The sequence below is a fragment of the Camellia sinensis genome, chromosome 1, assembly GCF_055761805.1.
Source record: "Camellia sinensis isolate YWXY chromosome 1, ASM5576180v1, whole genome shotgun sequence".
In the NCBI taxonomy this organism is placed as follows: domain Eukaryota; kingdom Viridiplantae; phylum Streptophyta; class Magnoliopsida; order Ericales; family Theaceae; genus Camellia; species Camellia sinensis.
The window spans coordinates 119,914,635-119,986,723 of record NC_138961.1 but is presented as its reverse complement, the minus strand read 5'-3'; the positions used below and the strand labels follow the sequence as shown (position 1 = coordinate 119,986,723).

The 72,089-nt window shown below is 39.1% G+C and overlaps 2 protein-coding genes across 5 annotated transcripts; one reads left to right on the top strand and one right to left on the bottom strand.

The window, feature by feature from the left end:
- The first annotated feature begins 33,462 nt into the window (after positions 1–33,462).
- On the top strand, positions 33,463–57,573 carry LOC114272240 (uncharacterized). 4 transcript variants are annotated; one of them, XM_028213901.2, is made up of 4 exons: positions 33,463–34,019; positions 54,196–54,514; positions 57,152–57,210; positions 57,295–57,573. In XM_028213901.2, exons 1-4 carry the CDS (start codon positions 33,764–33,766, stop codon positions 57,324–57,326), a joined length of 666 nt encoding a protein of 221 aa, XP_028069702.2. In that variant the 5' UTR covers positions 33,463–33,763; the 3' UTR covers positions 57,327–57,573. The 4 variants fall into 3 exon arrangements, with proteins under 4 accessions (XP_028069702.2, XP_082739474.1, XP_082739456.1 ...); XM_082883348.1 differs by having other exon boundaries at positions 33,564–34,019; positions 54,220–54,514; XM_082883330.1 differs by lacking the exons at positions 54,196–54,514; positions 57,152–57,210; positions 57,295–57,573 and adding an exon at positions 34,268–50,810 and having other exon boundaries at positions 33,884–34,019.
- Positions 57,574–57,776: 203 nt separating this feature from the next.
- LOC114272227 (putative inactive receptor kinase At4g23740) lies at positions 57,777–61,825 on the bottom strand. Its single transcript, XM_028213890.2, has 3 exons — positions 61,232–61,825; positions 59,454–60,754; positions 57,777–58,720 (listed from the first exon to the last, which is right to left on the bottom strand). The coding sequence occupies exons 2-3, from the start codon at positions 60,667–60,669 to the stop codon at positions 58,047–58,049; spliced, it is 1,890 nt and encodes a 629-aa protein (XP_028069691.2). The 5' UTR covers positions 60,670–60,754; positions 61,232–61,825; the 3' UTR covers positions 57,777–58,046.
- Between the last annotated feature and the right edge of the window lie 10,264 nt (positions 61,826–72,089).

Below are 72,089 nucleotides of genomic sequence, written 5' to 3'. Positions count from 1 at the left end.
CTTGGGAGGGACGAAGATTGGCTGAATTAGATGCCACAATGAGTCACAGTAGCGACCCTATGCGTACGGGAAGAAGAACATCCAAGGATCGGGAAACACAGCAGCCCCTTAGTCGTCGAAGCAAATCGCCCCAAAAGGACAGGCAACAACGGGGAAATTCTCCGCGCCCGCGACCGAGAATCGAGCCCGATGCGATGCCACGATCGTTGAGTTTTGCTATTTTTGTGAGGAATAGACCAATGACGGAGGTGGATTCTATCATTAAAGACCCAGGTGTGGCAGTCGAGTTCGCTCGACAGATCTTCTCGCCGGAAGTCCAACAATCGATGGTCAGACGTCAAGATTTCGAAGTATTTCGAGATGGTATACATGGGGCCGTGAAAGGACTATATACTGCTTACGAAGTTGGCATGTGTCTGCGGGAAGCGCGACGTGAAAGGGAGAAAAAGGACGAAAGGAATCGCAGTCTGGAGATTCGCGTGGAAAAGGCTGAGCGTGAGCTTCGGGAGCTGAAGAATGTTCAAACGAACGCGTTAGTGGTGGCTGGTCAATCTAAATTGGTCGTTGAAGAGGGAGTGACCCAACGGAACTCGGGTTATGAAAAGGGGTTTCAGGACGCCCTGAGGGTCGGGATAGAGAAGACCAAACAAGAACTTGTCGAGGAGGTCTGCCGATGTGAAAATCGTGGATTCAAGCACGGCTAGATCGAGGCCCTTCAAACCAAGAAAGCTTTCGAAGCCGTGGGCATTGATTCGGCTTCGCCCCTGTATCATCGTCACTATTTACCCTATTCCGATTTCGAAATTGAGAAGAACGACGATGAGGGTGCCGAATAAATAAACTTTGGAACGCGAGAACAGACTTCGCGCCGAACAAATAGAACTTCTTTTATTTTCAACATTCGTATTTGGTCTTGAAATGTTATGTGCTTAATTAAACGTATTATTTCAACTTACTGGCAAGTTTTGTGTTGTGTGGTGCAAATGTTTAAACATGCATTGAGCGGCTCGAATTAAGAACAATCCTCAATGAATATTTATTCGGCCAATGAAGTGGTCTGAATGCATCTCTCACAAAGGCTCCGAATTCGGAGACTATTTTGGCCAATCGTGATATCCACGAAGGGCACTCCAAATTCGGAGTCTTAATCGGCCTTAAGAGGCTTAATCGGCCCTAAGATGTTATGCGCCAAAAGGGGCTCCGAATTTAGAGACTTTATTTTGGCCAATCGTGATATTCACGAAGGGCGCTCCGAATCCGGAGACTTAATCGGCCCTAAGATGTCATGCACCAAAAGGGGCTCTGAATTCGGAGACTTTAATTTGGCCAATCGTGATATCCACGAAGGGCGCTCCGAATCCGGAGTTTTAATCGGCCTTAAGAGGCTTAATCAGCCTTAAGATGTGATACGCCAAAAGGGGGCTCCGAATCCAAAGACTTTATTTTGGCCAATTGTGATATCAACGAAGGGCGCCCCGAATCCGGAGACTTAATTGGCCCTAAGGTATCATGCACCAAAAAGGGCTCTGAATCCGGAGACTTTAATTTGGCCAATCGTGATATCCACGAAGGGCGCTCTGAATCCGGAGACTTAATCGGCCCTAAGGCGTCATGCACCAAAAGGGGCTCCGAATCCGGAGACTTTATTTTGGCCAATCGTGATATCCACAAAGGGCGCTCTGAATCCGGAGACTTAATCGGCCCTAAGGCGTCATGCACCAAAAGGGGGCTGCGAATCCGAAGACTTTATTTTGGCCAATCGTGATATCCACGAAGGGCACTATGAATCTGGAGACTTAATCGGCCCTAAGGTGTCATGCACCAAAAGGGGCTCCGAATCCGGAGACTTTAATTTGGCCAATCGTGATATCCACGAAGGGCGCTCCGAATTCGAAGACTTTATTTTGGCCTTAAAAGGCTTAATCGGCACTTAAAGGCTTGGGAGCGAGCTTGAGAAAACGAGAAGCTTTGTATTGCAACGGTGGAATATGTACAAGTATCAAGCCCACAAGTCGGGTCAATGATAGAATTTAAGTAAATGTGTTGAATTCCAAGGCCGTGGCAGGCTTCTTCCTGACATGTTTGAGAGCCGGTATGCCCCTATTCCTGCAATGGATTCTATCTGATAGGGGTCGTCCCAGTTTGGACCCAATTTTCCATCGGCCAGTCTCCGGTCGGCTGGAAGTACTTTCTTTAGGACCAACTCTCCTGGCGTGTATCGGCGCAACTGAACTCGCTGATTATACGACTTGGCGAGCTGCTGCTGATACCGTGCCATGGATGCTGGGGCGCAGTCTCTTTGTTCTTAGATTAGAATTAGATCCAAGGCAAGCATCATGTCGTTTCGGCCCGTATAAAAAACTTGCGATTTCAGAGTTGGGAGGCCGATTTCCAGGGGTAAGATTGCCTGGGTTCCAAAGCATAGAGCAAACGGCATTTCTCCAGTGGATCTCCTCGGCGTAGTACGATGAGCCCATATTGCACTCGGCAACTCTTCGACACATTTGCCTTTAGCTTTTTCCAGCCTCTTTTTGATGCTGTCCAAGATGGATTTGTTAGAGGCTTCGGCTTGACCATTGCTTTGGGGGTAGGCCGGTGTAGAGAAGTAAGGCCGAATGCCATATTTGCTGCGTAACTCTCGATATACGCCACAATCGAACTGGGTGCCATTGTCTGAGATGAAAGCTCTCGGAATGCCGAATTGTGTTATGATGTTTCTCCATACAAAGCGTTTAATGTCGGCATCTCGTATATGTGTTAAAGCCTCTGCTTCGACCCATTTTGTGAAGTAATCTGTCACGATGATTAAGAATCGTTTGTTCCATAGGGCCCTCGGCAATGGTCCTACGATATCAAGTCCCCACTGAGCAAACGGCCAGGGGCTGGTGATAGAGTTCAACCCTTCGGTAAGCAGATGGGTTAATGGGGAGAACTTTTGGCACTGTTTGCAATTTTTTACATAACTCTCCACGTCAGCTCTCATGGTCAGCCAATAATATCCCTGTGTTATAGCTCGATGGGCCAGGGAGCGTCCGCCAGAATGGGCACCACAACTGCCCTCATGTATCTCTATCAGAAGCTCCTCCACTTTGTCGGGGTGCACGCATTCCAAATATGGACCAGAGAGGGACTTTTTATAAAGCCCTTCTTGCGGATCCAGATAGTATTGTAGGGCTTTATTTCGCAGCTTGTGTGCTTCTTTTTTGTCCTCTGGGAGTTGTTCAGAAGAGAGGAATGCAACAATGGGGTTCATCTAGCTTGGTGCAGATTTTATAACGTTGACATGGATTTCCTCCAAAGGGCCAATACTCGGCTCCGGGATGAAACCTACTTCGATGGTCCGTTTGATCTCAGAATTGATGGCGGAGGCTAGGCACGCCAAGGCATCCGCGTGTGTGTTCTGCTCGCGTGTTATTTGGTTTAGTTCGTGATGGTCAAATTTTGCCAGCAAGGAATTGGTCGTTTTCATGTAGGCCGTCATATGGTCGTTTCTTGCCGTGTACTCCCCCTTTAGCTAACTGATTACCAATTTTGAATCACAAAACACAAGCAGACGCCGAGCGTCGAAAAGGTGTGCATTCCGCAGACCGGCTAGAAGGGCTTCGTATTTGGCTTCGTTATTTGATGCTTCGAAGCCAAGCTTGACGGCCTGCTCAATTACTGCGCCGTCTGGAGACATGATTACAACTCCGGCGCCGCTGTCCCTTTGGTTAAACGATCCATCACAGTATAATTGCCAAATATCCCCGACATAAATTCTCCAGTTCAGCTTTGGTCGAACTTCAGTCTTTGGTCGAACTTCGTCAGGTTTGAGGTTAGCAAGCTCGTCGGTGAATTCGGCAACAAAGTCGGCCAACACCTGCCCCTTGATTACGGTTTTAGGTAAAAACTGAATGCCGTATTGGCCGAGTTCAAGAGCCCATTTTGAAACACGTCCTGATGCTTCTGCACTCCACAGTACTGATCGGAAGGGATAATCTATTAGTACCCCAATGCTATGTCCCTAGAAGTAATGCATCAGTTTTCTTGCCGCCATGACTAGGGCTAAGATGAGTTTTTCCAGCAGAAGGTAGCGTGTTTTGGCGTCAACCATTGCCTTGCTCACATAATACACTGGCTGTTGCTCCCCTTCCTCCTCTTTTAGCAGTACGGCGCTGACAGCCCTATCGGAAACTGCCAGATATAGAATGAGCGGGTCACCAGCAGCGGGTGTTGTCAAGAGAGGTAATGAGCGGAGGTAGGTCTTGAGTCCATTGAAAGCTGTTTTGCATTCCGCGGACCATTCAAAAGCCTTACCTTGTTGTAGTGTCTGAAAGAATTGTCGGCAGCGATTTGTAGACCAGCTGATGAACCTGTTGAGTGCAACGACCATCCCTATCAACTTTTGGACTTCTTTTACTGAACGGGGGGAACCGAGTTCCAAGATTGCTGTGACTTGCCTCGAGTTGGCTTCGATTCCTCGGTGATTGACAATGTAACCCAGGAATTTGCCTGAGTCGATTCCGAACGCACACTTAGAAGCGTTCAGTTTCATTCTGTATTTGCGTAAGATGCTGAATGTCTTTTCTAGATCGGCTATATGATTCTGTTCTTCTTTGGACTTGACCACCATATCGTCGATGTATACTTCCATAGTGTGGCCGAGTTACTCTTTGAACATGGCAGTGACTAGTCTTTGGTAGGTGGCCCCTACATTCTTCAGCCCAAAAGGCATAACTTTGTAGCAGTAGGATCCTCTTGGGGTGAGGAATGCGGTTTGGCCTGGTCATCTGAATGCATGGCGATTTGATGGTAGCCTCTGTAAGCATCGAGAAAGCTCATGCATTGATGGCGTGCCGTTGTAGACGTGTCCGTGGGCCTCACTACTACAGTTCGGACTCAATTTGTGTCAGGGTCCTTAATCTGAACCAAAGAGTCCAAATCCGGCAAATCGTTTTGAGAAACAGATTTTTGAAAAGAAGTGCCAAACATGGACTGCTTTGCCAGATACAGAGTCGCCACCTAAATATTTTTTATGCGGGAATTTAGGAAACCCTGACTCGGTGCCAAAGGCCACGCGTCCGTCATCACCAAAGTTGCCTCGGCTCGAGAGTTTGGGTACGATTGGGGAAGGTCAACTATGAGCACCCCCTCTCGCTCGATCCGAAGATCGGCCTCTACTAACCATGATATCCGTTTTTGAAAACGTTATGTGTTCTTATCCCGATTATTAGCCTAGAATTACTATGTTATGCGTACGGCACAAAAGTATAAACTAGATTGTCTAATTTGGGAATGGGCATTACATATCCGTTTGTTTTCTGGAAGAATGTTTTGGAATTTGCTACTCGCAAGTAGGCTAAAACGCGGATTTTAATGAGCTATTCCAACTCAGACAATCCAACCTTCACCCACAGGCATTCAAGCAGTTATATCACATAAGCAGCTAGCCTCATGGTAATTGTGCTATCATGGCAACACTCACACGCATGAAAGGATGCTAAAGCATGAATACTTACATCGTACTCCGTGCTAAAACAAAGAACTCGTTAGCAATCGATGCATGATCCAAGTCCATGTTTAAGTGTCTAATGCAACGCATACAGAATGTCACTAGAGTAGGCTCGGCTAGTCTATGAATGACATGTGAAAATGCACAAGTAGCATGTATTCAAGTTAGATTTGAAATGCTAATGCAGTTAGCATGATGCGCCGAGCCCGGTGCATGCAATACTGATGAATGATGCACGCATGCATAGCATAAGGTATGCTAAATTAAACATGACCTATTACTAACCATCAAAGCAGGTAAGTAAAAGGGAGAAAGAAGTGGGGGTTGGAAGACATGCACACACTCACCCACACTTATTACAAGTTCGCCCTCGGTCAGAGGGACCGAAAGAATAATACAACTCAACTAATGAATTAACTAACCTAGTTAATTTAATTATTACAGACCAACTAAATTAATTAAACAAATTAATTAATTTAAGAAAGCAAGAAAAAGGGCCTCGGGAAGAGAGCTCGATGCACGCGTGCTTGGGTCTTGCTCGGAAGTCCACTGCCATGCGCAAGCTGCCTCTGTTTTCCCTGATCTGCTTCTCTAAAGACTGCCAAATTCTCAGAATTGCTTCCCTGGACATTGGGAGACACCACCGGCTGGAGGGAAGCATCATCGGCTGTGATTTGGTGTCGATCGGCCAAAAATGAATCCATCGACCACATATGGATTGCCGGTCGGCACTCTGTGCAGTCGATCAGCAAAAAGTTCCTGCAGAATCTGTTTGACAGCAACAGAGGACAGGGCTTTGCATGGCAATGCAATCCAAGCAATGTATGTACCGACTATATCCCTTATCATGTTTATGACTCAAAGGGACATGGTCCTTGGTTCTCGGACCATCAATCGCACATTTCAATGCGTGATGGCCCAATAGATCAATTTATGCATATTGATTTCAAATGCAATGCAAACCAACAAACAAGTGAGGAGCTCAACCTCAATCATGGATGATCAAGAGGCAAAGCATGCATGCAATGCAACCTAAGCATGTTAACTAGGCATGCAACATGGTAATGCAAACAAGCATACAAGGCATGTGACAACTATGCTAGTTACTCAAGCATGCAAGTATGCAAAGCATGCAACATGTTAGGTAATTCCAACTAAGAGAAATGCATGCCAAATGCAAAGTCACTTAGACATGCCACAACACGTGATAGGCCAAGCATGCAATCAACACACAAGGTAAGCATGTCACAACATGCAAGAATGGACTTAGACTAATTTAGGCAGCCCTCAAACTAACCTAAAACAGTGGCCAAGATGCTAAGGAATGAGGACTAATTGGCATACAAACATGCATGAAAACATGGACCAACATTCAAGCATTAAAAGGCAATTCCCAAGCACACTCAAGAGGATGCAAACATGGGCAAATAGCATGCAACAAAAGCTCTGAAATTATGTTAAAAATGGTGCCATACCAATTAACAAAGACAAGCCATGCATGCAACATGGTCCAAAACTTAAGGCTAACAAGCCAAAATGCAAAAGGGCTATACAATGCATGCTAAAATCGATCCAAACAACTAAGGATAGACCTTAATCATGGCAAAATAAACATGAAAGCTTCACAAAGCCAAGCCTAAAACATGCTAGAACAATGGTTTACAACCTAAGGCATATTAAGGCAACAAAATGGCATTACAAGGCATGTATGCTAAGCAAGCATAGTGTACCAAAACCAACTAAAAACAAAGGCATATTATGACATAATAAGCACAAAAAGCAGCTAAGGCATGGTTAACATGAACCTAAACATGGTGCTCCTTCAAGAGGCCAAAAAAGGGTCCTTTTCAAGGACAACGCCCTCTCCTTCCTTGGACCTCAAGGCACCATTCCCACCTCTGAAATCCCTCAAGATTTCAGTGGTGAGGAGGCTCAAACTCAATGGTCCCGGAGCTTACACAAAATGGCACAAAAAGGAGCCTTACAAGCCTCAAAAGGGGTTAAACAACCTCAAATCACAAAATACTCTAAACAAACTATTTAGAGGGCCTAAAAATAGAACTTTTTATGTTATATACTAAACACAAAAACAGTTGTAAGGTAGGCAAAAATACAATGCAAGAAAGGGGTAAAAAGGAGCAAGCTTCTTACCATTGAAGATCCGCTTCAACAATGGAGCTCCAGCAGCTTCTTTAGGTTGAACCAGCTTCAAAACCTCCAAAACAACCCTCAAGAGGCCTCAGCTCCAAGGGATGGTGTGATGGTGGGTGCTTGTAAGCAAAAGTAAGACAAAACACACACACACTAACAAGAGAGGGAAATATAGAGATGGAATAGATACAAATTCCTAACCCTAATATCAAAGCTCTCTAAAAATGTTGTCTAACCCTAAATCCAAGAGAGGAGACTCTCTCTTATAGAGCTCTCTCTTGTAAAGCTTGTCAAATAAGCTTGTCAAGAGAGAGATCCCTCCATACACGTGTATGGAGGAGAGAAAAGGTGGGTGCCAACTATCACAGCTGGCTCAAAATATCTACCAAAAGTAGATGAACAGTGATCGGCCATTCAAAATTGCCATTTTGGCAAAATAAATGGCCGACCGGCAATAAATAGTGCCAACCGGCAATATACATTGCCGATGGCATAAAATCACTGGCTGGTGGCCTCAAGCCATGGCCGGTGATGTGTGGGGATGCCTCACAAGGCATTCCCTGCCCCTCCAAGGCAAAACACAAGTGTTTGGTGCAAAACCAGACACAACACGGTCGAGTTGAGAGATCCTGAGGCAAGGCGCGCAACCGAGACCTCCGGGAACTCAAGACGAACACAAACAAGGGTAATCACCAAGTGTTCTAATGGTGACGTCCAAGTCTTGAGGACGGTCAAAAATAGGGTGTCTACAGTTGCCCCTCTTTGACAGAACTCAAAAGTCATAACAATGACGGGAGTGAATGTCAAAGCCCAGAGACGACCCATTTTTGACAAGGCCGAAGACTCAGACAATCATGCAAGACAAATAAGATATGCGCCCGAAGGCGGGGGCAAGATGCAAAACAATGCACAGAGCCAGACATAACTTGTGATCATGCAAAGAAAACTGTAATGAAGCACACATGCGACAGTTTTAAGCTAGCATTCACCAAACTACACTACAATGCAGAAAGGATGTAAGAGAATTATGCAATTCTCGATATGTCTCACTCGGAGGATACAATACCTGTGCGGCTCGTCTGGTCGTACCAGCCTCAAATGAACCGTACATACAATATCGTGCCTGCAAAGAAAACAACTCAACAGGTACGATGTTATTAGCAACATGCATGACAATGCAAAAATGGATGCAAAATGATATGCAATATATACAAAACAATGTATAAACAATGCAAATGAAGATGCAATGTAATTGAAACAATGCAAACTATATGCAAAGCAATTGAATCATGATCCAATCATGAGCGGTTCGAAACTACACCTATGTCAAATAGATTGATGGAGGTAACAAGTACGTCTACCATAAAACGATCAACAGAACTATGAGTAATGTAGACGGACACAAGAACAAGTATTGGGGGGGGATGACAAAGGTGGGGAAAAGACCTGCTGGGGAAAGGACAATGATCCTAATGCTGGATGCAACAATTACACTACAATGTAATATATAATGAAAATGCTGGGGAAATGGCAATGGATATGGCACGCGGGCCAAACCAAATCTTGCCTAGGCAAAGCATGTATGAATACAAGCCAGGTCTAACATAGAACGGTCCACTAAACTATGCTTCGACACGAGAAGTATGGGCACATACCGGACCAAGCTCAACATGGAAAAGCGCGAGCCATAGGCGGAGGTGATGCAGTGAATGCATGCAAGCTACAATGCAATATCTACAAATATACAATGGAATGAAAATGCAATATAATGGATATGGCCTGCGGGCCAAACCAAATCTTGCCCAGGAAAGGCATGTATACATACAAGCCGTGTCTAACATAGAACGGTCTACTGAACTATGTTTCGACGTGAAAAGTATGGGCACATACCAAACCAAGCTCAACATGGAAAGGCGCGAGCCATAGGCGGAGGTGATGCAGTGAATGCATGCAAGCTACAATGCAATATACACTATATTACAATGATGCATGACAATGCAACTATTTACGATGGTGTATGACAATACCACTATTTACGATGATGCATGACAATGTAATTATATTTTGTTTTGCTTTTTGAAATGCAAATGATGTATGAAATTCATGTTGCATGGAATGCGCGACAACACGCGGCTTTTGAGATGCACGTGAACTTGAATATGCGACGACGCGAGTCGCTTGAAATGCATGTATAATGCAACTTATCAAAAGTCGTTCGGGCATGACAAACACCGAAGGATTTGCACCTTCAGAGGATTTAGGATCTCCTAGACCATGATAAAATTCATGAGAAATGCATAACAATGCAAGTGAACTTGAAATACGCAGCAACGTGCGGCTTAAGACATGCATGACAATGCAAATGAACTGTGCACATCAATGCGCCAAAGGTCTTGCACCTTCCAAGGATTTAAGGTCTCCTAGACTGTATATATTCTCGATATGCCTCATTCGGAGTATACCATACTTGTCCGGTTCATCGGGTCGCACCAGCCGTAAATGAACCGTACATTACAATATCATGCCTGCAAAGAAAACAACTTAACAGGTACAATGTTATTAATAACATGCATATTAATGTACTTGAAAATGCGTGACAACGCAAAGCAAGTGGGAAGCATAACAATGCTATGCAGGCACAGTCGTGTAAGTGGAGCACGCGGTCTACGCAGGCAATGAAATTGATCATAAGCATGCGGCCCACGCAAGCAATGAATTTGAACATAAGCATGCGGTCTACGTAAGCAAAAAAAATTGGTTTCAAGCGTGCGGTCTACGCAAGGAAAACATGCGGTCTACGCAAGGAAAGCATTGCGGTCTACACAAGTAATGAAATTGATTACAAATATGTGGTCTACGCAAGCAAAACATGCGGTCTACGCAAGTAATGAAATTGATGACAAACATGCGATCTACGCAAGCAAAACATGCGGTCTACGCAAGTAATGAAATTGATGACAAACATGTGGTCTACGCAAGCAAAACATGCGGTCTATGCAAGTAATGAAATTGGTGACAAACATGCGGTCTACGCAAGCAAAACATACGGTCTACGCAAGCAAAACATGCGGTCTACGCAAGTAATGAAATTGATTACAAACATGCGGTCTACGCAAGCAAAACATGCGGTCTACGCAAGTAATGAAATTGATGACAAACATGCGGTCTACGCAAATAGTGTGATTGAATGCATGCAAAATGCAATAAGATGCGCAAAATAGCGTGATGCGTTAGACAATGCGAGTGCACAAGACAGTGCGATTGACATGTGATGCACATGGGGCAACTTTTGAGTTTTGTAAAAAAACCAAAAGGATACGGAAAGGATATACCTTGCACGAATTCGAGTGCCACGCACAGAAGACACGATCCGAGGTCAAAATAGAGGCCGGTTGAGCGTCGGAAATGCACTGTTTTACACTATTTTGAGCACTAAAGGCCCTAGACCCCACACATAACTCAAACAAGGGTTTAGGAGGCTCCAAAACCACTATAGGAGACCACTGGATGTCCACCGGCCATCAAAATGCATCACCGGCCATCCATCGGCCATCATACAATTTCTATCGGCACAATATTTTACCGACCGGCAAAGAGTGTGGCTTACCGGCAAAAAGTCCCTGTATCGAGGCAGTTCAGTCATTTCGCTATGGGTCTTTTAAAATAGGGCTTCTAGCCCTATTTTCTTCACTTGCCCTTGCTCGAAATCTCCTCCTCTCTCTCTCTAAGATATTTTTCGAGTCTTATTTCCTTGTTTTCTTTGGTTTTTGGCTCCGTTTTGTCGTTCGATTCGCATTCACCCTTGTGTTTCGAACGTCTTAGACCGATTGAAATTTCATTTCGGCGTCTCGTTTTTGATTTCCACCATTCGGGGCTTGTTTCCTTCGAGTTTTTCTCGATATCTGTGCCTTTTCCGCACTCCGACTTTTCCGGCCTTTTCCGGCCCTCCTCAGGGTTGACTTTTTGTTGACTCTTCACATTCTCGCCCGGTTTCTTCGTCTTCCGGCCATTTTCACATTCTCTTCGAGATGGCGGACGATCTTCCACAGGGCGGGACCCCTCCAGAGCTTGAGATGGATCCCGAGGATGACCCCTTGCCACTTCATATCCGGCCGTTTGATCCGGAGACCTACAGGCTTGCAGTTCATGTGATGCTCCCTGATGGACTACGCCAGTTCCGGAGCTCTGAGAGGGGCGTGGCACCCGAGCTTCTCCTGCGTAAGCCTACCTCCCATCTGTCCATCGGCGCTTTCGAGGTAACATTCTTTCTTCTGTTTTATTATTTTCCACAATGTAGAACATAACTGCCATTAGTTGATTCTGTTCTCTAACTGCTTAGCCCAGATTCACCGATACACTGTACACTGTAGTGGATTGCAAACAAACTTACAGCCGATATCTGTTTGAAACTTACACGTGCACACACTGCACCGTCCCTGAATCACCCAAACACACGGTGCACACTGTATTTTACTGCATACACATTGGTACCCGGTATCTGCTTGAGTCTGAAAACATGCACATATGCTGTATTTTCCCTAAGCCACTCAAACACGCTGACACATCACACGTTGTAGTTCACTGTAAGTACACCGGTACCCGATGTCTGTTTGAAGTTGAAAACATGCACGCATGCTGTATACCTGTATGCTTCTTAAAACTGCACTTTGAATATTGCCTTGCAATTGTTGTTTTTGATTACAGGGGGATTCCCATACCATCCGCGGGTATGGGAATATCGTTGCTCGGGATTGGTACTTAGAGCTGCCCGACGCGGTTTGTCATATCGTCGACGAGGCCGGTTTCGGCATCTTCTGCAGGGGGCTCTCTCGGCTTACGACCTGTAGGCCCTTGCTTGCCGCTTTAGTGGATAGGTGGTGGGATACCACCAACTCCTTCCACTTCTCCGCTGCGGGGGACATGACGATGACCCCTTATGATTTCTCGATGCTCACCAGCATCGGGGTGGGGGGTGATCCGATCCCCTTCGATATCGATATGGGTGAGTGGGACGCCGCCCAGTTGTACTTGCTCGGCACTCAGCCTCCCCTCGCTCGAGTAGGGTTTGTCAGGTACTCTTGGTTCGAGAGCCATTTCCGGATTCAGCCAGCCTTGGCGGAGGAGGTGGATCAGTATGTGTGGGGCTTCATCATGTTCCTCTTTGGGACGACTCTTTTCGCCGACCGGGCGAACACCGTGCCTCTATGTCTGTTGAGCGCACTGGTGGATGTCAGGCGGATCCGCCGCTATGACTGGGGTGGCGCAGGCTTGGCCACATTGTATGGTTATATGAGCTCTTCTTCCCGCCTCAGCGGACAGCTTCTTGGCGGCTACTGGCGAGCTTAGGAGGTACATCTTCTTCCCCTTTTACATTTCCGCTCCACGTTTTCTGTATTCTGTACACTGCACACACCACAGTCTGCCTCTCACTGACTATATACTACACACGCGGCACACATATACTCTGCTTTACTTTGACTTTATACTGCACACACTGTACACTTTGTACAATACACTGCACAACACATGGCTCTGCCATTTCTGCCTTATTCTGTATTTTGCTTTATCTGATAGTCATACTTTTATCTGTTCTGCAGTTGTGGGTGTATGCCTACTTTCCCAGGCTTGCCCCAGTACCTGATATGGAGACCCCACTCGGCGTCCCCTTTTCTCATCGCTTTGATGTGCGATGCGTGAGGAGACCACGTGAGTCTTTTATTTTCTTCCGCCGCTACTTCGACACCATCACCGCCGCGGAGGTACGTTCAACTTTAGAATTTGCTTAGGCTTTGCTTAGCGCTGTATGTTTTCAATAACAGTAGATAACAAACTGCATTTCATTTTCAGATCACCTGGCAGACTTGGGCTCCGTTGCCAGCCGTGGTGAGGGATCACTACGAGGGCACAGAGGAGACTGCCCGTTGCCGGATTCTGTTGGAGGGCCCGGTCTGTCGGGCTTGGTACTTGGGCGAGCGTTTCTTGCGTCAGACCTTGGGTTTACCGGAGCAGATAGTCCCGGGTCCACCTCCTACACATATGAGGCATACAGAGGGGTTCTCCCTTGAGCAGATGAGGGACTACACCGTCGGCTGGGGTGCAGAGCATCACAGAGGCAAGGGCGACTACACAGAGTACGTTCGGACCTACATTATGCGACCCTTGAGCGGTGGTCGTCGAGCTGAGAGGGAAAGGCCAACGGCGCCAGCAGCGGGAGCGGGGACGTCGAGGATGGCTCGTGTCCATGGCAGGAGTGAAGTTCAGAGAGGGCGGGGGACCAGCTGGCCTGCTCCGCCCACTTTACTGACATACAGAGGGCAGGATGGGGCGACCTACCAGATCCCTTTTGCTCCTCCCCCGGCTGATCATGAGTTAGCCGGTATCCCCGACTTGCCTCCGGTATGTATTACTTCATTTTGCATCTTGTATTGGCATTTCATTTCAGTTTATTTGATATTCTGCGGAATACTGATATATCTTGTATTCTTGCAGGCGTCCTCCGAGTACACCCGACAGTCCGTGGAGTTGAATGCCTCTATGATGGGGATGCTACAGCGGACCTTCGACCTCCTGGCCCTCTATAGTATTCTGGTATGTCCTTCTGACGACGGTCTCCAACCATTCATAAGTTGATTCACATAACCTGATGCACGACACAACACCTGACACACTGATCTCACTGCATCTGATACACTGCACTCTGTACTGATAAACTGCTCACGGCATTCACACACTGTACTCATACACCGCATTCTACACTGATAAACTGCTCATGGCATTCACACACTGTACTCATATATTGCATTCTGCACTGATACACTGCTCACAGTATTCTGATGTATTTGCCTTTTGTGCTTTTCAGCCTCCCTTTCAGATTCCTCCGGTGGGTGGTGCTCCGGCTGGGCCCTCTATTCCTGCTCGAGGAGGGCGTGGAGACGCTGTACATCCCCGTACCAGGGGAGGGCGTGTTCACGTCGAGAGTAGCTCTCGGGCACTGACCCCCGATGATGACGATGATGATGATGATGAGTCCGAGGCAGAGGCAGAGGCAGAGACCGGGTCATCTGAGGAGGTTGAAGACGACTCAGACTCAAGCTCAGATGACGATGCTGATGACGATGCCCCTGGACCTTCGTCCAGGAAGAGGGTAAGGACAGATCCCTGGGCCCGAGACTACTGATGATGATCCAGATTGCTGCTTTTCTTCTTTTTGTACCTTTTTTTTTTCTTTTCTTTTGCTTTGCTGGTAGTTAGATTACCTTATACTGCCATAGGCAGATTTTTGTTTTCAAAGCTATGTACTTGAAAAAGATAATGAAATGAACAAACTTTTGCTTTAAAAAGTGTTACATTTACATATCTCATATATTGCATCGCATCACATCATGTTACACCTCAATGTGAATGGAATTGACCCGTTGTCTGAAAAATCGAGCATTTGTACTGTAATGATCAGATAACCAAACAGCCTCATAGCAAAACAGCCCAGGCAACACACTGCTCAAACTGAACGCACAGCCCATACTCTGTTGGGGATTAGTCTGCATACAGCCCCTAACACCACACTCGATTCATTCTGCATACAGTAAATCCTGAACAAACGGCCCAATCTGACATGACGGAACACAAAGATGGAACCAGTTGAAGTTGAAGCACGCTCAGATGCCCCGAATTTTTTCTTTTTTTCTTCTTCTTTTGCTTCGCACAGATGTAGAGAATGGCACAGCACTCTGAGCATAAACTATTTTCGAAATAAAAAAGGATTTTCAACCGGGGTATCGAGCCTACAACTGAACACAGCGGGAAGGACTCAAACAAAAAGGTACATGACCTAAACACAACGAGACACGCTCGGAAAAGACCCAAAACAAAAGTTGAGGTGAACAAAACGAAAGACACGACACGCGGACATGTTCAACGAAACACCTCAAATCTCGAGGAGCCAGTTCCTCCGGGTATATTTCCCACCCTTTTTGATTTGTGATTCTCACATCACTCGGCCCTCAGGCTCGTTTTTTTTTTCTCTCAAAACCTTTTTCCTTACTTTTCTCTCAACTTACACCTCTCTATTCTTTATTCTCTCATTTTTCGTCCCTCCCCAAGGTGATTGACGAATGAATAGGAAGTTGCGGGTTCATGCCCGACGCCGTTAGCTCACAGCTATTTCTTCTGGTGGGTAGAGTGCCCTCCTGGCAAGTGAGTTGACGACGGGGGAAAGACAGAACGCCTGACTCAACTGTGCCCCTAGTTCATCATTTTGACCATTTTTGTTTTGGTTTTCTACTAAAACAGTTTTGATCAAGATGAGAGTTGGATTAATGTACTTGTTCGATCTTTGATTTGAAATCATGCAAGTCATGCTATAAGCACTGAAAATTTTCCTTTTTTGGGTCCCAGAAAATGGTTCAGTTTTGAAAAATAAAACAATTTTCGAGAAAATGGTCAACCTTAGTAAAAATTCTCAAAAACTATTTTGCAAACAGTCAATGCTCAACGAGCATGGAACTTACTCTTTGAGATGCGCAACCTCGGATCGGAGGCAATGGAAAATTACCCCTGGCTTGAAAGGGGTGGATGGCAACGGAAAGTTACCCTTGGTTTGAACGGCGACTCACGACGACTCGTGGCAACGGAAAGTTGCCCCTTGTTTGGATGATGCTGCAGCAGCCCGCAAACAGTCTTCACCAGTGATGATCACGACCGAACTTTCTCGGATACGGAGAAGACGAAGATGGTCAAAACCAATATATGGAGACAGTCACTTTGGAAGTGTTGGCGACTGGACTCTGGGATGAAATCGAAACCATTGTATGGACTGAGATGCTATGAAAGCGATGGGGGCTGGACTTCAGGATGAAGTTGCCTACGTATCCCAAACATGGGAATCAAGCCTTACGTAGTTTCGGTTAAGGTACACTCGGGTGTTTTAACCTTCACTTTTTAGGCTTTAACTTTTGCCAAAGTGCCCGATGCGGGTTTTCGACCTTGCGAGCTTCTTTTCATTTTCTTTTTTTTTTTTCTGATTTTTGTATCTTTTCATTCTCTTTTTTTTTCTCTTTTTTTTTATTTTATTTCTCCTCTTTTCCTTTTGCATTTTTTGTATTTTTCTCTTGCTCTAACTTTTGCCTGGGTCGCCCTTCCGGGTTTTCGGCCCAGCGAGCCTCTCGAAGGGTAAAAGTGTAACAAGTCCATGCCAAATGGTTTTTGAAGTTGAAGCCTCTCTGTATCTAGGAGAACGGTTGTTGCAATGATTCGCAGAAGAATCCATCTTCGGCTCTTCGAGCATATCTGACATTTTTGCCCCTAGTTTAAGGGGGGGCTTCTGATCTAGCTTTACAAGCTTCCTTTGATCTGATCTTCTTGATCTGACTTTGGTGCCTCTTGTTCGAGGGCTACTTCAAAACTGGCCACACGGGCCTCATATGGCGGTTGACCGTTGAACTTTCTGAACGGGTTCAAGGTTTGGAAACGAACAGGTCGAATCTTGAGACTGAGAACGATCCTAGGCTGCACAATCTCAAGAGCGATTCCACACAGGTCTTCACAGGGCCGCGCAAATCATTTGTTTTTGAAAGTTTTTAAGAAAACGACAAATTGCTCGCGCCGAAGATAGTGTGGAACCAATCTGGATCAAGCCAGGGTCCTTCTCAGTACTCACGCTAACAAGCATGGTTTCATTTATTAAAGGCTTAGCATGCCTCTCCTTTTCTCAAATTCATCAAAGTTTTGCAAAACTCGAGGAATTCCTTCCTCTTTGTTTTCACCGCGGTGTTAAAGAGGTTTTGAAAAACGTAGGTCAATGCAATGATTCTCAAGGCACAGAAGAGCAAGTAGAATGCAGGGCCGTTCCATTCAAAACCTCTGGTACAACTAGGCCAAAACAAACAATAAGCACGGAAACAAGATGGCCACAGCTGTTTCAATCAGGTTTCTCGGATGTAACTGGCTCCACAGCAGAGACAAACTCAAAAAGAAAGGTTAAATACAAAAACGGTGTTCGAGGCAACAACCCTGAAATCACTCGACATCCTATACGACGGGACTGACTCGGTACCACAAGACAGACCCAAAATCAAAAAGACTGACTCAAAGCAAAGAGACAGACTCAAAAACAGAACAGAGAACTGACTCAAAACCCAAGCCAGAAGCTACAAAACTGCATTTACAAATGCTCAAAAAAGTGCGTGCCAGACGCCACATCTAAAATACACTGAGTGCTGCCCGCAGGTGGTCCAACCCCTGATCACATACTCGCAGTATTCTCAAAGTCCAACAGCTCGGTGGTAATAGACTTCGCTGAGGTAGGTGGAAGAATGACCTCATTATCGATTAGATCCTGCACTTCATGGCGAAGGCGGAAACAGTTATCGGTGGCGTGACCGGTCTGTTGGTGGTACGCGCAGTACAAAGTAGCATCATGTGTGAGAGGGAGATTCTTCGGGAGAGGCCGAGGCTCAAGGGGTTTGAGGTGCCCCCTTTCGGCAAGAATCTGAAGCGCCTTAGACAGAGGCATGTAGAGAGCATGAAAGATCCTGCGCCCTCGGGGCAGGTATTTTGAAGTCTGAGCATTTTTACTAGACGCACTAGCAAAAGGGTCGGCAGGCACTGCCTTGGTTTTCTGATCTTTCCCAGGTGCAGGGTTGGGAATAGGAGGAACTGTTCTGGCATGACGGGGCCTATCCCGATTTTCTGACTGACTTGAACTACCCTCAGGTGGAGTGGGGAAAGCATCCTCCACAGTTTTTGCCACAATTGCGGATATCTGTTGCTTGTTCATCTCCCCGGCTTTCAAAGCCTCAACTGCCCACAGCAGTTGTTCAATGGGATCGGCATTTGCCTTCATTTTGTTCTTGCCTCTGGCCTCAGCCTGATCAGGGGTTTGGGTTACTACATCAGAGTGAAGCCCGGTTGTTGCTAACACGTCGTTGTTGTAGCTGGCGGCAACCTCTGGTTGGCTGAGCTCTATCACAATCCGCCCCAGTAGCGGGGGCTCCTGTGGTATGAAATTCCCGGCATACGGTGCCGCTGGTGGCAAAGTCGACATTCCATAGGCCAAATCGGCCACGGATCTCTGGAGGTCACCAATCATCCCCATCAATTCAAATGTGGTGGGCTCACGAGCCTGATATAACTGGGGGGTCCAGACTGGGTGTGCGACAGGCGACCTAGGCGGATGCGATACATCAACATTAGCTTCATCCTGCAGGGTGATCCCTTGATCTAGCGTAGCCGTCATAACCACAATCTCTTCTGAATTCTGCGTCATCATAAGTCCTACCTCAGCAAGAAGGAACACCAGCTATTCTGTATCAATTCTCTGGACACTCTGAACCTAAAGGAAAAACAAACAGCATTTCAGCCCAAACAGATCAATCACTGGTGTAGCCGAACAACTGCACTCTACTACTGATCACTGTTCCCCAGAATCACTGTTCCCAAAACTGAACTTGACACCCGTAGATAACTGATTCTCATAAACTGACACTGATGCCCTCAGGTCTGATACTTGAACTTGCAAACTGATATGTACGTTCCTGTAGAGATACATTCCTAAATCACATAGCAGATAAGTGAGAGCCAAAACACCCCTATGTTGGGGTAGGGTTTCCCTGTCCTATTTTGTCAGGAGCTAGGGTTTCGCTATGCACGCAGCGGTTTCAAACAACCTAATATCGGGCAAGCAACCTGTCCTAATTTGGAATGGTCACTATGGATTTTGATATGCACTAGGTCGAATGGTCTAAAAGGGTGCCCTGGTAAAACCAGGGTTTGTGTTCCCATACTGTCAGAGCCCATAACTGGCCAGCCTTATGGTCATGTCTTGACAAGACAAGCCTTCGGCAAACCGTTCAGGAATGGCAGATGGCAAACACGATGTCCTAGGCGCACCGATGCACATGCAATGCAAAGAAACACATAAATGAAATCAAAACAAGATATCACGAGTTCGAGTCAAGCTCTCTAAATCCCCAGCAAAGTCGCCAGAAACCGTAGACGTGTCCGTGGGCCTCACTACTACAGTTCGGGCTCAATTTGTGTCACGGCCCTTAATCTGAACCAAAGAGTCCAAATCCGGCAAATCGTTTTGAGATCAGATTTTTGAAAAGAAGTGCCAAACATGGACTACTTTTCCAGATACAGAGTCGCCACCTAAATATTTTTTATGCGGGAATTTAGGAAACCCTGACTCGGTGCCAAAGGCCACGCGTCCGTCATCACCAAAGTTGCCTCGGCTCGGGAGTTTGGGTACGATTGGGGAAGTTCAACTATGAGCACCCCCTCTCGCCCGATCCGAAGATCGGCCTCTACTAACCATGATATCCGTTTTTGAAAACGTTATGTGTTCTTATCCCGATTATTAGCCTAGAATTACTATGTTATGCGTACGGCACAAAAGTATAGACTAGATTGTCTAATTTGGGAATGAGCATTACATATCCGTTTGTTTTTTGGAAGAATGTTTTGGAATTTGCTACTCGCAAGTAGGCTAAAACGCGGATTTTAATAAGCTATTCCAACTCAGACAATCCAACCTTCACCCACAGGCATTCAAGCAGTTATATCACATAAACAGCTAGCCTCATGGTAATCGTGCTATCATGGCAACACTCACACGCATGCAAGGATGCTAAAGCATAAATACTTACATCGTACTCCGTGCCTAAACAAAGAACTCGTTAGCAATCGATGCATGATCCAAGTCCATGTTTAAGTATCTAATGCAACGCATACGGAATGTCACTAGAGTAGGCTCGGCTAGTCTATGAATGACACGTGAAAATGCACAAGTAGCATGTATTCAAGTTAGATTTGAAATGCTAATGCAGTTAGCATGATGCGCCGAGCCCGGTGCATGCAATACTGATGAATGATGCACGTATGCATAGCATAAGGTATGCTTAGCATAAGGTATGCTAAATTAAACATGACCTATTACTAACCATCAAAGCAAGTAAGTAAAAGGGAGAAAGAAGTAGGGGTTGGAAGACATGCACACACTCACCCACACTTATTACAAGTTCGCCTTCCTTCGGAGGGACCGAAAGAATAATACAACTCAAATAATGAATTAACTAACCTAGCTAATTTAATTATTACAGACCAACTAAATTAATTAAACGAATTAATTAATTTAAGAAAGCAAGAAAAAGGGCCTCGGGAAGAGAGCTCGATGCACGCGTGCTCGGGTCTTGCTCGGAAGTCCACTGCCATGCGCAAGCTGCCTCTGTTTTCCCTGCTCTACTTCTCTAAAGACTGCCAAATTCTCAGAATTGCTTCCCTGGACATTGGGAGACACCACCGGCTGGAGGGAAGCATCATCGGCTGTGATTTGGTGTCGATCGGCCAAAAATGAATCCATCGGCCACATATGGATTGCCGGTCGGCACTCTGTGCAGTCGATCAGCAAAAAGTTCCTGCAGAATCTGTTTGACAGCAACAGAGGATAGGGCTTTGCATGGCAATGCAATCCAAGCAATGTATGTACCGACTATATCCCTTATCATGTTTATGACTCAAAGGGACATGGTCCTTGGTTCTCGGACCATCAATCGCACATTTCAATGCGTGATGGCCCAAGAGACCAATTTATGCATGTTGATTTCAAATGCAATGCAAACCAACAAACAAGTGAGGAGCTCAACCTCAATCATGGATGATCAAGAGGCAAAGCATGCATGCAATGCAACCTAAGCATGTTAACTAGGCATGCAACATGGTAATGCAAACAAGCACACAAGGCATGTGACAACTATGCTAGTTACTCAAGCATGCAAGTATGCAAAGCATGCAACATGTTAGGTAATTCCAACTAAGAGAAATACATGCCAAATGCAAAGTCACTTAGACATGCCACAACACGTGATAGGCCAAGCATGCAATCAACACACAAGGTAAGCATGTCACAACATGCAAGAATGGACTTAGACTAATTTAGGCAGCCCTCAAACTAACCTAAAACAGTGGCCAAGATGCTAAGGAATGAGGACTAATTGGCATACAAACATGCATGAAAACATGGACCAGCATTCAAGCATTAAAGGGCAAGTCCCAAGCACACTCAAGAGGATGCAAACATGGACAAATAGCATGCAACAAAAGCTCTGAAATTATGTTAAAAATGGTGCCATACCAATTAACAAAGACAAGCCATGCATGCAACATGGTCCAAAACTTAAGGCTAACAAGCCAAAATGCAAAAGGGCTACACAATGCATGCTAAAATCGATCCAAACAACTAAGGATAGACCTTAATCATGGCAAAATAAACATGAAAGCTTCACAAAGCCAAGCCTAAAACATGCTAGAACAATGGTTTACAACCTAAGGCATGTTAAGGCAACAAAATGGCATTACAAGGCATGTATGCTAAGCAAGCATGGTGTACCAAAACCAACTAAAAACAAAGGCATATTATGACATAATAAGCACAAAAATCAGCTAAGGCATGGTTAACATGAACCTAAACATGGTGCTTCCTCAAGAGGCCAAAAAAGGGTCCTTTTCAAGGACAACAAGGAGAGGGGGTGGCCCTCTCCTTCCTAGGACCTCAAGGCACCTTCCCCACTTCTAAAATCCCTCAAGCTTTCAGTGGTGAGGAGGCCCAAACTCAATGGTCCCGGAGCTCACACAAAATGGCACAAAAAGGAGCCTTACAAGCCTCAAAAGGGGTTAAACAGCCTCAAATCACAAACACTCTAAACAAACTATTTAGAGGGCCTAAAAATAGAACTTTTTTATGTTATATACTAAACACAAAAACAGTTGTAAGGTAGGAAAAAATACAATGCAAGAAAGGGGTAAAAAGGAGCAAGCTTCTTACCCTTGAAGATCCTCTTCAACAATGGAGCTCCAGCAGCTTCTTTAGGTTGAACCAGCTTCAAAACCTCCAAAACAACCCTCAAGAGGCCTCAGCTCCAAGGGATGGTGTGATGGTGGGTGCTTGTGCGCAAAAGTAAGACAAAACACACACACACTAACAAGAGAAGGAAATATAGAGATGGAATAGATACAAATTCCTAACCCTAATATCAAAGCTCTCTAAAAATGTTGTCTAACCCTAAATCCAAGAGAGGAGACTCTCTCTTATAGAGCTCTCTCTTGTAAAGCTTGTCAAATAAGCTTGTCAAGAGAAAGATCCCTCCATACACGTATATAGAGGGGAGAAATGGTGGGTGCCAGCTATAACAGCTGGCACAAAATGTCTACCAAAAGTAGATGAACAGTGATCGGCCATTCAAAATTGCCATTTTGGCAAAATAAATGGCCGACCGGCAACAAATAGTGCCGACCGGCAATATACATTGCCGATGGCATTAAATCACTGGCCGGTGGCCTCAAGCCATGGCCGGTGATGTGTGGGGATGCCTCACAAGGCATTCCCTGCCCCTCCAAGGCAAAACACAAGTGTTTGGTGCAAAACCAGACACAACACGGTCTAGTCGAGAGATCCTGAGGCAAGGCGCGTAACCGAGACCTCCGGGAACTCAAGACGAACACAAACAAGGGTAATCACCAAGTGTTCCAATGGTGACGTCCAAGTCTTGAGGACGGTCAAAAATGGGGTGTTTACAGTCGTCGCATCGACAAGCTGGTCGATTCTGGGTAGAGGAAAATAGTCTTTGGGGCAAGCTTTGTTCAGATCCGTGAAATCGACGCACACTCGCCAAGTCCCATTTTTCTTCTTCACCACCACTGTATTGGAGAGCCACGTAGGGTAAGTGACTTCTCTGATTGCCCCGACGTCAAGCAGTCTGTCTGCCTCTTCAACAACGGCGGCAATGTGCTCTGTGGCTGACCGCTGGCCTTTCTGAATGATCGACTTACATTTGGGATCGACATTCAGATGGTGCTGTGAACTGACGGGTCTATTCCAGGCATTTTGTACGGAGTCCACGCAAAGACGTCGAGGTTGTTGAGCAAGAAAGAGATCAACTGCTGCTTGTCGGCTTGATTCAGAGCACTGCCGATCATGAAGAACTTTTCTGGGCTTCCATCGATGTCAACTTGGTCTAAACCTTCCGTGGCCTTCTCATTTGGATGCCGCCCAACGTCATCAAGGATCTCCCGATTCGGCACCTCAATGGAGTTTACTTGCAGTTCCTTTGGCGTTTTGGCAATAAGGAGATAACATGCTTGTGCCGATTTCTGGGAGCTGCGGATTTGCTCAATGCCGTGCTCTGTTGGGAAATGTAGCAGTTGATGATAGGTGCTTGGGACAGCCTGCAAGGTATGCAACCACGATCGCCCCATGATGAGATTGTACGGCGATGGCAGCCTGGCGACCAAGAATTTCACATCCACCGTTCTAGAACCTGCTCGAACGGGTAAGCTGATATTTCCCAATGGGTACTCTGGATTGGCATTGAAGCCGAATAGTGGATAAGGAGCCGGAGTCAGGTCTGACTCGTTGAATCCGAGTTTGATGAAGGTTTTATAATACATAACCTGCGAAGTACTGCCCTGGTCGATAAGAACGCGTTCGACGGTGAACCGGTTTACGCGTAGCTCAACAACCAATGAATCGATGTGAGGGAGTGTTAAGCCGATCAAATTAGAGTCGTCAAAGGTGATACTTGGCGTTTCTCGGAGCCGCTTTGCTGGCGTGAGTTGCTGTTGGGGGCCTGGATGTGATTGGATCGCATGCATAGCCGGGGCTACTGGCAGACTGTATATCATGTGGACAGTGTCAAGCAGAAATGCATCCTTCGGAAGGGCAGGTGTTTTGATCGCACTCCTCCAGACGCATTGTTGGAGACGTTCGTCCTTTGCCAACTCCTCAAGATGATCTGTTGAGGCATAGCGGCCGTCAGTTTCTTACTGTCGGGCTCGAGATCGTCGATCATCTGCCCTCGGGGGTCGCTCAGAAGCTTGGTGCACTGTTTGTTTGAATTTTGCTATTTCCGAGGCCAGATCGCGACGAAGGCGTTCGTTCTCAACGATGATGTTGTCCAACCTCTGTTTGGTTTGCCTAGCTTGTGCCATGGTCGCTTGTATTGTCTTTTGCGTTGGGTTTGAAGATGAGCAGAGGTCCAAGGCAAGTCTTGCTGCGATGGTTTTTGGTCCAAGCGAGTTTGCTGGAGTGAGGTCATCTCTCTGTGTGGTCTTGTCAGTGGCTATCGGAGGATCCTCAGTCACGCCTACCATTGATGTATTTGAGTATTCCCACAGACGGCGCCAATTGTGGAGAAGTGGTTTGGAAATACTCTTCAGATCCTGGGAGATGCTAGTGATCCTCAGCTAGTCACCTGAAAAGATACAAACACTCCGGTCGGGGGTGCCGGAATTAGCACTCCGACGGACAAGTCAGTTCAGACACTCAGGATAGCTTGTTTACTAAGTTAAGTGAAGTGATTTTTACATACCTTTCTAAATCTGTGATTCTTGTATTTATACTTGCTTTTTTGGGCCTCGGGGCCTGAGCCTACTTTTATCCCATTCCCCTTTTATTTATTCGGAGCTACTGATCTCCGGCTATTCGGCCTTCCTAACGTATTCGGCATCCTAGTCACGCAATATGGAGCCGAATAATAGCTGATTTCTGGGGTACGCACCTTCCGACTCTTCTATTTATTCGGTTCCCACAAGTACTTTTGCAAGTTTGAAGTTCTAGGAGAGTGAGTTTTACACTCAAGTGAATGTTTTATCACTTGAGCGGTGTGGTGTCTCTAACGTTCGAGTGCAAGAGTGTTCGCTCGTGCAGTCTGTTCGGGATCAGTACTTTAAAAAGTCATTTTTGGGCCACTTTTCTTCATTCCTTCCAGATTTTTCTCTCTTCTCTCTCTCTCTCTCTCTCTCTCTCTACCATTGTTGAGCTCCAAGCTCATTTAACCTTAGATTTCATCTCCTTAGAGTGAGGATCTCACTTGGTTCCTTATACAAAAACGTGGAGCACGAAGATGACTTTCTTTTAGTCAGAGCGGATGGTGTTTTCATCGATGTTGGATTTTCAAACCTCCTTCTCTCCTTATGAGAGGCAGGGGTTTCTTTGCTTCTCTTCAGTATCTTCTTATAAATAGATGGGTGGTATATTTGTATTGCATAAAAACCTCATGTTGAGGAGATTTTCTAAAGGCATGAAGAAGAAGTTAGGGTGTTCAAAATAAGGGAGTTAAATGTAATATTAAAGTAGATTAAGGAAGTTTTGAGTAATTGGAATATGGTTTTGTGCTTTAAACTAAAAAGCCCTAAATTTTGTCTAATTGTAGTTATGGATTTTATTTCTTTGAAATGATGAATTATTTCAATTGGCTACAAATTCTTGAAATCAAGTTTATGTTTGGTTAATTAAATATAGAAGGGATGATTATAATATGTTGTGAGAATGATTATTGTGAAATGGGTTTACGTATAGTAAATTGGTAGTGAGAAATTGGACTGATGAATTGAGAAGATGGGTATGATCTTGAATGTGGTTTACAATTGAATATGAGGTGTTAGTGTTGAGAAGTAAAGCTAATGTGGGAAACAAATTGTAATTGTTTCCAAAGATGAACTTTTATTTTTATTATGGAGTGTGTTGTTGGGTTAATGTATAATGGAAATAATGAATGACTGTTTTTGGTTTGATTTATGAGTTGCAAAAATGAATTAATGGAATGTGATATTGGAATAAGGGTCCATTTCCTTCCGGCTCGTGATCGGTAAAGCATGGCGCTTGATAGAGCTTCCGCCTTCCTTCCGAAGTAGCCCCCGGAAAAAACATGTAGTTTGTTGAGATATATGAAAGTTCCGCATTCCTTCCGGCTCATGACTGGTAAAGCATGGTGCTTGAGAGAGGTTCTAGCGTTCCTTCTGAAGTAGGGCCCGGTAAACTAGGTTGGTATGGCTTGGTGAAGCCGGTTGTTGGCATGTGGTTATGCGTTGAGAATCTTGTGATAATTCCGTTATGTGATTGTGATAGTTGTTAGATGTAAAAGTTAACGTGTGTAATGTGGAATAGCATTGCAAGTGAGTTAAGTCTTATAACCCAATTATTTGAAATGTGTTGACTTATGTATGAGCCCTGTGTTAGGTGAATTATATTGGGGGTGAAGGGTTGTAATAGAAATTGAAAGAAGTAAATAAGACAAAATGGAAAACGAATCGAGCGAAATAACTGTAATATGTAGAATGTGTTGAGGCGTGTAAGTGTTTTGAGTTTTATGGATTAATGACTGTGAAATGTGAATTAAAAGTAATAATGTTTATTCGGTTTAAACCTTATCTAAGGAAGTGAGTTTTAAGGAAATCATGTGACTCAATTTTGGAATGATAAAGAATAAACAAATGAGGTTTCTATAAAATGGCAAGCGACATTTTATGAAAAGATTATTTATTTATGTAAATCTATTTTACATATGAAAAGACATTATTTATGTATATATCACCTGATAGCATTTATGATCGCATATATCTATTGATTTTATTATTGGGAATCATTGTAGATCTCTACTGGACCTACTGTTCATCCCATGTTGTTTAACCATTTTTAAAGGAACAAAATTGGGCGCAATGGTTCGAAGATTATGAAGTCCTAGTTCATTAAGACTTTTTATTGTGTGTAGTGCAAATAAAGTGCTAGAATGTTGTAATAATGATGTTATCCTTCTATTGTATATGATTATTTCATAATCTTTCATGTCAGCCTTGTGGCATGTATTATGAACATTTCTATCTTCATAATTATGCGAGAGAGAACCTTATTTATTCTATCTAACTCATCTTATTCCTGTAATTATAAATTGGAAATGGATGTTTATAAATAATTTGGTAATATATCCGAGCAATAAAATTTTGGGGCGTAACACCACGTACTTGTGCATGCATGCATGGCTGCCTCGTGTACCAAGAAAAAATGCATGTGCACATGTTAGATGTGAGTCCACACGTTGTTTGTATGTGTGCACCATCGTTTCACGTGCGCACTTGGTTTGTATATGCGCAAATTGAAGCATCATAGAGTTATTTTTGAAAACTCAATTTTGGTGCACTTTTGATGGGAACAACAGAGAGGGAAGTGATGAAACCCTAGAAGGGTTTCGGAGGCTTCCCCCAGCTCTATAAATAGAGCTCCTCCCTTTCTCTTTGAGGGGGTTAAGAAATTGAACCACTTTTGGCAAGTTTAAGAGCCAAATATCACCGCTCTTTTCTCCCCCTCCTCCTAGCTCCGAAAAAACACCTCCTACATCAACTAAACAACTCTGAAAACTTCTAAGCACCGAAGCACATCAACCCTAACTTGGAACCAAAGCCTGAAGGAGGTTTGCAAGCAAGAAACTTGAGTTTCTTTGCTCTCTTTCGTATTCGCTCTTCGGTTTCTTAAAATGAGCAAGTAAACTTCTATATTTTTATCTATTTCAGTACCTATTCTTTGTTTGTCTTCAATATTCAAGCATGCTAAGATGTTACTCTATCATAGCATCATGTGGGTTATTCATCTTATCCATTTTCTCACTTTATTTCGCATGTTTTCTTTATGTACATTAGAACAACATGATTAGGCTCATTGAATCATCTAGAACTTATGTGTTAGGCCCAGGTTGAATCATCATGTAAATAGCTAATATCATTTTTTTTTTCTTTTTATTATGTGTTATTTGGTCTTCTTATGCATATTCATCATTTAGTAGCCTCAAACAGGATCTAGGTTCATATCTTGCATGTATTAGTTGCATTCAGGTCATGTTTATTTTATGCACGCATGTAAGATGCGGAAGTGGGCATCCATATAAGTGTCTTTGTCCTCCTTAGCATAGGTGTGTTGTTTGCATTATCCTTTAAATAATGCAAGTTTATATGCTCTTTGTATGCAAAATTGTGTGTTTTGTATGTTTTCTTGAATATTGTGTATTTTAAGTTATGTTTAAAGTCATGGGTTATCAAAACCCATTTCTCTTTGAAAAATCATTTTTTTAATCTAAATATGACTTTATTCATTTAATCTAAAGTATACGATATTCAGTTTTCTTCAAATCACATAGTTTAGGTTAGTCAAGAATTTTAGGTTAGTTTAGGATATGACTAGGCCTTAACTTAGTTTTCATCGTTAAAAATTTCTTAATTTTTCTTTAAAAAATTAAGTAGCAACTCTATGTCAATAAAGCAAGTCGGTGTGAGATACGTGCCTTATACTCGAAAAAGACATGGTGTCCACAATTGGCGACTCTGCTGGGGACTTAAGTTATTTTGACTTGAAAAATTCTATTTTATGAAATTAGTGGTTAATTGCATTGCATCATTTTAGAAAGAAGGAAACCTGTCTTATTGCATGATATCCCGGACACTATTCGCGGGCTATATGTTATGTCATTAAGGCAAGTGTCAAATTATGTTATTTGTACTGTTTGATCATTTCCTTGTGGAATGAGAGGTATATTGATAGTAATAACTAATGTACCCCTTTGTTACCAAACTTACTTTTTGCATATAGAGAGCATTAACACCTTCCAAACTATGACATGATACCCACACTTCTACAGTTGTAATGTTGCCTTTTTGTATAATTTAGTGAATCTTAGATTCTATTTCCAAAATTAGGACAGGGCAACCATACCCCCAATTAGGCATGAATGCAAATTATGTGCTTATATGGTATCTTATCTTAAATGGAAATGGTTTGATTTAATTCTGAGTTCAACAATAAAAAAGGCAGTGATTTCATTCAAAAAATCTGAGGAGTCGGAAATGGCGGTGATTTGATTATGGGGTAATCTAAGTTATTCGGGGCAGTAATTCAATTACAAAAATTTGGGGAGTGATTGGATTCAGATTAGAATTTTGTGGAAAGTTAGGGGATGGTTTTCCAAATTAAAGGATTTGAGTTTGAATTTTGAATTCTTACCTTAGTGATCAATTAAGAATGATTGTCTTTGATCAAAAGACTTCTTAAAAAAAAAAAAAAATTCCAACCTAAGTAGAACCTTGGAGATTATAAAAGGTATTTGATTGAGTAGGAATATTTAGGTCATTGACTTTGGAAGGAATTTCAAATTTTATGAAAGATGGTAGGGAAGGAAGCGGTGACCAAGTCTTCCAGTTTGAAATAAAATTCCAATTTCCTTGAAAAATATTTGACTAAAAGACAATTATTCGGGGCCTAAATCTAATCAATTATGATTATCTTATCCTAATTATATTGATCCGAATCAAATTTTGATCAAACTTACCATATGGCTCTAAAAATTCTAACTAGCGTATTGAATTACTCAATTTTGGTTTCTTAATCCGTTTGGGCTTCCAATTTCGCATTCTACGTCGGTATTCAAACAGATAATTCACAAACAAACAGATAAATACCAAATAAGCACATAATCATACAAATATGCACAATAAAATGTTATGAAAAAATAATACGAGGGTCGGGATCGTCATAGGTGTCATCTCTAATTTTAAGTAAGAAGTGGTACAATAAACTTTTCTTTCTATTTCATTAGATTATATACTGGTGTCAAACTTCTTTTTCATTAGTTGTTTATAATATAAATTATTTCCTAATTAACTCCATAAATCACTCATTCTATCGCCTTATTTCCTTTTCTCTCTCTATACATGTTTTCTAATTTCTACGTACCAAAAATTCCTAATTTCTTTCCCTTTTGTTATGTCAAATATTCTTAAAATCATATATAAAATATTTTACATACAAAAAAATCTTTATTTTTGCTTTTACTTAAATTAATTTATATCATTGCAAAACTTATAACATAATGAAATTATCAATTGTAACTATGTGTAACACAATCCTACTTAATACAACCTTCTAAATTTGAAGCTCCAAAACCTCCAGCTCCCCATCTATCTATAATAAAAAATTATACATAGCCTAATAAAACTAAATTTTAAAACATTTACCAAATATATAATTTATAACATCCCTTCTAAAATAAATAAATAAATAAATAAATAACTCATTTATCTATATATAAAGCCAAAGAGTCTTTTTAATTAAGGCCTTGTGAGAGCTCTAATTCTTCAAAGTAAAATTTTAAATTTTTTACAATTAAAAATAAATTGCCAACTTATGGAAATTAGATGGTCAATTTGAGATAATCAAAACTCTTTATTATATATTATCAAGAACACACCATCAATGGAAGTAATAAAATAAAAAAAAAAATTAAATGCAATAGAGATGAAAATAATTGAAATTTACTTGATTTTAAGTAGTTTTTTCTTCCCACTTTAATTCTTTTATTGTTTAATTTCAAAATTAATTTTAAATTATTTATTTACCACCGTGTATAACAAAACCATACCCTTTCTCTCATTTTTTTTCTATTGCATTTGAAAACCTTAATTCGACATTGGCATACCTCTTCTACCACAGCCATCCACTATCCTACCTAAAGGTGTGTGTGGTGCAGTTCGTGCGGTTTGAGAAAAAAATTATAAATCATGATGATACAGTTCGAGATGGTAGGGCGGGTCGGACTGATCTACGCTCTTCAAGCCAATGTCCAAATGACCAAGCCCACAGGGGAACCTGCACAAAAGTCCAATGGGGAACGGGGAGTCCCCAGTGAACCCTCCGACAAGCAAGTTAGGAAGAGAAGTGGATTGTAGAGATAGACTAGAGATAGAAAAGCTTAACCTTCTTCTTGTCTTCAACGTATGCTTATATCCTCTGATAATCATTTCGTTGTCCCTTCCGACCTGTCACCTTGGCCGAAAGTCTATGCTGTAACTTACCTTGTTAAGGGTGGTGGCGTGCTGTCCCGACGGAGAGGGGTTATCGTGATAAATGCTGTAAGCGGCCTCATTAATGGCGATGTGGCGTAGCAATAACTTTGCAGATCTTTATCTGTTGATGTGGCTTGTCCTTCTCTTGCCATGTGTCTTGATGCCATTGCTTCTTATTGCCATGTGGGGCTTCAGCGGTGTCGGGCTTCATTAATTGGATTATGTATTGGGTCCTAAGTGGTGGGCCTGGGTTGTTCATAGTGGACTGTAGCCTTTATGACTCTTGCCATGTCAAATCAAATTGGAAATGGAGGATTGGTAAATAATCAAACCGCGATTTGGACAGTTTAGGATGGTTTCAATTTCTCAGTTAATCGAAGGTTTTTTTTAAACAATTATCAAGTATTCGTATAATATATAATACTAATTTGTATAATATTTTTCATATATATAACACTAACTAATTTTACACAATATTTTTCATATATATAACTACTAATTTATAACAAATTTCATATTTTAAATATCTCTCAGACTTATTTTTACTCTGATATTTATTAGAGGTTAAAAAAATATATATTAGCTTAGAGGTTTTGAATGAAGATTATACATTTCAAACTTTAATTCGCGATTAGTGAATAGATGAGTGCGATTTTAATAAATTAGACGGTATTTTACAAAATCCTAATCCTAGCCACTTTTGATTATCCTCCGTCACCTCTCTCTCACTCCAATGCCCTTTTCCACCCCTCTCTTTTCTCTTTCTCAAACTCTTCCCACTCACTCCAAACCCTAAGCCAACCTCACACCGCTGCTACAAGCATCTCGGCATTCGCACTTTGTCACTAAACAAAGGGAGACAAAAGGAAAATGAGATCACTGACAATGATATTATTATTTGAAAAAAAAAATAAAAAATTCAATAACGGGTATTATTATTTTAAAATATTAATGAGTGCATTATGTGTTTTACACAATCCAATTTTGTATAAATTTTTAACAAAATTAGAATAAAAAAATTAATTGTAATAAAATAATAATTTAAAATAATTAATTGTTAAATTTTAAAATTCAAAAGATAAAAATAAATAAATTATAATTTAAAGAGATTAGTGTAACTTATACTTTAAAAAAAAAAATGCCATGCAACATTTTAGCGGTATAGTGAGAAAAAAAATTACATTTTCATGATGGTACAACTCTCTTAGGGGGTGTTTGGCAAGGAAAAAAATAGCCTAGTTTGGCCTAAAATTCACAAAAAGACAAAATAGGCTAAAATAACTAATAAGACAAAATATCACATCAAACCTAGGGCTGAGCAAGGAATCCGTGAAATCCGTAATCCGATCCAGTCCAGTCCAATCCGATAGGTTTGGATTGGTTTTTTGAATCCGTGGTTCGGTTCCGGATTGAATAATTAAAAATCCGTAGTTCACGGATTGGTTCCGGATTGAATCCCACGGTTCCGGATTGGAACCGATCCGGACCGTATACAAATAGTCTATATTTTTATTATACATCCTCCCCCATAGTATCTTTTCTTATTCTATGTAAAATCTAAACTCAAACCTAAAATCGTATAATATCTTCTTTTATTACTTTTGTTTGTTAGTTTTAAGTTTTAATTTGCAATGGTCTAAATACTTATGGTGAAACCAGTTTTCTTATGGTTGTTTAAATTCTAGAACAGTATGTCGTTATTATAGAAAAACATGTTGCTATTATGGAACTAATATAGCGCTATGTTTATATTTTTATGAAATTCAAGTGTTATATATATATTTTTGTTATTTAATTATGTGAATCCGTGGTCCTGAACCGATCCAATCCGTATTTAAATGGATTGGTTCGGATTGGTTCCATGATTTAAACGGATTGGATTGGTTCCAATTTTTTAGGAACCGTAAATAACGGATTGGTCCTGGTTTTATCCTAATCCGGTCCAATCCGGACCATGCTCACCCCTAATCAAACCCATTATTATTTCACTTTTTCTCTCACAAACATTACATCTAATCACAAAAAAATTCAATCATTTTCCCAAATACAAAAATTTTAACCTACTAAAATAACAAAAAATTAAAATAACCTACTAAAATAATAACTTCCCAAACAAAGCCATAGTGTAAATTTATTCATATATTTGATATAACTCTTTTTACGTGTGAGAGTTGCATAAAAATAAAAAAAGATAAATTTACATTTATATATTTATAATGTAATTTTTTCCTCAATAATTTGCCCTTGTTGCTAGGACAAGGATTCCAGCTCGGATTTCCGACCCGGATACAATTCATTTCTGTCAGTCTCAGTGCCAGTGTTGGATCACAGGTGAGTCGGTGTCCACCAATCAGCTTGCATGCCTCTGCTTCCCAAAATCTTTAATCCCTCTTTTTCTAATGCAATCTCTCAACTCAATCCAACAAACTCTCTTTTAAAAAAAAAAAAAAAAACCAAACACACCCTATGAGCCAGTTTCAGTCTCAGCGGCAAGTCCACTATGACGACGACGGCGTGGCCACCGCATCAGAAACTGTAGAAAATGACGGCGGAGGAGAAAGCAGCATGAAACTCAGACCTTCAAGTAGCAACGTCACGGAAGATCAAGAGCCCTTCATGGGGGTCAAGATCCGCCGAAAAGCCTCCCGCCACAGAGATTACAGGGGCGACTATATCGATCTCCAATCGCGTCCTCATCTCATCAAGGTTCTCGATAAACAAGGTCATCCTCGCATTTTACTTTTCTTGATTTTGTTTGGTTTGGTCTCGTCTGGTCTGGTCTGGTTCAATCCAAGTCGGAACAGTTTGAATGCTTTTTTCTGTGAATTTTGATTTTTGTTTGATGAATCAGATTGCAATTTTTTGAGTTAGGGCTACTTTTAACTTGTGGTTACTCTGGTTCTTTTATTTATTTTATTTTTTTTTGATTTGTGATCAACTGTTTGATTACTTAAATTGCTGATAATGTAGGTTTTTGAATCTGAATTAAGGTGTGAAGTCCGTTGTTTGTTATTTGATTATTCAAGCTGGGGTTTTAGAAGTTCCGAAGCCTTGTATGAACTTTGCTGCTTGTGATTATCAGCATTGATTAGCTTTGATTCAGTTCAGTTTTAAACTGTTGAAGTTGTGATGTTTCTGAGCTAGATCATTCATTGTCTTCTGATAATTATATCCTGGTTCAGTTTCTTTGTTTTTATCTTAAATCCAAACATAACAGGCAGAGGCTCTAGTTGGTGGTAGATAAATGGTAATGCAAGAACAGATATTGATTGTAAATGCTATTCAACATGTAAGAAATCAAAACTTCCATTTCACTTGAGCCTGTAAAACTTTTGAGTATACAACCAACAATCCAGTGTTGAATTGGGAGAATAGGTAGGCATTATTAGCAGCATTTAATCAGATTACCCTTGCTTTGTTTAATTAAAGGATTTGGCGTTACTATGTTCTGATGCTTCAAGTTGTATGTTTTTGGTTGAATTGATTCTTTGCTTTCTTGAAATCAGACACAATGATGAGTGATGACAATTGGCAAATTTTGAGTTGTTTAAATTTTCATTTTTGAAATGTGCATTTGTATATACTGGGCAGGATCTCAATACAAATGGGCCTTTTGAACAACAATTAGACAGTAAACGATCCCTTTGCTTTTTATTAAGCTTTTGCATTATTAAGTCCATTGTGTTTATTATTGTGTTTGAGCATCGCTGATAATTTTGTTATCCTCTTTGTTAATGTCACTTAGGACCTAAAACATTGACCTGGTTTCTAAGTAATTCACTTGGTGTACAAGTGATTATGGGATGACTCTAGCAAGCCACTGACTTGCGTTTTCTAATTGATCCTTGAAGTGAAATAGTGCGTTTCAGTTCCATGGAGCATTCAAATAAAGGCACATATGAACTTTAATATCCACTACCTCTTATTCTATGAAATGAGAACTCTTTTTGTACATGCTAATGAAATCTCCTATATGCACCTTTCACATAATGCCCTTATTTACCCTTGGGGGATGTGGGTGTTAATTACTCAAGTTCAGTATTGCTCATGATTATGGAAGTAAATTGAACCCCTTGCCTTCGCTGCATCTTGAATCAATCAAAAAGCTTAGGGCATGTTTTGTTGTGTCTTCATAATCTTCATTTTTGGGAACAAAAACAATGAAGAGTTAAAAAAAAATCCATTGTTTTCGTTTTTGTTCAAAATAGTTTTTTAAAATTCATGATTTTTAGAAAATAAATGAAAACACAACCAAGAAGGCCCTTATTCATTTGATTTATCCAATCTCAATTGGGCGAGAGTTATGAAGTAGGGAGACCTCTTCAGAGGTCACGTACTGGTGTCAATCACGAACATGCTCTAGACACGTGTCGGACACGCTGGGATGCTTGGGGAATACATTGCAGACACACTAAGGATACGTTGGGACATTTTTTTTAATAAAAACAAGTTAAATAAATTAAATATTTGATATAAATAAATATATCATATTAAAAATCTGTCATAATAAATATTAAATATATAAAATTATGTTTTGGGTGTGTTCTCAATGTGTCATTGTTGGCACATAAATTTCAACTAAATTTATGACACGTATAGAGCCTATGATAGGAAGGTTGTAGATAATCACTTCTTAAAAGAAAATCAACATGATCCGTTGAAGTACATAAATAAAACGACGTTGTATCTCAACGACGTTATTCAAGATGCTCAAGTGACATGTGGAGCCTACGAAAGATGACATCTGTAGAGTCTACAGTAAGGACACCACACAGGATGAAACCCTAAAGATCAATCTGGTTAATCAGATATACGATTAATCTGATAGCGCTATTATTTAAAATTCAAATGGTGCTATCATTCAATTTGAAATTTAAATTGAAGATGAAACATTCCTATCACTTGATGGCCCTCCATAAATATGAGGACCATCACACAAGACGGAGGATCAAGAAATCAGAAGTGAAAAGATCAGAAAGAGAGAGAAAGAAATTGAGAGCTAAAGAAGTCGTTATCAAAAAAAAAGAAGAAGAGAAGCCTAGAGAACTGAAGAGCCTACGCTAATGACGATGAATAGGTAAAGCGTTCCAAACCCAAGACTTGTATTTTGTATTCGAGGGTTCAAAGCCCATAATAATTTCAATAAAATATTTATTTTTTCTTAAATTGTCTTTATTTTGTTCTTCATTAATTGGAGGTTTCATTTGTATAAAAATGTGTAATTAACGATCTGAAATACAGATCGGAAATAAGAACCTGCTATTCAAATAATCAACACTGTTTAGTCCAAAGACTAAACAGTGGACATTTGTAACATAAAATTTTGAAATGTGTTGAAACACTTCATGTTTTAAAATTTGTGTCTACAAATTCTGGCACGCCCAGTGGGACTTATTTCTCCTCCCATCTTTTGAAGAACAAAAAATTAATATATATATATATATATATATATGTATATATAGTTGAAACTTACTTATGTATTCTTTTGTTATAAGAATGCTGAAGCAACTGTTAGGAGACAAACCTACAATCCAGTGGTTCTGAAATTACCAAGGGTGGAGATAGCACCCATCACCCAAGGAGCTCCGGAGCGAATGCTCTTGGCTGTCTCAAAGGTAGAACCAACGAAATCCTGGAAAGATGCACTTCTTTCCCCTATCACCCAAGGGGCTCCGGAGCGAAAGCTCTTGGCTGTCCTGAAGGTAACTGGTGTGACAAAGAAAGTCACACTTCTCCAGAAAGCTGAAAGTTTGAGAAAGATTACTGAAGATTATGTGAAAGCGTCAAAGCATTACGCAACTGTGAGGGCCATAGCCCCGAACGAAGAGCTTTCTAATTCAGGCAAAGGAGGCTAATCAGTTTGCAACTACGACTTTTGTTGCAGCTTCAACGGGGGCAACAAAAAATGTTGTGGCCCAACTACTCAAAAGGGTAGAAGACTCAATTAAAATGGTGGAGTTTGCCCAGAAGAAAGCCTCTGCTGAAAACATGGCCATCATTAGGGCCACTGGGAGGAGGGTAATGACCCAAACTCCTGTTGATGGAAAAAAGGCCCCTGTTGTTGAAAAACAGTTGCGGCCTACAAACCGATAGTTCTGTTCAGAGCACAAAATCGGTCAAACCAAATCTCAGTCAACTCTCAAGAGCCAAAGGAACACTCGTTGGTTCGACAGGGTTCGAATAAGGAACACCCGTTGGCCCGACAGAATAAAGAACACCCGTTGGCCCGACAATGTTCGAATAAGGAACACCTGTTGGCCCAACGGGATTTGAATCAACATCAATTGGTTTGCTCTAAAAATGTAGGGACTATTTTGAAAATTCATGAGGAATTTGCAAAAACGCAAACGGTTCCTTCTATGCCCCTAGGGGCTCGACTTGATAAGTCAGCCGGTCCAGTTTCGAAAAGACAAAGGCAAAGAAGAAATAAGGCCTTAAAGAAACTAGAACTAAGAATAGTGGCAATAAATGTTATAGGAGCTATTGAAAGGGCTCTATCGAAAGATGAACCCCAAAAACAAATTGAAAGTCCTGTCTTTGTTGGAAAATCCAAGGTGGAGGAGGGTAAGCAACCCTTGGGAAATATTTCTACTTTGGTTGAACTATCTATGGAGGGAATAAGAAAAGGGCCTGTAACAAGGTCCATAACTCGTCAGGCTCAAAACAAAACATCGCAGTCAGATGCTTCAAATATGAGTAATGTTGTAGGGGTTGATAATCCTTTATACGAACAAGATGATTCTATCTCGTTTGTTTCAACGAATATTGGAAAGAATGAATTGAAAGATATCAACAAAGTTGCAGTTATGATGACTGAGGTTGAGAAAGAAGGTGAAAATTCGCAGGTCCAACAAGACCAAGGTCTCAAGGAAAAAGTGGTGGCCCTACAAGAACAACTCGAGAGAAAAGAACGGGAAATGGTTGCTATGTTGGAGCAAATGCAACAGCTGCAGGCCCAAATGACAGGACCAGGAAGTGCACCCAAACAAATGACACAACCTGTTGTGGGGACATCTGTAGGCGTACAAAGTACACTAGCCCCAGGGGGCAATGGTCCTTGTTACTCTGATCTAACCAGTGGTGATATGAATCCAATGCTCATGGCCATGATTGATGATATGGTGAGGAGACAAGTAAAGAAAGTCAAAGAAAAAGATGATGAGAACTTTCGAATAATTACCAAACCTCACCCAGCATAGGTAGATGCTGTTCCATTCCCTTCTGGTTTTTCCCAACCAGATTTCAAAATGTTTGATGGAACAGGAGATCCAAGACAACATGTGGCTCGTTTGCTTTCAAGGTGCGGGCCAATAGCCCAGAATGAGGCCCTGTGTCTGCAGCTATTTGTTCAATCACTTGAAAGTTCTGCATTTACTTGGTATGCTAACCTTCCTGAGGGATCAATGCTAAATTGGGATTCCATGGTGAAGGAGTTCCTTAAACAGTTCTGCAATACACAAAGGCGAGTTGGAGTACCAGAATTGATTGAGACCAAGCAACGTGACAATGAGTCTGTTACAGATTTCATTGCAAGATGGTGCGCTTTGACATTTGCTTGTCCTCAAAAGTTTACACAATTAGAGTTAATTCGGATGTGCCTTAACAACTTCTGACATGAGCTTTCTACAGCTCTTATGACTCAAACTTTTGAAGGATTCAATGATCTATGCACTAAAGCTCATGATATGGAGTTGCATCTAGCTAAACGAAAGAGGCCTAGGGCCGTTGAAAAGGTTGAGTCCTCGACTGCAGCTACAATCGAAACCAGAAAGAAGGGTCCTGTTGTAGTAGGGGCTAAAAAGCCCAAGGAATTTAAAAAGGTGACTATGAAAGAGAGGTTGGAGAAGAAATATTCTTTCATGGATGATCCGGTCGAAAACCTATTTGAAGATCTGTTGGAGCAAAAGTTGATTGCTCTCCTTGAAGTGAAAAGACCACTTGAGGTAGGAAAGACCAACGATCCAAAGTATTGCTCCTACCATCGTTTGATTAGCCATCCGATAAAAGAGTGTTTTGTTCTGAAAGATAAAATTCAGGAACTTTTGGACTTTAAAATTATCGAACTCCCTCCTCAAGAGAAAGCATCTGCTAACCCAATCACTATCGACAATGATAATGAAGGTGAATGAGTTGTTTATTAGTCAAAAAGCATGAAGAAAAAACAAAATGCCACAGGGAAAGCTAGAAGGGTGGTTGATTCAACAACACAAGGGCCAAAAGTTTCCAAAAAGCAAAAACCAAAAGTTTCTAGGAAATAGAAGAAAGCCAAAGTAAGTAAGAGAAAATGAAAGAAGAACCTAAAGAAGGAAAAATGGGAGAAATTGGTCCCTGATGAGCAGTTAGAGCAAGGTCCTCTTGTCCCAGTCACATTGGAGGAATTTCTACCTTCAAAATTTCAATCTATGGAGTTGCAGACATACTTTGATAAAAGAAGGGAGGAAAAGTTTACTTTGGCCCCTTGCCTAACCATCATTGTTTTGAGTGATGATGAGAAAGATGAGGGTGAAGTTGGTTCAAAAGTTAGGGAAGGAGATTGGATTACATCTCCTATCTGCATACCTGACTCACCAGAGTATACACCAACTTCTCCAGAATACACACCAGCCTCACCAGAGCATACACCAACTTCTTCGGAGTACACAACAGAAGCCTTTTCTCCAAAATATTCACCAGTACCACCAATGTACTATCAAAGCACTCCAGAATATGTAAGGGGAGCAGAACAAGGAGACATCGAGGGTAGGTCCGACTCTGAGCTTGTGAAAAAGGCGAAAAAACGACTACGCTTCAAGGATGATGAGGTGAATGGCAGGTGTATGTCGGATGATGAAGTATGAAAGCATTTAAGTAAACAAGCAAAGTCATCTCAAGTGGAGGATCCTAATGAAGATTGGGAACTTGACTTTTCGCCTAATGGTTCACCATACACATCCCTAGCTAGGACATACGATGGAGAAAGTGTATCAAGTGACCACTTTGACTTTCCTTGTAATGTCATCACTGTGGATGTAAATTTTGAAGAGCGAGAAATACATATCATTCGCAATCCAGGTGATGATGAGAAAGCAAAAATTGAAGCTAGAAGGGAAGCGGAACATCAGGCAAAAGTAACAGTCTCTTTGAAAGATGAGGGTTTTGAAGCCCATCAAAATTTGATTATTGAAAGAAATCAAATTTCTGGACACCCTTTCTCTAATTGGGTCGAATGGGTTCAGTTCCCACGAGGATATGCAGTACCTCGTTTTCCTTTATATAATGGGACAGGTTGTCCAAGGCGTCATTTGGTTCGTTTCCTTGCACAATGTGGAAACACAGCAAAAAGTCAGGTGTTACTTCTACGACAGTTCGTTCTTTCTTTGGAAGGATGGGCAGCAGATTGGTACTTCAGCCTGCCACCTAATTAAATCCCATATTGGGACACCATGGCTGATCGATTCTATAGGACATTTTATAAACCATGGCCAATAGAAATTGAGATGTCAGAACATTTGGATGACGAAGGTACATCTTCTCAAACATACGATTTCATAGAAGGCACAATTGAGGAGAAGATTGAAACAGCCCTTGACCTTCGAGAGATGGACACTTATCGCCCGAGGGATTTGTTCCCTTTATGGGTGGAGCAAACACCATTTCCTGAAGGATACGAACTTCCAAATTTTGTCCTATATGAGGGGTATGGAGATCCTCAAAAACATATTAGGCATTTTTTGAAACAATGTGGGGAAACAGCTCAAAATAAAGCACTTTACCTAAAACAATTCCCCCTTTCCTTAGAAGGGATCGCCTTTGACTGGTATTGCTCCCTCGATGGAGTCGTGGTGCCTAGTTGGGAGGCCATGAAGAATGGTTTTGAAGAATCTCAATGCTTTTATAGGCATGACTCCCGGTACCTAAGAAATGAGAGAAGAATGCAGCTCCAAGAAGATGGAGAAGTGACTGATGATGATGATCACCCTGCAGCTGGACCAGTTACATGGTCCAAATAAGTAAGGGAATAAAAGAAGTTGAGGTCAACGGAAACGCGGTTGCTGAAGTATGCCAAACTTACTTGACCTCCCGGAGGAAATTACGAAATCCTCAGGACCCTCAAACGTCAGAAATTCCACAGGTTTTGCTGGAGAAAGAGCAAGTGAAATATGATGTACTAACTCATCTAAAGAAAATTCCAGCATTGTTGAGCGTATATGATGCACTGAAAATGTCTCCAGAGCTTTGAAAGTCTTTAATATATGCCCTGTCCAAGCCAGAGGATTTCCACAAAGAAATCGAGGGTAGAAGTCAAGAGAAGGCAACTACATGCATGGCTATGGTAACCTTTGGTGACAAAGACATGTGTGCTGAAATGACAGACCATAATCGGCCTTTGTTTATCACTGGGCTTATCCGTGATGTGAAAATTTCTCGAATTCTGATTGATGGAGGATCTGCGGTAAACCTCCTGCCTCGGAGGGCCTTAAACTTGTTAGGGGTTCGAATTTCACAACTGCACCCAAGTCGTCTGGTCATTCAAGGATTTAATCAGAATGAACAACGCCCAATGGGAAAGATTGAACTATGAACCAAGTTTGGAGATATTGAAGAAAGCACTGAGTTCTTGGTCGTTGATGTAGACACCTCCTACAATGCTTTGCTTGGGAGACCATGGATGCATAATCATCATGCAGTGCCATCAACTTATCACCAATGTATCAAGTACCCGTTGCCTTCACCCAAAAAAGAGGGGACAATTGTGGCTGACAATGATCCATTTGGTGAAGTAGAGGCCTATTATGCCGATGCTCGCTTCTATACAAAGACTTCACAAAGAAAGGGAAAAGATGTGAAAAAGTTTGAAGATACTCCGAATGTCAAAGACGTTCTAGAGTCTACTCTAGTTTCAACAAAAAGAACTTTTCGATATGTGCCAAAGTCCGAAAGGAAACTGGGGGCAAAGGCTCTAGCCCCAATAAATCCAATTTTGGATCTCAAGGGTGAGTTCACGTTGCCATTAAGGAGGACAGAATGCACCTATGTAGAGAAATATAATAAGATTGTGGTCCCTTCTAAAGGAAAAGGATCGAAACCCATCATAGTCCACTCACTTGGAGATGTTGAATAGAAAGTTGAACAAGTGCCAGAAGAAAACATCTCGAGTTTTAAGAAGCCTAATTTCAGTGCAGAAATTACACAGATGTTGGTGAAAGTTGGTTTAGATCCTAAAAAAATACCAGAAACAATGACACCCTTTGACTTTGCATTAACACCTTCGTAGAGGCAAGCTATCCAGCAAGGCGGTATTATCACCGCTAGGACAGAAGGGTTAGGCTATCGGGGTGATGAGGAAAAATTTCCAGTAAACATGACTATCACTCAAGATGTGTCGGAAGATGATGACCAAGATGAAGCTCAACCTGCACCAATAGAATTTGAAGCAGGAGGCCAAGCCACTGTGGATGACCTTCGTGAGGTAAATCTGGGTGATGAAGGAGAAAACAAACCAACCTTCATTAGTGCAAATTTAAAGGAAGAAGAAGCTCGGCAATATATTTCCTTCTTAAGGGAGTATCCTGACATATTTGCATGGAACTACAATAAGATGCTTGGTCTTAATCCAGAGATTGCAGTCCATAAGCTTGCAATTCACCTTGAGAAACGACCTGTTAAACAGCCTCAAAGACGAACTCGGCCAGAGCTTACAGCCCAAATTGAAGCCGAAGCCGAAGTCGACAAGCTTATCAATGCAGGATTCATCAGGGAAGTCCAATATCCAACCTGGCTAGCAAACATAGTGCCGGTCAAGAAAAAGAATGGTCAAATCAGAGTCTGCATTGATTTCCGTGATCTCAATGAGGCTTGTCCTAAAGATGACTTTCCCTTGCCCATCACTGAGCTTTTTGTAGATGCAACTACTGGGTATGAAACCTTGTCTTTTATGGACGGATACTCAGGGTACAATAAAATCCGAATGGCACTTGAAGATGAACAAATGATTGCATTCAGGACTCCGAGAGGAGTCTTTTGCTATAAGGTAATGCCTTTTGGCCTGAAAAATGCTGGGGCCACATATCAAAGGGCAATGACTGTAATTTTCAGTGATATGTTCCATGACACCATTGAATGCTATGTCGATGATCTTGTCGTCAAGACAGAGGAGAAGGAAAACCATGTAAAAGATTTGAGAAGAATCTTCGAACGTTTGAGGAGATACAAACTCAAGATGAACCCACTAAAATGTGCATTTGGAGTTTCCTCAGGAAAGTTTCTAGAGTTTGTGGTTCGAAACAAAGGGATTGAAATTGACCCTACTAAGATTAAAACCATTGTTGAAATGCCTCCTCCGCGAAATTTAAGAGAATTGAAGGGGCTACAAGGGAGGTTGGCTTATATCAGAAGATTTATTTCGAACTTTGCTGGTTGATGTTTGGCATTCTCAAGATTGATGAAAAAGGGTGTTCCATTTGAATGGGATCAGCAGTGCCAAAATACTTTTAATAGTATTAAGGAGTATCTTTTGAAGCCTCCAGTACTCATGAGCCCAATAAAAGGGAAACCACTCTTGTTGTACATAACAGCCTTGGATGGTTCGTTAGGGGCACTGTTGGCACAACACAATGAGCATGGGAAAGAAAATGCCTTGTATTACTTGAGTCGTACTCTGGTTGGGGCAGAAGTCAATTATTCTCCTATCGAAAAGACATGTCTTGCTTTGGTGTTCGCCTTGCAAAAACTAAAGCACTATGTCCTGGAACACGAAGTCAAGTTGATATCAAGAGCAGACCCCTTGAAATATATACTTTCACAACCCATACTTTCAGGGAAAATTGCAAAGTGGGCTGTAATTCTCCAACAATTCGCAATTGAATATGTTCCCCAAAGAGCTGTAAAGGGGCAGGCTCTAGCAGATTTTTTGGCAGCACATCCTATACCTGATGACTCACCTCTAATAACTAATTTACCAGATGAAGAGGTTATGCAAGTAGAAATTCAGAAAGGATGGGAGATGTATTTTGATGGAGCTTCAAGGAGTCCAGATGGCAAGAAGCAAGAAAATTCTAAAAACAATAAAGATGGAATTGGAATTGTGTTTGTGACTCCAGACAATGCTATAATCACCCATTCTTTCGCCTTAAGTGAAGGATGCTCCAATAATGAGGCAGAATATGAAGCTGTAATTGCTGGATTAGAATTGGCATTACAAATTCCTATTGAAGAACTCTCAATTTATGGAGATTCGGAACTGGTGGTAAAGCAACTCCGTGGAGAATACATTGTTAAGAAAACAAGTCTCATCCCGTATCATGAAAGGGCTGATCAATTGCTTTCGCAATTCAGGAAAACACATATTTTTCATGTGAAGAGAAGAACAAATGCTCGAGCTGATTCACTTGCAAGTTTGGCTGCATCAGTCACCTTACCAGATAGTAAAACAATTACTATCACGGTAGGTGAAAGAAGGGTGTTACAACCTTTAAAAGAAGTTTCTGACTTGGTTCCAATCTTGGTCGTCACCACGAAAGGAGAAAACGAGGAGGATTGGCGGGAACCATTCATAGCTTACCTCTAACATGGTAGGCTACCTGAAGATAAAGTAAAAAGAATTGAAGTGAGACGTAGGGCTACCAAATTCGTCCTGTGAAAAGATGGAACGTTATACAAAAGGTCTTTGGATGGAATGTACATGCGGTGTATAGCCAAGGAGCGTATTCAAGAGGTAATGACAAAAATACATGCATGTGTATGTGGGGCACACCAAAGTGGTCCTAAATTACATATGCAGCTAAAACGGTTGGGATACTATTGGCCGACTATGATTGCAGATTGCATAGATTATGCTCGAAGGTGCCAAGTCTGCCAATTCCATGGGAACTTTCTCCACCAACCCCCAGAGCCTTTACATTTAACTTGTTCTGGGCCATTTGCAGCATGGGGTATGGATATTATTGGTCCTTTTGTACCTCCATCTTTAGCAGGATATCGATACATCCTAGCTGCTACTGACTATTTCTCAAAATGGGCAGAGGCCGTGGCTTTAAAGGATATAAAAAGCACAGTTGTCTTCGAGTTCATCCGAACCCATATCATTTACAGGTTCAGAATTCCAGAAAGTGTCATCATGGATAATGGACAGCCGTTTAGGAGTGATGCTTTGAACAAGTTATTTGCCAAGTACAAAATCAAAAACAACCATTCATCAAGATATCATGCACCTGCCAATGGTTTGGCAGAAGCTTTCAACAAGACATTGTGCAAAATTCTCAAGAAGATGGTGGATAAGAACAAAAGAGCTTGGCACAAAAAGTTACAAGAAGTTTTGTGGGCTTATCGGACTTCACACAGAACTCCTACTCAAGCAACCCCTTATTTGTTAGTTTTTGGAGGAGAAGTAGTGTTACCACTTGAGGTTCAAATACCATCATTGCGAGTTGCAATACAAGAGTCCTTAACAGAAGATGAAAGTGCAAGAGTGAGGTTGGCTGAGCTGGAGACCCTGGATGAAAGAAGGTTGTATGCTCAACAGAACTTGAAAATCTACCAACAAAGGATGGCAAATGCATTCAATAAAAGAGTGAGGCTTCGTTCCTTTAAAAAGGGAGACTTGGTACTAATGGTTAGAACACCCATAGTAGTCTCACGAAGAACCAAAGGAAAGCTTGAGCCCAAATGGGAAGGACCTTATGTGATTGTGAAGGTTTATTCTAATGGGGCCTGTTTGTTGATAACGATGGATGGTGATAGAATCATTCCCCCAACCAATGCAAGGTTCTTGAAGAGATATTACCCGTAAGAAAGCCTGCTAGGTTGAAACCCGAAAGGGGGGCCTAGGCAAAAGTTAGGGCAAAAAAAAAAACCACCAACGGTATTGTATGTGGTTAAACTGCTAAAATAGCCCACCGAAATCTAAGATGGTAAAACATTGGATACTCCTGGCCCGCAAGAGTATAAACTGTGTACGGCCAAACAAAAGTCGAATACCACCAATGGTATTGTATGCGGTCAAACTGCTAAAATACCTCACTGAAATCTAAGGTGATAAAACATTGGATACTCCTGGCCCGCAAGAGTATAAACTGTGAACGGCTAAAATAAGACAAATCAATGTATTGTATTGAGAAATTTCATATAACAAATAAATCTATCACTGAGCGAAATTTCATAAGTACATTATGTTCGGATGAATAAAAAAAAAATATAAAAGTGCATTCATTCATTAAGAGAAGCCTTAGCCCTTTCAAAGGCACGTTCCACAACACTGTGTTATCCATTCTTCTTCTTGTGTTGGCTCAAAACATTCAGGGCAGTTTGCATGTCTTCTTCTGATTTAGAAACATTCTCGGAAGCTTGTGCAAAATCACACATAAATGATGCATGTTCCGCTTGGGTGGATGACAATTCCTCTTCAAGTTGTTTGAGTAACTCTTTGGTTTGAATAATCCTTTGATTAAGACCCGCAATGTGCTCATCCGACTTGATAATTGAAGTAGACAACTGTTCATGTTCGCTAGAAACTTTGTCGAAATGAAGCTTCTTCTCGTAATATTGGGCCTCAAATTCTGCAGTAGACAAGTTTGAAGAATCTGCAAGTTGGGTTTTCAAAGCAAAGCACGCAAGGAATATCTTCACCTTCTCGTAAAAGGAGATGAAGTCTACACCCAAACTCTTCAAAATCATGAAAACGTTGTTTGCTACAGCAATCATGCCATTAAAATCGGTCATTGATTGGAGAGAAATAATAAGACCTTTCTGAATATAGGTGGCTGCTTCATTAGAGGAAGTTCCCAAAAGAAGGCTAGATGGAGCAAATGGTGCTTCAAGTTTGTCAAATAATTTGTTAACCCCATTTGCTTCAAGTAAGTCTGCAAGAATTTGGGCCTCTTCCAATGTATCAGAAGTAATTTCGTCTGTCTCTTCCAATGTGTCAGAAGAAGTATTTTCTGTGAAAATAGAAGGAGATACTCAATGAAAACGTAGAAGGTAAAAACAATTTATATATATAGATGAATGAAGTATACCTTGGTGTACGGCTTGAAGAGACTTAGGGGGAGGAGAAGACAAGTTGTGATTCCCACAAGCGGACCACGGATTTTGCAATGTGGCATGATCTAAAGAGAAAAGAGTTTCTTGAGTATGTATACATGATGAAATAAAATGAGATACAAGGAATGAATAAGAATACCCTTAAAGGTAATCAATGGCATATGCGAGGCAGCTGGGGAAGTCTGAGGTGCAGTGCCTAAGAAAATGAAAGGTATTCAAAAAAAATAATAATAATAATAAAAAGACATAAATAAAAAAAAAAGAGTAAAAAAAAAAAATTATACCTTTCTCTAATAGCTTGGATGACTCGTTCGAAGGAGAAGAAAAAGCTACTTTTGCTGAGGGCAATTTACTCATCTTAGTCAGTGTGCCATCTAAAAGAGGGGTGTAGTCATAAAACTCATCTTCACTCTCGCTACTTCCATTGAGAGAACAATCAAAAGATTTGGTAGGAGAAGGAATTTCAACACTTTTAATGCGAATACGACCCAAGACAATTAATTCATACCCATCTCCCTCAAAGAATTCTTGAATCATATTCTCATCTTTATCTTCAAGAAAAGAGTACAAGTATGTGCGAAATTGATCCATTAGGGTTTTGGTCGCTACGGTGGGTTGGGAAGTTCCTGTACAATCACTGATAAACATAGTCTCTGGAAAAAGCTTTGCGAGATTAGAAAATTGAGGACCAGAATCTACTTGCTCAAAGCTAAATCTCATTTTAAATTGAGAATTACACATATCCTCGAAAAGATGAAGGAGATCTGAAACCGAGTAACTAGATCGAGAAGGAGCAATAAGTGGTCGACTATTATCCATTCTCTGAGGTGATGATGCTTCCAGAGCAATAGGTGAAGATGATGACCTAGCTCTAGAGTAAGAAGGATTCTTCGTCTTTCGGTCTTTAATTGACATATCCAGTTTTCTCTTGCGTGAAGATTTCGGCTGGGTATGAATAACATATTGAAGCACGGTAAAGGAAGTTCCCAATCACCAATTGGCATAAGGCATGGTTACGTGAGAAGTAGATCGGGAGCCTGGTAACTCCAATGAGACTTTTGTACCGCAACGTAGCATATGGCGCCAGTTGTAATAAAATTTAGACCATTCAGAGGGCTGCCGACAAGATACATTAAGCGGTGTAGGGCACGCTTGAGCAAACCCAGATTGACGACCGTATCAGCTAGGGCAGTACGGTTCAAAAATGAAATTAAATCCCATTTTAAAAGTTAAAATCCCTTGCCTCAAAGATATAAGATAGCCAAGGTGGAACGGTGATATCCTTTCAGAGTCGACCAGAACGCCTGAAGGTTCACTTTCATGGGTAAGAGCCCTAAACTGACACTCCGTACGATAAGTTAGGAGAGAGTCCACAAATGGAAATTTATCAGTAAAAAATTGGGCAGTCGATTGATTTCCAATAAACCCAAGATATGGCATGAAATGAATATCAAAAATCGGACAAATCGACTGAGGATCCCCATGAGAGTAAGTCTTAACAAAATATAATGAAATCCATTCAAAAAGGTAATGTAAAGGATCCTGAATATTTTCTTTCCTAGGTGAAGATGATGATGCCATCTTACCAAGAGAATGATAGAGGTATGCAAGGATGGGGATAGCCAGGCTAAATAAGGTTCCACCTGCCATTTTGGTGGCTACATGAAAGGTCGTCGGACGAATTTCCCCAGAAGAGTGAGGGAAGACAAATCCGCTAAGCCAGCTCGCTAAAAAACCAAAAAGATACACATCATCAGGAATTCTATCTTTTCGTTGAAAACCACTAATCGAAGTTGGGGATTCATCAATGAATTTGAAAGTCCAGTGGTTAAACTTCTTGGATTGAGAAGAGCTGGCATAAATGTTGAAAAGCCCACGGCATGCCTTGATGTTTGGGATGAACATAAAATGTCATTGGAGGGGGTGAACTCTTCATAAAACTCACCACGGATGGGGAGCCCACTAATGCAATGAAGGTCCCATAAAGAGATCCCAAGTTCGCCGTAAATGGTGTGGAAAGTGTTGGTATCGGGTGACCATCGCTCTAAGAATCTTTTGAGGAGGGCAACAGTCCTAGCATAAGCAAATTGGGATACATAGATTGCAGCATAAATCCCACATTTCTTCAAAATAGGGGCAAATGTGGAAAGAACGTCATTCAACCAAAAAATCCATATAGGGGATTGCAAATGGGTAGAAATACCGCAGACATTAAAAGAATTATCTCACTTCAATTTTTCATGTTTCATTCTCTTAAGAAGCGTATTAAATTCAGAGCAGTCAAGGTCTTCAGAAAATGGACGGAGGATTGAGACAGGGAATGAACCAATTGATTTGGAGTGCCCTTTCTCGAGAATCTCACAGCAGTTTCGAATTCCTGTATAGACCAAGTCTTCGAAAGCCGTATGTAAAGGGATGTAGGGGTCCAACTCAGTAGGTGACAATAAAGCAGTGATAGGTTTGTGCCGAATTATTTTCGGACTAGATTTATCCAATACATTCCTCTCGTCACGTCGAAGATATTCAAGTGTCTTTTCCATGCTTCCTAAAAAAAAAAAAAAAAAAAAAAAAAAAAAAGAGGTTAGTTGAGGCAAAATGTCCTAATATAAAGAAAGTGACGAAAGCCCCTTGCCAAGAAATCAAACCATTGGGGTGAAAGACACAATCACTGCCAAGGTTTCAAGCCATTAGGATGACGGACACAATCACTGCCAAGGTTTCAAGCCGTTGGGGTGACGGACACAATCACTGCCAAGGACTCAAGCTGTTGGGGTGACGAAAATAATCACTGCCAAGATTTCAAGCCGTTGGGGTGACGGACACATTCACTGCCAAGGTTTCAAGCCGTTGGGGTGACGGACACAATCACTGCCAAGGACTCAAGCCGTTGGGGTGACGACACATTCACTGCCAAGGATTCAAGCCATTGGGGTGACGGACACATTCACTGCCAAGGACTCAAGCCGTTGGGGTGAAGGGCACATTCACTGCCAAGGTTTCAAACCGTTGGGGTGAAAGACACAATCACTGCCAAGGATTCAAGCCGTTGGGGTGAAAAGACACAATCACTGCCAAGGATTCAAGCCGTTGGGGGTGACGGACACAATCACTGCCAAGAATTCAAGCCGTTGAGGTGACGGACACAATCACTGCCAAGGATTCAAGCCGTTGGGGTGAAGGACACAATCACTGCCAAGGTTTCAAGCCATTGGGGTGAAGGACACAATCACTGCCAAGGATTCAACCCATTGGAGTGAAGGACACAATCACTGCTAAGGATTCAAGCCATTGGGGTGAAAGGACACAATCACTGCCAAGGTTTCAAGCCATTGGGATGAAAGGACACAATCACTGCTAAGGATTCAAGCCACTCATTGCCATTAGGTTGGAACGGGCAATGATACCTACAAACAAACTCTGACGCCTTGCGTGTTGCCTGCAAAAGGGATAAAAAGGCATGAAATAATTGTTAACCAAAAAAAAAAAAAAAAGGAAATTAGTCATCATGATTCGTACAATTAAAATTCACTTGCACGAATCACGAGGGGCAAGGTTGGCTGATTCAACTTTTTTTTTTTAAAAAGAAATTTGGCCAATGGTACAAAGAGCTGCTACTAATACAAAATAAAATAAAAGGTAGCAAGCTTAAAAAAATAAAATATATATATATATATATATATTTAGTAAACAGTTTGAAACTTTGTTTGGCTTATTTAGATTCATGGTCTACAAAAAAGGGTTTAAAAAGAAAAATCTGCTAAACAGTTTGAAAAAAAAAATGAAGCTAGTGTGGGAATAAAAAAAGCAACATGTGTTGGTCTGTTCTTCGAAGAAATCAAAAAAAGGGCCTTTGTGGCAAGGACTTTGTTTGGCAAAAGCAAGAAAAGTCTTTGTTTAAAAAAGCAGGAAAAGTCTTTGTTTGGGCTCAAGTTTTTTTAAAAAAAATAGCAGTAGCAATACATAGTAATCAAACTGTGACAAAAAGGTAACAGGTTATACACAAGGTTCATATGAGTTATAGAAAGGTTCATATGGGTTATAAAAAGGTTCATGGAGAAGAAAAATTCTACTGGAAGGTAAAAAAAAAAAAGAGCAGATTAAACTGTGACAAAAAGGCAGCAGGTTATACACAAGGTTTATATGGGTTATAAAAAGGTTCATGGAAATTTTCATGGGTTATAAAAAGGTTTATGGAGAAGAAAAATTCTGCTGGAAGGTAAAAAAAAAAGAAGAGAGCAGAGTAAACTGTGACAAAAAAAATACACAAGGTTCATAAAAGGTTTATGGAAATTTTCATAGGTTATAAAAAGGTTCATGGAGAAGAAAATTTCTGTTGGAAGGTAAAAAAGAAAGAGAGAGCAGATTAAACTGTGAAAAAAGGGGTTTTTGGGCTAGAAAAAAAAAAAACTGCTGGAAAGGCCAGCAGGTTTTTTTTGTTCAAGTAAAAATAAAAATAATAAAATAATAAAAAGAAAAGAGGCTACAGCTTTTGTTATGAAATAAGGCAGTAGGTTATTCATCCTTTCAAGAAAGGTCTTTGTTGGGACTACTTGGACTTAGGGTCTAGTAAAAATTTTTGGAAGGGGCTGTCACATGGTGATATACATGCTAAAAACAATATTTTATGGAGAAGAAAGCAAACCTGATTTAAAGGAGTTTGAAGAGATTCTTTTGTGTCTTCTTTAAAGTATAAGAAGAACAACTTTTGTTGGAAAAAAATAAGAAAAATAATGGCTGGAAAGTTGCTGGAAATTTTCTGGAAAACAAAAAAAAAATCTGTTGGGAGAAACAAAATCTGCAGGGGAAAAAAAAAAAGGGACTGCAGGAAAAAATATATGAATAGGTGTTATAAAGCAAAAAATTCTTGCTTAAGAAAGGAGGTAGTGTTCTCTTAAAATACTTCAAACAAGCAAGAGTTTAGGTAGGATTTGAAATACTAAGTAAGAGTTTGTGTAGGATTAGAAATCCTACCAATGCCAATCCATCCTATTCCATTTAGACAAATTCCTAAAATATATATATATATATATATATGTTGTAAAAAAAAGTCCTAAAAAAATAATAAGTGGCAAGTTGGAGGCCCACAAAAGAAAAGGCCCAATTAAAAATGATGACCCAAAAAAATCCATGATGGCCTAGAAAACAAATCTGCTGTAAAAAAATGGTGGCAAGTTGGAGACCCACAAAAGAACCCAATTAAAAAATAGTGGCCTAGAAAAGGAAAGGTCCATGATGGCCTTAAAAAAAAAAAAATAAAAAATGGTGGCCTAGAAGAGGAAAGATTCATGATGGTCTAGAAAAATCCATGATGGCCTAAAAAAAAAAAAAATCTCTACTGCAAAAAAATGGTGGCAAATTGGATGCCCACAAAAGGAAATGCCCAATTAAATCTTGGACCTTACTCATGACCCTTCAAAAAAAAATAAAAAAATAAAAAAAAAGTCAAGTCCATGAGAAGGACCCATGCAACAAAAGTAAAAAGGCCCATGGAAAAAGAGCCGTCAACCCAAAAAAAAAAAAAAAAAAAAAAAAAAGGGCCAAGGACCAAAACAAAGAAATAATCTCATCAAAGACCTAAAGATCATCTAGATAAAAGTGCCAAATTGTCGTGACTCGCACAGTTAAGAAAATTCACTTGTGCAAGTCACGAGGGGCATTTGTTTGCACATAAATTTTAACTAAATTTATGACACGTATAGAGCCTATGATAGGAAGGTTGTAGATAATCACTTCCCAAAAAAAGATCAACATGATCCGTTGAAGTACATAAATAAAATGACGTTGTATCTCAACGACGTTATTCAAGATGCTCAAGTGACACGTGGAGCCTACGAAAGATGACACCTGTAGAGTCTACAGCAAGGACACCACACAGGATGAAACCCCAAAGATCAATCTGGTTAATCAGATATACGATTAATCAGATAGCGCTATTATTCAAAATTCAAATGGTGCTATCATTCAATTTGAAATTCAAATTGAAGATGAAACACTCCTATCACCTGATGGCCCTCCATAAATATGAGGACCATCACACAAGACGGAGGATCAAGAAATCAGAAGTGAAAAGATCAGAGAGAGAGAGAAAGAAATTGAGAGCTAAAGAAGTCGTTACCAAAAAAAAGAAGAAGAGAAGCTTAGAGAACTGAAGAGCCTACGCTAATGGCGATGAATAGGTAAAGGGTTCCAAACCCAAGACTTGTATTTTGTATTCGATGGTTCAAAGCCCATAATAATTTCAATAAAATATTTATTTTTTCTTAAATTGTCTTTATTTTGTTCTTCATTAATCTGAGGTTTCATTTGTATAAAAATGTGTAATTAACGATCTGAAATACAGATCAGAAATAAGAACCTGCTATTCAAATAATCAACACTGTTTAGTCCAAAGACTAAACAGTGGACATTTGTAACATAAAATTTTGAAATGTGTTGAAACACTTCATGTTTTAAAATTTGTGTCTACAGTCATGTCTTGTATTTTTTGAAAATTTACATGTCCGCATGTTCATGTCTGTGCTTCTTAGGGCAAGAGCAAGGTTGAGACTAACCTGGGGTACGGATTTCTCGGTTGGTCATAACTTCGCACCCTTCCACCCACCTCATTTCTGCAGGGGACAGTATACCCTTCTCACAATCCTGCTTATAACCTATATAAGTAGTTCTGGCATCCACACATGAGAGTTTAACTAGGTGACGAGTGTTGAGGCAGTGTTCTTTATATGTTAGCGCCTAGTGGGGATATCTAATGGAAATTCATTTCGTTACATTGAAAACATACTAGATGTATTAGTAAAACATTTTTACTGTCTATTGGAGAGTTTTTCATCAATTCTAACACTTCTGTTATTTTTTGAACTCTACCATCTTCCATTTCACAGGCGATAAGAAAGTTCTTTTTGCAGATAAAGTTTTGAAGTTCACTGGCTCGGGGAAGATGAAACGACGTATTCTTTTAATTACTGATTTTGCCATTTACATGGTTGACCCGGAAACGGATGCACTTAAAAGGCGGATTGCGCTGTCAGCTCTTGAGAAGCTTTGCTTGAGTGAATTAAGTGATAATTTTTTTGCATTTATCATTCCAACCGAGTACGATATACTCATGGCTAGTACTCGAAAAACTGAAATTGTTACTGTGTTAGTAGAAGCTATCAAGAGCACATCCGACTATGAAGTCGAGGTTATTTTCTCCAATAGGTAAATGGATAATGCTATCACTCGTTATGCTTATATGATTAGTTTTATGTGCTTTTCTTTTTTGTTAGCTGGCATGTCACAGCCATTATATATTAAAGGGGAAGTTAGCTATCAAATTATATACACATACATATAATGGCAGAATAATGTTCTCTTTCTGCACAGCCGGTTTAATCAAGTTGTCAAATAGTTGTTCTTGCTGGGCTTATGGGCTTTCCTAATTGAGGCTGGTTCAAAATCTTCAGTGAACCTTTTTGACCTTTGACGTGTTGCTAACTTGAGGTAGTGAGTTCTAGTCCCGCTTGTGTAGACACAAATTTTAAAGCATGAAGTGTTTCAACACATTTCAAAATTTTATGTTACAAATGTCCACTGTTTAGTTTTTGGACTAAACAGTGTTGATTATTTGAATAGCAGCTTCCTATTTTCAATCTGTATTTCAGATCGTTAATTACACATTTTATAAATGAAACCCCCGATTAATGAAGAACAAAATAAACAAAAAAAGACAATTTAAGAAAAATAAATAAATATTTTATTGAAATTGTTATGGGTTTTGAACCCTCGAATATAAAGTACAATTCTTGGGTTTGGAACCTTTTACCTATTCATCGTGGGTTTGGAACCTTTTACCTATTCATCGTCATTCTGCGTCTGTAGCATAGACTCTTGAGTTCTCTAGGCTTCTTTTCTTCTAGCCCTTGATTTCTTTCTCTCTCTCTCTCTCTGATATTCTCACTTTTGATTTTTTGATCATTGGTCTTGTGTGATGGTCCTCATATTTATAGAGGGCCATTAGGTGATAAAAATGCCTCATCTTCAATTTGAATTTCAAATTGAATGATAGCGCCATTTGAATTTTGAATAATAGTGCTATCTGATTAATCGTATATCTGATTAACCGGATTGATCTTTGGGGTTTCATCTTGTGTGGTGTCCTTGTTGTAGGCTCTACAGGTGTCATCTTTCGTAGGCTCCACGTGTCACTTGAGCATCTTGAATAACGTCGCTGAGATACGACGTTGTTTTATTTATGTACTTCAACAGATCATATTGATCATTTTTAGGAAGTGATTACCTACAACATTCTTATCATAGGCTCTATGTGTGTCATTGATTGTATTTGAATTTAAACATAAATTTGATTGAAATTTATGTGCCAACAGCTTGTTTGGTATGAGGAATTGAGATTGCACTTGTAGGGGTATAAGTTTGGTGCTTTTATTGTACAATTCAATTTTCTAAGTGGTTGGTATTTTGTATTTTTAATTTATATGCTATGGACCTGGATTAATAATGCATAAACCTATAAGATGTTGTGAAAATTGCTCTTTGGTAGTCTTTGTCAACTTGCATAAATGAGTACATGAACGTATCCCTGCAAGCCTAAGGATGCCTGCTGTATGCATTTTATTATTCTTAAACATACTCTGCAAACAATTAATTTACTGCAAAGCTATTCAAACTGAATTAGACAGGGAAATTATGAAATTAATAGGACAAGGTAGTTATTTGATTTGAACTATGGGATGTACAAGATGGTGCCAGCTTGACCTTTTGGAGGCCCTAAGAAAACTTCTAAGATGGGGCCCTCTATGCTAGGGGTTGAGTAATTTCAGCAGTTTTGAATCAATGGATTTGACGGGTTGAATTTTCGACTGGCCATATCCTAAATTCAAAATGGCTATCCAATTTATATACTATTAGTCTTTGTAATGTATCTTCATGTAGAAGATAAAAATAATTTTTTAATAAATAAAAGCAGTACTTAAAATAATAATAATAATAATTTAAATTGTCATACTTAAAACTGAATTTTTGTACATAAATCTATATGTACAATAAAAAACTTTACATGCACTTGCTTGTGTACAAGTGTATTTGAAAATTGGTGTATTCTATTTTCTCTATCCATCTAAAAATTGATCAGTTGCATTTCTTCTATCCATCTAACGCTTATCTACATTCAGCTTCCATTACAATCAATTACCCAAACACAAATTGGAACTTCTATACTTCCACTAGAAAAAATTGGTATTACATTCTATACATGCAATATATACATATACATTATACATAGGGATCTAATATATGAATTGTGGTGAAGGGGGGTGTCAGATTAGTATTTTGGACTTGGATTGGAGGCCTTCCATTTGATTGAAGCTTAATAAGAACTTTTGGACCTAGTATGAACCTAGGTAAGGGCCCCATTTTTTGAGCCGAAACTGGGGCCCATAAGCGGCTGCTTTGCAAGCCTTTGCTCAGGGAAGGCTCTATGGGGGTGGGCACTCTTTGTTTGATTGTATTTACTGATATATTATAGTTGCTTCGCAGCTGTAGTTCTTAAATTTCTATTTTTTATTTTTTTAAAATTTGGATGGAGCTACTGGCTTTATTTTTTGGGCAAATTGCATTTCAGTAGAGCAGTGGGCATTTTCATGATGGTGTAATTCTACTGTGTGCATGGTGCAAATACATTTATATGTTTGGTGTAACTCTTCCTGTGTGTCAGAATTGCACCCAAAAAAAATTCCATTTGTAATGCAATTGTTTTCCCACTGCTCCATGTATTTGCAATTTTCCCTTATTTTTTTCCTATGTTGCTATAGTTAACTGCATGCTTCTCATGTTTTGCAGCTTTGAGTATAATGCTTCTGCTGATCTGGTGAAGGAAGTTCAATTTGAGGAAGTCGAAGGTCTGTTAAATAATCCCTAGAAAGTATTTGGTACCTGATTAGGTGTGGGTTAATTTAGCTTTTGGATGTATTTGTGAATTTCAGGTGGTGTTAAAACAAGAATTGTGCGGAAATGAGTTGCGTTTACCACCCAAAATATTATGAGGAAGCGAGTTGCCTATTCCTTCCGTATAAAAGGTGATGGATTATTTTCTGGTTTTGAAACCCAGTTGGGATCAGGCATTAAAACACACCAAATAATGTAGCTTATTGTTTTTTATATTTAATTTTTTTTCTTTTTTTTTTTTTTCCTTGTACAAACCAAATCTCATGTTGTACCAATTGTGATTACTAAGACTTTCAGTCGATATGAATTGTTTCCAATTGCAGACGTCTTCAGAATGCGACTTTTTTGTATTTGCTTGGTTGTAGAGATAACCAAGTGGTTCGTGCACTCACGCCAATAAAATAAAAAGAAAAGTAGAATCTTAGAAGTGAACGCAAATATTGTTGAGAGCCATCAACATCATCTTGGACTAATGATCTACAAGCTTATCATAAAGTAAACCAAAATGCTGGTACAAGTCACTTTAACAAACATGTTGACTTCAATTAAGTTGATTACATTGTTCTGCATATGTCTATTTAAAATAACATACATAATGACACTGCCCTGAAAAAATTAATATAAAATACCAACCTAACTTTGACAATAGCTGGATCATGTAGGTAAACTAATATGAGGCACCAATAGTCAAAGAAAAGCAAGATTTAAAGGACTAAAGTAATCCAAACCATGTGCGAATCAATGATCTCCAAAAAAATTATATCACAACTAATTTCCAACAACCCGAATCTCACTGTGGAACAGAAGACGGTCCTATTTCAGCCACTGGTGGTGTCAGTATCGGTGTTGGTGTTGAACCTTCTGATCTAGTTTCAAAGGATGGTCGGTTCCCAGTATTGACCCGTCGGATTTCCTCAACCCTTCTCAGTATATCTGGCATTTTGGGTCGCTGCTCTGGCATCCTAGCAGCACAAGCCAGCCCTATTTGCAACATTTCCACCATCTCTTCCTCTATATTTGGATACTTCAAAAGCTCTAAATCAAATACTTCAGCGGTCCACTCTTCTCTAACCACAGAATTAACCCATCTTACCAAGTGCACAACCTCATCGCCCCCTGTGGCGTGGATAGGAGACTTTCCAGTGAGAAGTTCGAGCAGCAAGACTCCAAAACTGTAGATATCAGATGCATGGGATACTTTGCGGGTGTCTGTTACTTCAGGGGCTTTGTACCCTGCAGTTCTCATGACTGTTGGGGTCATTGGGCTCATCAATGTCGCCAAACCAAGATCAGACAAGCAACCGTAATGTTGGGAATTCAGGAATATGTTTGAAGCTTTTATGTTTCCATGAACAAGCTTCCCACCATTTTGTGTGTGGATATGAGCAATGCCTCTTGCTGCACCAATTGCAATCTTTAGTCGGGTTTCCCAATCAAGAGGAGTCCGGTCTTCACCTCTTTTAGCTGCAATTTTTAGGGTACATTAGAACATGGCTGGCTCTATAACAGAAATTATTCTAATATACTTGGGCTAAAATCTAATTTAGGCTGAATTGCATCTCACTTCTTATGCATGAATATCTAAGCTGAAAAAATGCACACACGCACAAGCACAAAAAGAACCTAAATCCATGTAACTTATAACATTTGTCAATCAAAGTCTGGGTTTCGTAAGATACATCTTAATTTAATATCAATAAATGAAGTTGCACAATCAATTTGAAGTAGCTTACATGCACCCTCTATTTCAGCAATCTTTATACTAGCTACTCTTTTAAATTAACACATCAATGATATCTCATAAATCATGGTGCATTTCATGACTCCAAGGATCAGAGACACAAGGAATGATGGAAATCGAATAATGACAGAAGATCTTGTTCAAACAAACTGTGCCATGAGCCAGTACTTTTATTTTCTAGGAGAGTGATGATACATATAGAGAGACCAATCAGATTAGCCCAAGTACAGACAATATAATTCATACCCATAGGGAAGTTAGATAATCTAAAACATACAAGAAGATCAGAAAAAGCCTAACCCTGCATCTCAATTTTTTGGGAATCCAGGAAAGCACTTAGAGTAACAATTTATATTAAAATCACCAAGGACTATGTTCCTGCTTCTGTAGTGTGAATGAATTGAATTCATGAAAGTGAGGCTATAAAACAAGAAGAATGAAAATTGTTTAACATACCGTGTAACAGTGCAGACACGCTCCCTTGACTATAGTAGTCATACACCATTAGCTTTTCATCCTTGGAATAGTAATAGGCTCTTAACGCAGCGATATTTTCATGCCTAATACTTCCAACAACTTCCATCTGCTGCTCAAAATCTCTCTTTGCTATGCTCCCTTCCTTCAACCTCTTCACCACTAACGTCATTGTATCTTCCAATGCAGCCTTATAGGCTATCCCAAATGTCCCCTTCCCAAGCACCTCAGCAGAAGCCCTCAACAAATCTTCCAGGTCAAACGCAAGACTACAGCCCTCAAAGAATACAAGCTTTCCATTCCCATCTCGACTCCCGGAAATTGCTTTCTTTGCAGACACTTCTTTCTTCTGTGATTTGGCTGAGACCCCTTTTTCACTATCTTTCTTTGAGCGGCAGACAATCATCAGGAAAGCAAGTACCACAAATCCCAGAGCGCAACCGCCAATTATGATTCCCAGTATTGCAGGTTCACTAAGTTTTGTTGATTTCTTTGATGGTTGAGCATTGGGTGGAAGTACAGGAGGGGATGAATTTCCAGCAGAAAGATTGCTACCTAAGAATGCCCAACTTGGAAATCTTTGAAGAGATCGAGGTACAGTACCGGTGAGATTATTGTTGGATAGATCGACCACTTGCAGGCTAGGGAGATTCAAGTCGGGGAGTTCACCAGAAAGCGAGTTGTTAGCAAGATTTAGAGCTGTGAGGTGAGTTAAATTTGCAATTGAAGAAGGGATACTACCAGTGAAACCATTGTTGGATAAATTGATGATTGAGAGACTTTTCCAAGCCGAGAAATCCGAAGGCAAAGGGCCAAAGAAATTATTGAATTGAAGATAGAGGCCAGTCAAGTTTCCAAGTTCGGAAAAATCAGAAGGGAAAGGACCTGATATCCCGTTGGATCTTAGACTCAAGATCTGAAGTTCTGGTAATCTGCTAATAGTGTTGGGGGGAATTGGACCATGAAAGCCGAATCCAGGCAATCGAATAGCTATAACCCTTGATTCATCGTGATTGCATGTCACTCCAGTCCAGTTAACACAGACTGAAGAATTCTCATCCCAGTTGAGAGGGTGTAAGTAAGAAATGTTGTGTATGAAATTAAGCAAGGCTTGTTTATCTTCAATCGGCTCAGAATTCACCAGCAGGAAAATAGTTCCTAGCAAGAAAATTGCTGAGAAAATGAACTTGATACCCATATCTGTTCACTCTGTCAATAATCGTAGAGCTCACACACAGAGAGTCCCCTTAATGGACTGAATGTTTTTGCAAGCTCTTTCTCATCTAATCAAGAAAAATCAAAATTAGAATTAGACTCTAAAAAATGAAATGCTTACAACCTGTATAAACTTATCATAGATACGCTTCTCATTCACAATATAGCCATTTCTGGAATTTTTTGCATGAAGATTATATTTAATTCAACCGTTTTGGTCAAAAGTAAACATATATATAAGAAAATAGAAATGGGAGTTTAATTTCCACCGTCTTTTACTGACTTGTGTCTTTCTATCCTCTGTTTGGCTTGTGAGAAACGGAAGGAAATGAAAAGAAAATTTGGCACTATATATATATATATATATATATTTACAATATGTGATGTAAATCAGATATAGGTGTTGTATGAGAGGTCGTAAACAGGAAAATAACTAAGATTCAAAGTCTGAATCTGTTTTCCCTCTTACCTACCTTTTCTCAGATACCAAACAGAGCCTAATGAAATAAAAACTAAAAGTTGGACAAGTAAAAGATTGAACTCACATTAATTTACACAGATCGCATGGAAAACAACTCTTCTCCGTCCCGAACTTATGAGCGCTCTCTTTCTCTCACTCACAAGGCACCGACGAATTCACATAATTCGCAATGAATGGCAACAAAAAGGGCAGGTCCTGAAAATTCAACAAAACGACAGGTACATTACAAGCTTCTGAATTCAGAAACACTTAAGAGAGAGAGAGAGAGAGAGAGAGGTTGATGGTGGGGATGATGATGATGATAATGAGGAAGAGGGTTGTGTCAACTGTTTTTGCTTGAGGAAGCAGAAATTAGATAATAACAATGATTGAAAGTGTTTTGAGAAATGAGAGAGAGAGAGAGAGAGAGAGAGAGAGAGAGAGGTGGTGTTGTTAATAGAGTTGTTGAGTTGGGTTGTGGGGAGCGAGAAGGGGAAGGGACCGCATGTGCAGAGTGCAGACAAAGCGGAACTACTAGTACATTATTACTTCTTGCTACACCCTCCCTTTTAACAGAATTCAAAGTAAGAGACAGAGAGAAGAAGGACAGCTGTGGATGGCCTAACTAAGGAGTTTTTAGAGTTAATTTGCCAAGTGTGAAGTTTTCTTCTTGAGTAATGCTATATTTATCTAATTTTGATTCGCTCGACTCATTTGGATTTATGCATGTCAATTGTTTAGCCGTTTATTTGAGAATGAAGTGTCAATCGTGATTGATAAGAGTAATAATTAGAATTGATAATGATTGTATCAATTGTTCGGCTTTTAAAATTTGGTGATTCTTTTTCCTTATTATGAAAAAATTGTATAAAAATAGACATGATAGGATTAAAATAAGTCAATAAATTAATAAATTGATTTTTTTTTACCCTTTCCAGAGTAGGAAACTTCTTTATAAGTTGATTTTTTTTAATTACAATAATGTTGTGTTTGGTTGAGGGATTTGAAGAGGGATTTGGAAAGAGAAATGGAAAAGGTAGGTAAAATATGAATAAAACATACCTAAATTTCACATAATTTCACACACCTTTTCCCTTTTCCTTTCCAAATCCCTCCCCAAATCCTCCAACCAAACACACCATAAGGTTAAAGATATGAGAAAGGTTATGGTACACCTTTCGTACATACTTCTAAAATGATGTGTATTATACGCACCTATAATTATTATTAAAAAAATATATAAAAAAATAGTATAATCCCATACTTTTTGAGTTATAATTTCAAAAAAAAAAAAAAAAAAATCAACACTACAAGAGGAATAACCAAACATTTAAAAATAATTTCATAACTTAGAAAAAAAAATTGCCATAATTAAAAAAAATTAAGTAACTAAAGTAGATTGTAAAGTTCTCCTAAAGATATACCAGCCCGACCGATCTTCAAATCGGTGTCCTGAATATTATATTGTGTAATTTGTTATGGGTATCTAAATTTATTGTTTTAATTTTCAGGTCCTTCCACCCAACTCTTTCATAATTTTTAATTTATTTTTTTAATCAGTTAACACCTAAATCAAATACATAATGAATATAAAATAAAATGAATAGATATAATTTTATAAAAAATATTGATGGGCTTTAGTTTGAAAAAATATTTTTGGGAACTTACATGTAAGTTTTATTAAGTGAACTTATTATTCAATAAGTTCTATGAGAATTTGTGACATTTTTCATCAAATATTATTAAAAAATGTCACTAATTGTTAATTTTCAACAATAATTTAAAAATTTTATCACAAAAAATAACTAATGATAAGTTTAAGCTACAATTTATGAAAATCGTGACAAAAAAAAGTCACTAACTGTTAATTTTTAGCGATGTATATAAAAAATCATCACAAAAAAATAAATAAATTTAGCGATGATTTTATTAGGGCATGTTTGTTTGGACGGACTGGATAAAGGGAAATTGTAATACACCATACTGTTAGTCATGGGATATATTATCCCCGAATTATGTGGTTGGACTAGATGTGTATCCTATGTTTGTTTAGTCATGAGATTAAATGTCTAGATTAGACTATGTTATTGAATTTAATATTTGTTTGAAATATTATGGAGAAGGATAAAAGCTCAAAAGACTATTTTGTCCTTTTGAATTAATTACTAAATAATAGGAATATTAAATTTGAATTATAAATTTTATTTAATTTATTTATTAGAACTTTTAAAAAAATTAAATAAATAGAATATTAATAAAAATTACATAAATTTATTTTAATTTGTAGTTAAGATTTTTAAATTTTATTTTACGTTAGTGAGTATGATTAATACTATATGATTATTAAAATAAATAATTTAATAAAGTATAAATAATTTAAATAATAAAATTTATTAAGTATAAATAATTTAATAAATAAATTTTATTTTTAAAAAATAATTAAATAATAGATGGTCAAAAATATAATTTCACTACATAATCCCATAGAATGAGTTATCCTATGGATTGTGTCCCACCCCCCATGGGATAGAACAATCCCATAGATGTGAGATTCATAGTTCGGTGCAAAAAATTTGAATTAAACAACAAACTCCAAGGGGATAGTTAAACAAGGCTTGTTAGGTATTTTAGCCAATGTAAGTCTAATTTTGAGCTTCAATGGGCTAGCTATTGGGCTATCTATTTTATCATCCTATTTTTTTTGTGGCTACAATTGAAGAGTCCCAGAGACTCTCCAAACAATTATGTATGTATATATTTTAGATTTTTGTATATTTATGTCTTAGATTTGGGATTTTATATTTTATATATATATATATATATATGTGTGTGTGTGTGTGTGTGTGTGTGTGTTTTTGTGTGTATGTAGCAATTTTATATGTTCTTTCAATTCTGTTTGATGAATTACGGAATAACTTATTTTGTATTTTGTATTTTTTTTTCCCTCATTCTACAAGTTTTGTATGTTTGTATGGGCAAATTTATTATTATTGCAAATTTATATTAGTAGAATATCAACAATTAGTATTTTTTTATTTTAAAAATTAATTAAGTTATTTTAAATGATTAGCTAAAATAAAGAGCGTGGTTGGAGAACACAATAGCTAAAGTGATTAGGTAAAATAAATAGTGTACTTTTTTTTGTATTATAACTAGTGAAAAGTAGAGAGTATGGTTGAAGTTACTCTTAGTCTGGATGGACTATTAATCCTATCTCATGCCTGAATCCTTCGAAACAAATACCACCTAAGTTCAACTACTAGGATCTATGGGTAGTTTACTACCCATATACATTGGGATTATTTGGTGTAATTTATTTGAGTTTTTTTATAATTTTTGTTATATTTATTTTAAGAGTCTATATCAAATTGTTTGGTAAATTTTTTTTCTTACAACTTACTAGATAAAAATAAGTTAAATAAAAAAAAATTATCTACGTTAAAAAAAGAAATAAATTAATTTCTACCTTTTTATTTTTAAATTTTAACTTACCATAAATTGTACCAAACAAATCAATTGTGCCCAATTCTCTCACTAATCTATGTATTCTTAGATTTTTACTTTTTAATTAGTACTTAGAAGCAGCCAGGGAGGGTAGTCAGCTCCAACAAAAACTTGATTTGTCAACAGAACACATCCCAATTAATTATATCACCCCTTTGTTTAATTCCACTGGCAGAGAGGCTTGATTCATTTTACACTCTCAGCGTTCGTTTGGCATGCTAAAGTTTTTGAATTTTTAACTATTTTAATCATAAAAAAATAAAATAAATTTTTTATATAATAAAATAAAATATCATATTTAAATCATAATTTTTTTTTTCAAAATTTAAAAAAGTCAAAAAAACTATCTTAAACGAGACTTTTTAGCCTTAGGTTAAAATAGTCAAAAAAATCAAAAAGGTCAAAAGTCAACCTACATCCCAAACGAACCCTTAAAATGTAGAGTTGACACGAAATGCCTTTCCTAATATAAAGTTATTTACTATTTATTACTTGCGGCATTATAACAACTGAATTTTTCTATTTATTTTATATAGATTTCATACAAACAAGGCTAAATTATGATTTTTTTTATTTTTATTTTAATCTTTATAATTTGATTCAAATTTCATTTTGTCTCTGTAATTTTAATTTGAGTGATTTAATTTCTTTACTTTGGGACTTGAAGAGAATGCCATCTGTACACGGATGGGATGGGTTTTGTTTGTGCAAACGTTGCTAACTATTTGCATCAAGTTTGTTGGTTTGTTATCGGGTTGAATGTAACAATAACGACCTAGTTGACATCGTGTCTTTGTTTATATTTTCTGGAATGTATATGGATGATTGTATAATCCTTTCTTGGTTTATATTTTTTGGCAATGTATATGGATGATTGTAAAATTTGTTATGAATGATTGGTTGAAGTTAATTATTATGGATGATTTTTTTTATATTTTTAGGCATTATGAATGATTGTATAATTTGTTATGAATGATTAGTTGAGGTTAATTGTTATGAATGGTGTTTATAGGTAGTGGGAGTGATTTTTTTTAATGGTATGCTTTTTAATTATAAACTTTGGGTGTTGAATTTTGACCTTATAATCAAATCAAATTTGTTCCCGACATCCTGAGAATAAAGTCGTAGAGCATGTTCAAGAATAGAGTAGTCCAACATTTGCACAGAAAATAAAAAAGACCGTGGCTCGTCCATCCAGGGACACTCTGACGATTAAGTCAGTCAAACAATTTTCCAAATATCTCGGCTCAAGTAAGCAAATAACTCTCAAATAAAGTGTACCTTAGACCCACAGGGTGTCTATCTTTTATAATCATCAGTGCCTTACTTCCTTAAAAGTCTCACCTCATAGGACTCTTATCCCTTCTAGGATATCACTTATCAAAGACTTCTCCAATTTAGAATAGGATTAACTCTCTCAAGAGTCCTAACCTATCCAAATAGAGAATCTATCATCATCTAAGACTCTAGTTCCTCATCCGAAAATCTAGGATTCAGATGTGGTCTAACCACACCTTTGACAATTAGAATCACCTATATGGCACGTCGGCTAATCACCTAGACCACGTGGATTACTCAAAATTGTCTCCACAACTGTCTCTAGGTCCTATTACCTCGGTCATACTAAGGTGATGGGACCTACAATGTCCGATCTCCCAACATGTCGATTGTACAACATGTTGGAGGGTGCTTTTCCAACTGAGATCATGATTCATCGTCGCCAACACATTGATCTTATACGATCACAGATGGCACCAAATTGTGGATGTTGAATTTTGACCTCATAACCAAATTGGATCTCTTTCCCAAGAGTCTGGGAACTAAGCCGTAGAGCACGTGCAAAAATAGAGAAGTCTAACACCTACACACAGAAAACAACAAGACCGGTGGCTCGTCCACCTAGGAGAACTCTGACTATCAAGCAAGTTAAACAATCACCCAAATACCTCACCCTAAGTAAAGAAATAACTCTCAAGTAAAGCGTATCTTAGACCCACATGGGTGCTTGCCTTTTATAATCATTAGTGTCCTCTTTCCTTAAAAGTCTTACCTCATAGAACTCTTAACATTTCTAGGATATCACTTATCAAAGACTCCTCCAATTTGGAATAGGATTAACTCTTTCAAGAGCCCTAACCTATATAAGCAGAGAGTCTGTCATCATCTAGAACTCTAGTCCCTTATCCGAACATCTCAAATTCAGATGTGGTCTAACCACACCTTGGCTGTCACGCCCCGAATTTATAAGGTCAGGCCCACATAAGTATATCCATAACTGATAAACAAAAGACGACAATAAGATAGAACAAACCAACATTTCTCGTGCAAATGACTATTATAAAGTCAAAAATACATGAATTCATCCGGTTTCATACACCTTACCTTCAACATCTAAGTGGTATGAATGCTCTTTATATAAAATACACAATGATGTAATACATAAAATTGAAATGCCCGAAGGCTTACATTATATACAAAGGGTGTAACCCTTACACAAATGGCACTCGGCCTATTAAATAAACAAATGGCCCAAGGCCTACAGATATGGGAGCACTCATACTCAGCTCCAACACATCCATTATTTCATTCTATGTTCGTACACGAAACACACTTGAAAAACGTTTTCTGCCATGTAGGGTGAGTATATATAAAGCCTAGTAAAGATTATTTCAAAAACTAAATATGCTTCACTAGCATAAATGATCATGATGCTATACATATATACAGTATGCTCAAATGATTTTCAAAATCCACGTGCTTGCTTAACAAAACATTTCTCTTTGTTCATCAAAAACTTATGTTTGTTCAAAACGTTTTCCGTTATCAAAACCTTTATGTGGTTTAACCACTTTTCAAAAACATTTCCATACATCACAATACCAACTAGCAAATATGTCCATAAACCAAAAGTGAATATATTGTTGAACAAAAGCAAATACACTACTAAACATTTTCCAAAACATCCTTTTTAAATTAAAACGATAATAAATAAAATGAGTAAATCCCCAAAGCTAGTGTTTATAATAGTAACTATACAAGTCACTATGCCATTTTACTGGGATGATTCGAAAAGAATCGGTACCTACCACGTGGGTATTAGGTCTTGCACCATGGACACACAAACTAACTTAATTCTGGTCTAATATCCCTTTACAACTTTACCACCTTATTTACCCTTTTCAAAAGCACGATACATGTGTTCCAAAATAATATTTTCAAAGCGATACAAATGTTTTCAAAATATAATATGAGAATTTCCAAGCAATCTCTCCAAAGCATACAGTTTTGAGTCACAAAATCCATGACATGCAACATGATATGTATGATTTTATAAACGTCTGATCACCTAATCCACAAGCAACTTCTAACATCCAACAATGCTATCCTCCACCGATAGCCAAAACAATTATCTGTAATGCAATAATTAAAAGAAAACAATATGAATGTACAATCCAATAATTTTGAAACCACATTTCTTAAAACATATATATATTTCCCAACAACCCAAGATTTCCAAAAGAGTAATAATACTCATTGTTTTCCAACATCTCACAACACTTTCTTTCCAACCAAATCATTTTTTGAAAGTCCAACCAACTTCCCAAAACAATATCATTTAAGGTTTTTCACAAATTGGAGCTTTTGCACTTTTAGAAATCCATATACAATTTTATATATCGAAAATAAATCTAATAACAAAATAATAACTAAACAACCCTAGTTGGAACAAACCCAACCCACAAATCATAAATTTCAAAATCAACCCAACACAACCAAAATCTATATATCAAAATACACTAAAAATACACTACCGAACTCACATCGAGTTTAAGAAATAGACCCTACCACTTGAAGCAAAGATGAGACAAGCCGGAAAAACCGCCAGTGACGAAAAGACAATCCGCTCAGATTAAATGGAAACCCTCGCTGAGCTCAATACTTTGGTATATGGAACTAGGGGTATAAAATGACTAAAAATAGATGAAACCCAAACTTGAAAGCTTAAAGGGTTGAAAATAGTGAGAGGGAGAAAAGAGAGAGAAAAGATCTGAAAAAGTGATATTTTTCACGCACTAACTGTTTATATAGCTGCATTATCACGGACGCGATCACTCAAAACAACTGGTTATGGGCACAACCACCTACACCACCGCCGCGACCACACTGACCGCGGCCCATCGCGGCCAACGCATTCCTACCCAGGCCGATTGACCTGAAGCTCACTTTTGGTTGCAGCCCCCTTGCAGGTGCAACCTCCTCTTAGCTACATTGCGGGCATGACCAACCAAAAACATAACTCCTGGGCAGTAGCCCAGCAGCCAACCCGAGGTGTACCAAAGGCTCAATTATCCAGAAAAGTCCAAGTCACTCGGGACAACTCTGTGTCCCAACCAAAAGTAAAATGGGTCGGGTTTTCTAACCCTGGCCACTACATCAACCAATCAGAATCACCTACGTGGCACCTTGGCTAACTACCTAGGCCACGTGGACAACTCAAAATTATGTCCCCACATGAACAATTTGATATTGTATGTGGATATGATTATTATATTGAAAGTTTGTTAATTGAAACATAAAATGTGCAATTTAAAAAATAAATTATTATTTTTTATTTAAGAAACAACATTCTCTGCATTTTTGTGTAAATGCTGGGAAAAATCTTGTCAGTGCTAGCTGACAATGATTGCTTGCCAGAGTTTTGCAAACGTTGGGAATGAAACGTCGACATCTCGGGATTTATAGAACGACAAAAGTATTCCCAACACTATTTTTGTTGGGATTTGTCAAAATCGTCGAGAAAAATGCCAGGAAGACATTTTCTAGCATTTTTGAGACTTTTACCAGGATTTACAATGCCTGGAAAAGCCATTTTTCTCCCATGTCCCTTTGGGCGAGGATCTTCTAGAGTATTTTTTTTTTTAGAGTGATCTTTTGGATAGTTGAAATTTAATTCTACCAAAGTTGAAGGTAGGGGTGCGCAGTGCGGTTTAGGTGGTTTGAAAGTAAAATTAGAAACCAACCTAAATAGCGGATTGACAAATAACCAAACCGTAGTTTGGCCAGTTTCAATTTGCTAGTTGATTAAAGAATACTCTTAAACAATTATCAAACATTTACATAATATATAACACTAATTTGCATAATATTTTTTTATATATGTAACTATTAATTTGTAACAAATTTTATATCTTAAATATCTCTCACACTTATTTTTACTTTGATATTTCATTGGATGTTAAAAAAAATATATGCATTAATTATAGCGGAGCAATTGTAAAGGCAAATTATAAATTTTAAGGTTATGTTTGGCATAGGTTGTTTGGGCTAAAATAGTTACAAAAAGACAAAATATGCTAAAAAGTCAATAAGACAAAATGTCACATTTAAACCATAATCATTTTTTTTTTCTCATGAAAATCAAAAAATTTAAAAAGTCTATCCCAAATGAAACTTTTTAACCTTAGGCTCAAATAGTCGAAAAGTCAAAAAATTAAAAACCAATCCACATCTCAAACGAAGGCTAAAGTTTGTATGAATTGGTACAAATTAATTTAATTTTTGTAGTTGGATGTGATGCTTGTTAGAGAAAAAATAGAATAATTATAGATTTGATGTGACATTTTGTCATATTGACTATTTTAGTATATTTTGTCATTTTATAAATTTTAATCCAAAAAGTCAAAAAAAACCTTTGCCAAACACTCCCTTAATTTTTAAAAATAGATTAATATTTTAGAATAATAAAAAATAAAATAAAGAATTAATATTTTAGAATAGAGAAAATAGTTTTCTTAAATTTTCAAAAAATTAATAAATAAAAGTAAACTATTTTGTGAAATGTGAAAAGGACCCACAGCACATGTGCATTGGTTTCGTGAAGTGAAGAGATATATTTCCTGTGGTCTGGGTTGCTAAGTTGCACGTGTTGCGTCATGTCAAACCCTGTCATTGTACCAAATCGCCATGATTGATCGGAAAACTTATGGGGGTGGTTTTGAAAAACAACAATGTTTTAGGTCATTAAAACATACATTATTAATAGTACTAATATATTAGAAATGGTTAAAAAAATAAAAAAAATAAAAAAATAAGGCATAAAAAGTGGGCGAGACCTACTGCTACATCATTAGTGCTCATTTTAGTACTCTATTTTTAGTACTCCCAAATATTTTTCTTTTGAAAAAATAATTTCATACGCCTCATTTGAAAATTGATTATTTTAATAATTTTTTAATTTTTTAAATAAAATGTAAGGTAAAAGAAATTAGTATATTTAAAATAATTTTTAAATTTTTTTATAAAAAGATATACAAGAAATAGAAAATTTTTTAATTTTTTTTTTACTTTTTAATATAAATTATTGACTTTTAATTTTTTAATAATTTGTTAACATTTAAACTAAAAAATAATATTGTCATACAAAACCTCTGTCAAAGCGCGTGGTCAAGCCTTTACTTAATTAGGAACTGTCCCATTCGTCTCAAAATATTAGTTTATTATTTTATTTTTTATTATCATAAAATATTAGTCTCTTTTTAAAAATTAAGAATTAAAATAATATAAATTTTCTATTTTGTCATTCTTTTAAATTTATTTACAACACAAAAAATACAATCATGGCAATTGATATTTCCAAAAAAAGTACTATCAAAGGTAATTTTAGAAAATTAATATCTTTAAAATGTAATAATTGTATAATAAAAAAAAGTTAAATTCTCCAAAAAAAGGACGATTATTTTAGGACAAATGGAGTATTATGCTTCTTCATGTTTTATAAGTGATTATTTGGTAATATTAGAGTATGATTGCGTTATATTTTATTATAATATAAATGATAGAAGAAATGGAGTATATTGATTATCTGTATTGGGTGATTGAAAAATATAATTGAGTATAATAAATGATGATTGGTGATGAAATATGATCACGTAATATTCCGAGACTATTGTATAATTTTTTATGTTTCACAATCTCCAAATGCAAAATCGTAAGTCCCATCCATTTTATCAATTACATCACATTTGGGATACCACATACACGTATTTTAAGACTACCAAACAACTTTTCGCGGTTTTAGGGCAACCCTACATAATTTTGGAAATCTACTATTTTGAGTAACTTTTTAGTTATATGATTAAAATATGAGATAAAAAAATTATTATGTTTAGAATAATTTTTTAATTTTTTACGAAAGATATGTAAAAAGTAGAAAGAAAATAAAAATTTTGACTTTTTATATAATTTTTTGATTTTTTAACCCTTAGTGATTTTGTTTTTACTTTTAGACTATTTTGTATATTGCCAAACCAACCTTAAGAATTAAAATTATATAAATTTTCTATTTTATCCTTCTTTTAAATTTATTATTAATATTTTGAAGTGTATTAATTGTCTGACGAAGAATAATTTTAGAAAGTTAATTTTTTTGAAATATAATA

What these genes read in the sequence shown, in the direction of transcription:
- LOC114272240 (XM_082883330.1), top strand. Translation starts at nt 43,719, where the DNA reads ATGAAAAAGGGTGTTCCATTTGAATGGGATCAGCAGTGCCAAAATACT.
- LOC114272227 (XM_028213890.2), bottom strand. Translation starts at nt 60,669, where the DNA reads ATGGGTATCAAGTTCATTTTCTCAGCAATTTTCTTGCTAGGAACTATT. An exon ending in CGTGTCTGCACTGTTACACG is followed by an intron (nt 58,721 to 59,453) that starts GTATGTTAAACA and finishes TAAAAATTGCAG; the next exon opens with CTAAAAGAGGTGAAGACCGG.